This window comes from Aythya fuligula, chromosome 1 (assembly GCF_009819795.1).
Source record: "Aythya fuligula isolate bAytFul2 chromosome 1, bAytFul2.pri, whole genome shotgun sequence".
NCBI lineage: Eukaryota > Metazoa > Chordata > Aves > Anseriformes > Anatidae > Aythya > Aythya fuligula.
In genome coordinates, this window is record NC_045559.1 from 23,475,949 (window position 1) to 23,547,690 (window position 71,742).

At 41.4% G+C, this 71,742-nt stretch overlaps 2 protein-coding genes across 2 annotated transcripts in view; one reads left to right on the plus strand and one right to left on the minus strand.

Moving 5' to 3' along the window:
- The first annotated feature begins 3,105 nt into the window (after positions 1-3,105).
- Positions 3,106-52,808, plus strand: WASL (WASP like actin nucleation promoting factor). Its single transcript, XM_032188273.1, has 11 exons — positions 3,106-3,616; positions 28,630-28,764; positions 29,978-30,064; positions 30,616-30,712; positions 35,267-35,290; positions 40,380-40,548; positions 43,033-43,075; positions 43,455-43,608; positions 47,452-47,969; positions 48,614-48,722; positions 50,110-52,808. The coding sequence occupies exons 1-11, from the start codon at positions 3,497-3,499 to the stop codon at positions 50,169-50,171; spliced, it is 1,518 nt and encodes a 505-aa protein (XP_032044164.1). The 5' UTR covers positions 3,106-3,496; the 3' UTR covers positions 50,172-52,808.
- A 16,616-nt stretch (positions 52,809-69,424) lies between these two features.
- LMOD2 (leiomodin 2) overlaps positions 69,425-71,742 on the minus strand; it is a 5,558-nt gene continuing 3,240 nt past the window's right edge. The window contains exons 2-3 of the mRNA XM_032207583.1: positions 69,816-71,162; positions 69,425-69,476 (exon numbers count right to left, since the gene is read on the minus strand). Coding sequence (XP_032063474.1) covers positions 69,450-69,476; positions 69,816-71,162 — 1,374 coding nt within the window. The 3' untranslated portion in view covers positions 69,425-69,449. The remainder of the gene's footprint in view (positions 69,477-69,815; positions 71,163-71,742) is intronic.

Here is a 71,742-nt window from a genome sequence, read left to right on the forward strand (position 1 = left end):
CACAAGTGGTTTTGTAGTAAATGGACTGGTGTTTTCTACAGGCCCAACCAGAAAGGGTGTTGAGGGAAACGAGCCTTTCCTTTTTTTTGTCCATTCTTCTGCTACCCTGTTGACATACCCCTTCAGTGTGGTGACACTAATCATACGTTCACAACTTTGATCTCCCCCAGCCATGCTTTTGTGGTTGCTGTAGCAATGTTTGCATTTGTACCGTGCTGCTCCTCTTCCCATTGATTATGAGATCGAAGAGAGAAGGCTGGAGATGTTTTCTGTTGAGATCTACATTCACCTTTACGCCTGCTTGTTCTTTGGTGTAATGAGCTGTCTCTTCACCTTATGGATGGGACAATAAGACAACTGCACTGTATGACTTAAATTCAGTACTGGGACAAAAATCAAGATTTGAGAAACACAGTGTCGCTATTTAATAAATAAATAAATAAATAAATAAATAAAAACTCCTTGGAAAACTAACTTCTTGCACTGAGAAAATTTAGAACTTCAAAAAAACTTTGAAATATACTCTGATTCGTAGCTCTAGAAAAAACAACTTTAAGTAGAAAGTCTTGCTCAGCTTTTTACTCCACTTTCAATTGCAAAATGCTGTTTTTGAAATCCGGTGAATATTTAAACTCTGAATCTCACAGTGTGTAACTTCAGCCTAGTTATGGAATTCAATTTGCAGCTGGCAAAAAAATTACTGGGAAAAATAGAGGTCCCCATTTAAAGATGAACTTCAGAGACACATAATTTCTGTCAAAGGTAAGCCTGACAAGGAAAATAAAATCTGTTTATTAAATACATATTTATAATATAACACTTTAAAATCATTACAGGTGCTTATACTGACATAAGAATGTCACTTTTGATACACTCCAGTTCCTTGGCCTTATGAGCTGGTATCTTAAATAGAATAAATGCAAATGAAGAGCAGTTTCCCACAAAGTTTATTGGCATCAGGAGTGGGCAACACAGCTCGAAGCTTCTTACTGCAGTACATTCAGAGGAAAGCTTAGGATAAAAAATGACAGCACCTTCCCTAAGAGAGGTCAGAAAGAACACTGCAATTTCTTCAAAATATAGACAGGTAGTTCTGGTTGGTGGCTTTGCTTAGCAGAATTTTGTTGAAACTGGATGTTTTATGCAGGAATAGCAGCTCTTTGCTGATATTACTTCAATTGTAAATACCAAAGGCAAAAATCTATTTTTCTTTGGGTACCTTGTACTCATCAGCAGATACTGATATTTCCATTTCACTTCAGGACTCACTGCTTTGCCATGACACAAAAACAGAAACAGCTTTTGCATAATTAATGAAACACAAGATCTGAAAATAGCCCTTTTTTCTTCCCTTTCCTGTCTACCCCTATTAAAAAAGCATACAAAATCCTAACAATAGAGCCTGAAGGTTAAAAGGCCCTTAAGAATAGCTACCAGCCAGCTGGTCTGAGAGGAACAGTGTGAAGCAAAAAGTATCACCCAGAACTCTGTTTGAATGGAAGGATCTACACAGTAAGGAACAAACAGTAAAAGTTAACAGAAATGAGTGAGGAAAAAAAAGCAATGAACATAACATGTCAGAGAGGTGAGGAAAGTACCAGCATTTACCTGTGAAAGATGCATTATATTTTTAGCTATTTACACTACGACCACCAAGACACATACAAGGTTTCCTTGAAACAGGTTCTGGCTGTAAAATAATTGTAAAAAAAGGAAAGAAAAAAAGAAGTGCCTTGCAAAGTGCTTCCATGTGTTTTATCTCTTTACATACGTTTTCAACAAACGGAATGCTGCCAATTCTTTAGCTAAAATATTTCCCCTTCCACTAAAATATGCACATACTTACACAAGAAAGGAATGAAAGCTGAAGTACCTATGACTGCTGAAAAATACTTTGAAAGAACTGGTTTCTACTGTTTGCTGTTCCTTTATAGCAAAGACCCAAGCCACTTCTGTGAGATCTGCACACTGAGGAGTCCTGCGTGCATGTATTTTAAACTCTTTTTATGCTAAAAGCTCAGGATTTTGCACTATGTCCTGTCTTCCTTATATTTTCGGACACAGCTACAGGCTCTTTTAAGCATGGTGAACAGGGCCTGTAAGCAGAGCAGAAGGGGTTGCCATCTGTTCCTGCCCAATCTTTTGGGAGGATAGGAAAAGAACTCAGCACAGCTTCACATAAGATTTGTGTTCACATGTTTTCTTCCTGTGCTCTTCTAGCTCCTTTCTTCCTGTGCTTCATCGGCTCTTCCCTTTAATACAAAGTCAAACATGACGGTGGAATTGCTTTAGCATCTTCCAGATGGGCAATTAATTGATCAGAGGAGGTGAAGCTGCCATACACACCACTCAAAAACACCGAGAAGACTAGGAAGGTGCTCACCTAGCCACCTCTTTTTCACTTTTGTCTTCACCTAGTCTTCACAAGCATTTCTTCTGGGCAGCTGGAAGCTGGACGGGGCACACGGCAGCTGTGCCAAGGATCCTGAAGCTTCCAAAGGCCTTCAGCCTCCATCTCCGCTACTGTCAAGAGGAGATTAGTGGGGGGGATGAGAAATCCGTCTGACAACGCTGCCTGCATACAGGAGGTCTCCTCGGCAGCTGGCCCCTCAGGGAGCCCGAAATACCCGCTAACACCTTTAGTTATTTCAGCTCCAGCTGCAGAAGGCAGCGCCAGGCGGGGTTCAGGGCTCGGAGCCCCGCTGCTCCCTGCCTGTGTGACCGCGCAGAGGGACCCGCTGCCGCACCGCGCACACCGCCCACCCTGCGCCATCCACCCGGTAATGTGCACGGTGGAACTATTCACGGAAACCTGCTTCTTTCAAAGAGAAAAGGTCAATAAATAAATAAATAAATAAAATAAAAGGTTCTGGAGTTACTCGTTGAACGGCTTCTGACTTAAAAACCCTGACAGGAGCCCGGTGCCGGGCTCCAGCCGCGCTCCGCCTGCCCCCATCCCGGCAGCGGCGTCGCTAAGCCCCGCTCCTTCCTCTTCCCCTCGCCCTTCCTCCTCCTCTCCTCCTCCTCCTCCCGGCAGGTATTTAGGGGGAGGCCGGCGGGGAGAAGCCCTGGGCGAGGCGAGGCCGCGACGGGGCGGGAGCGGAAGGGAAAGGGAGGGAAGGAAGAAGGGGAAAAGGCGGCGGCGGCGGCGCTCTCGCTCCGTCTCTCGCCGGCCTCCCCTCCGCCCGCCGTGGTCTCGCCCGCCCCCGCTGCCATGTTGGATCGTGCGGCCGCCGGAGCCGGGCCGAAGTTGGAAGTTTAGCCCGGCGCCCGGGGCGGGCGGCCAGCCAGCCATCGGCCGGGCTGCCCGCCGCCCTCCGTGTCCCCGGCCCCCAGCGGCAGGCTCCGCCATGCGGCTGCCGTGAGGCGGCGGCCGGACGAGGACGACGACGAGGAGGAGGAGGAGGAGGAAGAAGAGGAGGAAGAAGAAGGGGCCGAGAGCGCCAGCGGTTGCAGGGCGGCGAGGGAGGGCAGCGCCGCCGGGCCGGCCCCGGCCATGAGCGGCGCCCCGCAGCAGCAGCCCCCGCAGCCGCGGCGGGTCACCAACGTGGGCTCCCTGCTGCTCACCCCGCAGGAGAACGACAGCCTCTTCGGCTTCCTCGGCAAGAAATGCGTGGTGAGCCCCGCGCCCGGCTCAGGGGGGCTTCAGGGGGGCGTGGGGGGGGGCTGCGGCCGGCGGCTCCCCCTGCCCGCTGCCCACCGGAGCTCCGGGGAAGGGAGGGACCGGGCCGGGGGGGCTCGGCCGGCGGCCCCGGGAGGGGAGCGGGCACAGCCGGCTGGGGAAGTTTGGCCGCCCCGCCAGGCCGGGAGGAGCCGCGGCAAGGCCCGGGCCGGTGCTAGGCCTGCCTCGGCCGGGCCGGGCTGCGCTGCGGCGGCCCCGGGGCGGCATCCTCGGGAGGCTGCTCGGGGAGGGCACGGCGCTGCAGGGGGACCAGCCGCGGAGCCAGCTCTGCGTCTCCAGAGAGCCTCCGTGTGCGCTACGGTGAGGCTGTACCCGCCTGTGTACGTAACAGACAGCTTCCGAAGTCAGCTTTTGAGTTCTTCGCCCGCAGAATATCTTCTCGCGTGTTGGTGTAAAGCTGCTCAGCTGTATTTAACAAACAGCCGCTTGACAGCTTCAAAAGTCAGTTTTTCAGTTCTTCATCTTCAGAATGCCTTCTTGTGTGCTAATGCAAAACTCTACTCATCCCTATTTTTAAAAAAACAACCACTGAACAGCTTCAGAAGTCAGTCTCCTTTTGAAAAAAATATAATTCTTTCAGGAAACCAAATCACTGTATTTCTGAAAAAATGAAACGAAACCTGCTCCTCTTGTGGAAACGACCATTTGGGAGCCATTTCCGATGGGTACCCGGCGCCCTGGGATGCTCCGTGCCCAGCACGGAAGCGCTGCGGTGCCGTGGGGATGTTTTATGGGCTGGAAGTTGTGGCTCGGAGCAGGACGTCGGTGATCACGGTGCTCCCACATAGCTCTGGACTTTGAAATGGTGCTGCCGGTCAGGTCAGCCCCGTCTCCCTCAAGGGAAGCGAGAGGTGTAGTGCCCGAACAGGAAGCAGGTGATGTTTACGCTGGGGTGAGCTAAATCTGAGATGCTGTCACAGCAATTAGGTTAAAACTGGTCGGAAGGTGTGATCGCAAAGCACGCAAAGAGGAGACTTTTTTTGTGTGTGTGAAGTAATGCATATGTAAGAAATTTTTCATTGAAATATTTTCAGGCACACATTTCACATGTTTAGCTCTTTAGCAAAAAAAAAAAAAAAAAAAAAAAAGTAAGACACCTCCAAATTAAAAAATAGTGGAGGAACTTGTGTGTTTAAATTTGTTTTCCTTCAATTCAGATTTTTCTTGCCAAGTGAACACTTTGTTACGCTCGGCTGTAACACTCACCTACTCAAGTTCTCAACTCTTCTGCATAAATAACGTTTAAGGCAGGCTTTGGAGGTAAATATCTCTGTAGTATCTGGGTGATGTGATCTGTGGCAGGTTGATAGCTTTGTAGACATGACTCGCTTCATGTTTTTTTGTAGTTAAGCATTCTTGTGGCTTATGCTGAATTTCGGATGACTTTCCAGTTGAGGCTTCCCCAGCTGTGGCCTGTTCCTTCCCCTGTTCCCCCTGCCCTACATGATTTCCAGGCTAGGTACAGGCTCATCTTATTGTAGTGGAGGGTCTCTGCCATATACCTGAGTGCTCAAGTCCAGAAGGCCATTAGAGTTCCAGAGACACTAAATCAGATGTTTTAGGCAGAGCCAAACACAGTGGCAGTTTGGAAACTGATTCCTGAACAGCTTAAACATCTCTGTCTCCGGGTTGGAGCGGGCACCTGGGGATGGATGGTAACTGCCTCAGCTGTCCGGTTTGAGTCCAAAATGCCCATCAGAGCCTGATGGTGTGCTCAATACTATTGACCTTTTGGCTCGACTGTAACTCAGTGGCAGCATGCTGTGCTGGTGAATGCCCTTTTTCTGTAATACTTGTGATATTTGATCTCTCAATATGCACATTTGAATTATTCATACTTCAGGCAAATAAATGATGCTTTTTAGGAAAGGAAAACCTTGCAAGTTTCACAGGATGCTGCGAGCTGGCTTTCCTACACGTTGAGCTGACTGCTACAGGTGGCTTTTCTGCCAGGCTAGGGCATGGGTTCGCTGCTTGATGTGATGCATGCCTGCCATGTCAACATCACTTCAGGTTAGGTTTTACCTAACCTTTTTATGTGACTAGGGAAGCGAATGCAACAGGAACAGATGAGATATTCAACTACAGTCCTAGGTACTCTTTTTGCGCTACTAACTTGTAGTGCTCTTCTGGAGGGCACAGTGCTCACATCACTCTTGAGGGTCCTGGTTAAGAAGGCGCCTGGCACCGCAGGGCTGATTTATTTCAGCAGCCTTTCCTGTGACTGTGTTTGTTTACAAGGCAGCTACATTGAAATAACACTGAGGATTCCACCAGCCAATTTCTGTTCTATGGAAATTAAGTAGCTGAATATTGATCGAGCACTCGCAACCTCTGATCTTCAACATTGACATAATTTTGATGGCATCTTAAGTCATTATGACTGATAAACACAAATTACCTGGGAGTGATGGAAGTGGTGAAGAGACATAATTGTGTTTGTGTTGCTGGGGTGATACCATTTTATGGAGGACTACTGATACTTTGGGGATCTCATTGCCTAGTAGACAACTGTACTGATTTTTGACTCCTGTTTTTTTAACTTGCTGAGCTGTAAAATGCTGGTTTGAGTCTATAAGCGATCAAAATATCTTTGAAAGTTTAATCTGTAAGGAGCAAAAACAAGTCATTGGCTCATAGCTAAAGCTTTAGCTACAGCTAATTGAGTTAAAACTTGGATCCAGATGTAGAACTACTTACAGTAGGTATCCAGCACGTAGCCCTTCAGGACTTTCCAAGTTACATAGATATATGTAAAGCACTTAACTAGCTTTCATTCAGATGTGACATTTGTTACCTGTCAGGTATAAAACCTACCATCCGTAGAAGTCTAACTTCTTTTTATTATAAATAAGTGTATTTAAACTTACCTTAACATGAGCTAGTAGATTACTTTTTTTATATATTACTGAAATATTTTCATGATTGTGTTGAACTTCGAAGTTTTTCCTTAAATCCCTGTATGTCATTCACTTCAATTTCATCATAAGGAACGAGTTTAAGAAAAAATGTGAGGTGTCCAATTAATCCATTCTAATAAAGATACTTCATTAACTTGCATGATTTATAGTGCTCAATAACGTCAGTGATAAAGAATGAGCTAATTTCTGTAGAAATAGCTTTATATATATGGGAGACCTCAGGAAAGCAAACATGAGAACTGTGTAACACTTGATAACATTGGAAGTAGGTAATGGAGCATGGATATTGTATACTGCTTAGAAGTGGGACTCGTCACTCGGACAAGGGAGTAAGGCAAGGATTAGCTTGTTTGTGAGATCTCTCTGTAGTGATGTGGTAAACAGGAACTGGTAAAGAATGCAAGAAGAGAAGTGACACAGCAGTAAACTAAGAAAACTATTTTGGCTGCTTTTAAAACTGCATGTGACCAGAGTAAAGTTGTCAGAGCCAAAGGAGAAGTTGCAGTAATAGTTGAGATAAAACAGAGTGAAAATCTAAGTGTGTGTGTGTGGGGGGGGGGGGGTTAGATGTTGATTGATAAGAATTAAAGATTTTGTCCATCTCATAAGATTACTTGTGCCTGTGAAAATAGCATCAACTAGGACTCGATGGCTGACCACAGGCCTGAGAAATGGGCAGCATCATGTGGCAGGGAGGTGTTGGGGCTCTGCCCCTTGGAGTTTGTGCTGCAGGCTGCGCATCCACAAAGGTATCAGAGAAGCTGAGATTGTCTCTTGAAAAGGAGTTATCCCTTGGAAAGATAGGAAGAACGTAGTCATCTGTTTAGACAGTGGTTGTGATTTCATCTTCCCTTATCATCTTAACTGAGATGTGGGGGAGAAGGCAAAGGGCACCGTGTAGCGCACTGAAGCGCAAGGATGTTGAGTTGTGCCTAGATGTCTTTTCTGTATGTCTGTCCTGTTTTCTCAAAAGCCATGTAACATCTTCAGATGCCTCATTAGGGAAACGACACCACTGGATACTAAATGACGTGTCAGCAGTAACCTTCCATTCTAGAGAGAATGCCACTGGTTTTTGACAGCTCCTCTGAACTAAATCTGTGCCTACAAATTGATTTTCACAGGAACAGGTCAGACTGGAGCCTTCAGAGCAAGCCATCGTCCCCACACTGCCTCCATGTGTTTCTTGTTCTTACTTTCCTTACAGCCTACTATTACACTAAGGTAGTGAACTATGCAGCAAACAAATAATTTACTCATGGATGAGAAATGTTGAGACTACACGTGAATACTCTAGGCTTTGTCTCATTACTGAAATGTGTTTGAGAGAAAGTCATAAAGTGGGATTTAGTTCCAGATTGAGACAAATTCAGATGTTGGAGTTCCACTGAAGTCAGTAGGTAACTCTGGCTCTTACCTAAATCTCCTATTCAATTTATCTTAAGATAGAAATTCAGCCTGTACTTGTAAATTTTTATATCTGCCTGAGTGACCGTAGAGGTCGCATGTCTCCTGACTATGTCAGCTCATGTGCTGCACACCTGGATGTGCAAGGTGAGTCCTGCTACCCAGCTCAGTCGCTGTGTATCTTTGTGAGGAAGCGTTATGTGCTTCTAAGCATAGAGGTGATCTAGTAATATCTGGCTGGAACGAGTTCCTCGGTTCATTAAGGCTTCAGAGCTCTTGCAGTCTCTTCTGAGCTACTTTGCAGACCTTTCCCCTGTTTTGCAGGTAGTTGAGTGCTGAAAGTCTCTGTGGTTAATGAGCCGGTCCTGAATACCACTCATGCTCCTGATAATGCGCTCTGGAATCTTGCAGCGCACAGGCCCAACAGGATGAAAGCAATTTGTAGTCACAAGCTGCTGTGTTGCAACTCGGCAGCTCTCCACAGCTAAGAACCAGGTGGAGGAATTCAGAGGAGCCCAAAGATGGAGCACACGTTTTAGTGTAGAATTCAGGTGAACGTTCATAAGATGCTTCGACTACGGGATTTCCACCAAGATGTCCAGGTACTGCGTGTTAAGGAGAACACATAAGGACGAGGTAGTTTCTTGTGAGAAGATGAAGACCTAGTTCGCTCTTTCATGTGAATATGTGAAGGGAAAAACTACTTTGTTGCTCCTTTGATATAGAATTTGTGATTTTCTCTGCTTTATCTGATCATAAATATTGACTTGGATCTTGTTGCTAGAATGTTTGCTCTGGGGCTATTTCTTCTGGAGTTTTCAAGGGTCTGGTATAAGCCTGATCTGTAGTAAGCAGAGCATGGAAGTGATGCTAACCACCACCTCTTCTACCACCTCCTTTCAGAGTAGAAAAGGTAATCCTGGAGATTACTGAGAGCTTAGATCTCAAATCTCCTTTAGTGGAGTTATGATGCGTCTGTCCAAAGAAACGTCACGGCCTTTTCTGTAGGGCTCCTGGCCTTTATTGCTCTGTTCTTGGTGTCTCTAGTAGGGCAGGAATTCAGAACTTGTTTACCACTGCCGTCGGGTAGTAGCAGCTGCAGGTACAGCAACAGCAGCATTATCCACCAGCAGCTCCTGTCTCAGCACTGGAACGTACTGAAGAGTTGAAGTGATCTGCATGCGATGATTGTCATGAAGAAACATTGTAGTAGTTCATTAACCAGCATGACAAAAGGCTTTTTTATTATTTTTTTTTTCTCTTGACCTTCTATAGGCAGAGCTGTCTGCACTGGAGATGGTTTTGGTGAGCTTTTCCATGTCCTTTTAGGATGCTTGCTGTTCAGTTAAAGCACTGTGGTAAGATTCACGGTGTCCTCGCTTCCACTGAGCGTGTTTCGTAGGCTTGTCTCTTGAGCAATCCTAGTAGTACAGAAATAAAACTGAGTGTAGTGCAGAACACAAGGTTTCATGACCTAATACCTTGATACTAAAATACAGGAAGCAGCGAAACTGTGTCATGGGCACTAGGCAGAGTTGCTTCTTGGTAGGTTAGGGTATGATTTCCTCAAGAACAGTTGGCATTATGTGTTGCTTGGGCAGAGAGGCATTATTTTAATTGCCAGCTTTTCCTTGTAACAGTAAATCATGCAAAGTGGGTTTAGCAGAATTTGGAGTGCATCTTCATGGGTGGTTTTAAACAGCCCCCTCACGCTACCAGGACGTGACTTGGTCAGACGCTGTAGATGTAGTCTTGTTTCTCAACATATTTGCTTGGGTACACTGCCATACTAAATTCTGTGGCTCCCAGACATGTTGTTTATGCCTGGGTAACCACTAAAATGGGCAGAGTAGCTATGCAATTACATTCCTGGAGTTTTCCAGCTACACTCTAAAATTGTAGTGTGCTATGATCTTTGTGCAGCAGGAGCAGTGTGCTAGGAGGGCCAAACGGAAAGAGATGTAACACAAACAGTTACAGGGACACTCTGGCAGAAAACTGCTCACTTGCTAAATGCCTTACTGAATTTGAAGAATTTTCAACCACCCTTGGGTTAAGGGTAGATAATTCTCGTGACACCTCTTCGTGTTTATGCAGTGCAGGACATTTTAGGCATCTCAAATCAGTGTTCTGACATTGAAAACTTACAGTTCTGGTAGAAGTTCATTAAAGCATCTTACAAATTACTCAGTTCCTGTAGACTTAATGTTCTGAGGAAGAGCTCGTTGCTGGCAAGGGAAGTGTTGCAGCAGAGCTCCCCAGTACACTGGCAGATTGCATCTCACCTTCGTTAGGCACGTGCCTTCATACGTGCATCCACAGCGTGGTGAGGCCATTTCCCTATAATGTTTAATCAGCTGCCCTTAAAATCCTTACTCCAGGCAGCTTTTTTTATTTTTTTTTTTTTTTTTAAGTTTTCTGAGGAACGGTGTTAATGGATTTTCCAGTTTTCCAGTGTGTCTAGCTTAGAGCTGAAAGATCACATTAAGGCTTGCTAATCAAGGTTGTAAGTGTTTCCATTTCTCTAAGATGATTTCGCACACTGTTTTGCCCGTCAGAACTTCATGTGCAATTCAGAATTCCCCCATTTCATCTCATTTCCCTTCAAAGTGAATGTGTTGCCTTGCCTTTATCTCCCCTTGTTAATTAGCCACCGTGCAGCATAAGAGCAGTAGAGCTAGACAGGAACCTATTTGTGCTCTATAAGCATATTTTATATGCTGGGGTACTGAGTCTGCAGTATGAGTAACACCAACCTACTGAAAGAAAATAGCGTTTTCTCCTGTTAAAAGCTAAGAAAACTGTATTCCATTACTTGAACTCTTAGCTATGGAAAGATAACTCTTTGCTTCTGAGTTTGCAAACACTTCAAAAACACATTTGCTCTTATTATCGTTGATGATTGCTTCCTCAAGGTTAGCCAAGACACTTGGGAATACCTTACAAGAAAGGTTAAGTTAGAATATGGATTCCTAAATGACATCTCTGAGCGCTAAGTAGCGAAACCTAATAGTTGCCTTGCTGTTCTGCAGGCTATAAAGAAAGATTTGAATATTGGAATTTGGCACTAAATAGTAAATGGTTTCTCCCTCCTTGAAGTGACAACCAAAGACTTATTTACACATACGTGACATGTCGATAAGGAAAGAAATGAATATCAATTTTTGTGTTAATCTTTCTAAGCTAGGGGTGAAGACAAGTATAAAACGTTCTACCACTTAAACTGCTTCTGTTGTAAAATATACCATTAATATTCTACATAGAAAATGTGTTCTTTTTAAGGAAACAGAACTCTTTTAAGATTGTTGTACAGCAGATTACTGTGAAGTTGGTAATGATATTTTAGGAATCAATTTAGCTTTTATTTCTTCTGTAAGTCCCATTCAGCTGGTGTAGTTCAAAGCCCTGCACTATGACCTCTGTCCCCTGAATTTTGCATCTCGGTTTCTATTAGGGCTTCTTCCACTCCCTCATTGCATTTTTTTTTTTTTTCTTTAAAGAGGTTTCTGCCCTTCTGTACCAGCAAAATGATTTCTTCCCCTTATTTCCTCTTTTCCCTTTGTCCCTCAGCTGCCTCCAAAACTTCCTTTTTTCCTTCCAGCCCCTGCATCCACAATCTGGAGGTAGGAAAGTCTCTCTTCCTCACTGTTCTTCCCTCCGTTCCCTTATCTCCCTGTTTCTTGGTTCCCCAACATTGTTCTCGCTGATGAAGCTGGTGTTTCACCTGGCACATTGCTCTAACCAAGCACACTTTACGTTCTCTTAACTCATCAAAGCATCGCAGGAGGAGAGGCAGTCTGTGCCAGCCAGCTGTTGGCTGCTGCTTTACCGTGTGCTTCAGCCTGAGGTATGCCCGTCAGACATCTCTCCCTAGTTCATCTTCGCTGGCCCAAGGTCACTGCCAGCGTTGCTATAGAAAAGAGAACTGGCTGAGAGAGGGGGAAGCACAACCCCAGTGGGATATTCCTCAGGCTTCTCGCGCTGCTCCACCCTCTGCTGCGCTTTCTCCAGGGAGGACCAGGCTCTCCAGTTTGGAAGCGGCTATATTAAGAAGCTGTATACGGGAAGATACAGCTTCAGCAAGTCCGCAGGCTGAGATTTGAAACCACAGAATTGCTTAGTGCTGCTTTGAGTGAACTGTAAGTTATTTCCTGCTCCCCTAGCCATGTGATGGCTCTCCCTGAGCACAGCTAAGATGTGGCCGTTCTCTGTAAGGAGACTTTTTTTTTTTTTTTCTTACTCCCCCTCAGTCAGCCAAAGTAAATAGAAACATCACTTGGCTGGTGGCACTAAATATACACAAAGGCATCCAAATAGGCTCCTCTCTTTAAAACTGTACTTGATTTTTGTGGTTAACTGAAAAGAGGAAGAAAGCTATGAACATCCTGTAGTGGTATGTATTCTGTGCAGTACCGCAGGCAAAAGCTTCCCCTTGGTTCGCAAAGAAGGAAGCAGTAGTTTCTAATAAATAAAACACACGGCTGTTTTTTCTTTCTTTCTTTAGTCTGTACCTGATAGTATCTCAGGTGTGAAACTTGTTTTGTAACTGGGCACGCAGGATTATTAGCTCTAGACTTTGTTGAAACAGTTAACTGCCAGGTTACTGAGAAGTGTAGGTTTGGTGCTTAATTTTACACAGCTTTTTATCAACCAGTATTTTTTAGCCTTATAATACATATTATAACTTCTACCTTACTTAACCAGCAGTGCTGGCCTCTGTTTTCCTGATAGTACTGTTTTCAGCTTGTATAGCTGGAAATTTTCATTTAAATCTATGTAAGGTCTTATAGTGTCACTGCAACAGAAAATGCTGATTGCTCTTGATTTCTGGAGCGCAGTAGTGATTCAACAAACATTTATCTATTCTTGGAGGAAGTAAGTGTTGTGAGACATTGGTTACATTCAGGTGCCAATGTCTGCCTTCTGGAGAGACTTAATACCTTTGTATCTCTGCACAGCTCCTGCCCTCCTTGTCTTAGTTCAAGGTCATACAACGTGCAGCACGCCTAGAGGTGTTTCAGTTTTGTTTGATAAGACGGATTGCAATGGATTTTAGTGCCAAATCCTTCTCTAAAATATGCCACTCTTCCATCATGGTTTTAATTTCGTCTTTATGTCATGTAGGAGGCATCTCAGTACTATGTTTCTTCATTTAGACTTTTCCAGTATGGTCTGTGGCAACATCTCTGGCCTTTGCTGCCTGTAAACAAGAAGTCTGGTCTGTTCCTCTGCCCTGTGTTTGCATTACTTAGCTGAGGGTTGCTTAGAGAGCAGGTAGGTGTTCCTGCTGCTACTTCAGGCAGCCCTGGGTAACCAAGGGGTCTGTCCCTCACACTGACCACACCTTTCTGTCCCTGTAACCAGAATTGGTGTGTTCAGAACACAAGATACCCACGTAGGGTGCGTAGAAGCCTTGTGCCAGAGGGACATATCCTGTCTTTTCCCTTGCCTCTGGTACTACAGCTGTGCTACTTCTGCTGATGCTAACAAACTGAGGCAGGGCAGCAGCATGAGCTCAGGCACTGTCCTGTGGTTTTCCATGGTGTTAAGTTTGCTGGCATGCTTCCTGGCATGGGTTTGGGTAATGCTAGCTAGTAGTCACCTACTCATCCCAATTTAATGAGCATGGGTTTGAGACTAGAATGGTGTAAGCACCATTCCTAATGGGTGGTGTGGGCAGGGCTGACCTTACCCATTTGTGTTGTGTTGGAGAACAGTGAGATCCTCTGTGTTGATGCAAATTCTCCCATACCATTTGCCATCAGGTCCAGAAAGTGGGCAGAGTCCTAGTTTGTGCAACCTGTAAAATAAATAAATAAATACCAGCAGACAAAAGCAACTGTAGTAGTGGGGTTTGGTAGATCCAAGGGAGCCATTTGTTCCAAAATCTCTATTCACATGTGCATTGGAGAGCAAGGGGCAGCTCCACTGCTCTCTTAACTGTCCTCTTTGACATCAAGTCAGAGTCCTGCCAGCAGCAAAATTCAATCTTGTCTCTCTGCTCTCTGAAACGGCTTTTGGAAACCTGAGAAAATTCGGGCGACTGGAAGTTTCCAGCAGGGGAGAGCGTGCCTTTGCATGTAGCAACCTACTGCAGCAGGCAGGCTATCAGGTGCATCTGACATGCTGTGAACACAAGCTCATAAGGCTCCTGATAGTCTTCTCTGATTTCAGGGGGGGGAAAAAAAATAAATATTTTGCCTTGTGGTAAGGAGATCAGGGTAACTTGGAGCCATTCTGCAGACACTAGGTGCAGCAGGGATGACCTGAAGGGCTGCTGCATTTCACTTACTGCACTTCTTGATTACAGAGCACAGGCCTACCAAGCAAACAAACTCCTGGCCAAAGGACCAAAAACTACTCTTCTGGTGGGTAGTTTGTAAGTAATTCAAGAACAGTCCTGTGTGTCTTCAGAGACTCCAAAGGTCTGTGCTGAGGGCTCTTCAAGTCTCCACTGCAGCTGCATTTTGGAGAGGTCCAGCAGATTTCTGCCAGTTCAGACCCAATGTTTTCCCACTTGAGGTCCGGAGGTGGTGCTAGGGAGCGAGGTAGCATAATGAATGACAGTAGTTTAATCATCCTGTGCTCTGTCTGTTTTGGTGTTCCAACCTGATCGTTTGGTTCTGTCAGATGTAAATGTGTGTGGCTTTTGCATGCACTGGGTCTCAGATAATGTCTGCAGAGCTGAAGCATCTAAACGTTTGAAGCTTTCCACTTCTTTTCTACTGTCCTGTGATCTCTTCTTCCAAAACGCCTGCCTTGTACAACGCAGCACTGTCAGGACTGGCCTCCAGTGGATGCTTGATGCAGTACCAGCAGCTCTCCCAGAGCAGGCCATTTCTCTTTCAGAGTGGAAGGGAGGTAATAATCCAGCATGGATTTAGAAGCTGAGTGCTTTTAGCCTTAATCTTGGGGTGGTGACTTGCACGGCAGCTCTGGCTGCAGTAATTCTAGAGATGAAGTGGTGCAATGCCAATGTCTGCGTGTTGATGTATTGCCTTGGAACCAACTTCTCCAAGGTCACCACATGCAGACAATCTCTGCGATGTGCCTCAGAAGTAGCAAGAGGCCTTATGTGGTTGGTTTGTGCTGCATACACAACCAGCTGTCAGCGAGGGTGCCTGCTCTGTGTCATCGAGGCTGTTGCTTATACCAGATGCACTGGGCACTTTGTTGAAGTGCAACAAGGAGGCCTGTTATGGTCGAGTAACCTGGTCCAAAAGTGGAGTAACTGGCATCACTTTGGAGTTCCTCCGAGGACCATGGTGTCTGCTGCAGAGTTGAGGCTCGTACCAGGGGACCAGCAGAGGTGGTGATCCATGTCCCAGGTCAGCTCATGGAAAGCTCTGAAGTTCTGCACCGTGCTGCATGTCTCATGAGGGGTGGCAGAGGCCTTCTGAAGGATGCTCCTTCGAGTAGCTATAGTACTCTGCAGGCTTCATTCATTGGTCAAGTTGGCTGGCTTTTCAGTTTACTCTTTAAATCTGTCTTCTTGCTAGCCTAGATTCCACTCTTGGACACATGGACTATTTATAGAAGTGTTTTTTCCTCCCACCTGGTCAAGCTTTAACTTGTGTCACTAATACAGTCCCATTGCCATCTTCCTGCAGGAAGATCACTGGTGTCTGTACCACAGCATTGAAGTTTCTGGCAAATTAATTTCTGGGCCTTTTTTAGGACCCAGTTACACAGACTTCAATCTGTTCATAATGCTGAATATCCAGCAATTGATATTGCGTAGGTCCCACTCCTGTAATTACTTCTTCCAGCAGACTGGAAGAGAGATCCTTTTTCTATACCCATATTAAGTGTTTTGGGTAGGGTGTCATTTTTCTGGAGCTCTGTCTTAATCGGATAATCAACTTGTTTTCTCTAAACTGCATACACCTGGGACTGATATTATCTTTCATACACTCAACATCGAGAGCAGTCCATTGCTGTGCTAACAGACTGAGGCTGTGCAAGTGCTCAGAGCAGTGGGTGCAGTTAGCTGGACACGAGGAAAGGAATATTGCAAAAACTGGCAGCCTGGTGTCTGCTTTGGCACAGGGGAGCTTCCTTCAGTCACCACAGCTTAAGTTGCATAAGTGCGATTATGGAAGATTATCTCACTTCCAAATGTGTTACACTGCTGGAAAAATGCACCACTGTCATTAGTAACCTTTTTTTTTTTCCGCTTGATAGTTACAATCACTATTAAATTAGCATTTTTATTGTTAGCAAGTGTGTCATTGCACTATGCTGTCTCTGCACCGTCACAAAACCACCGTAACCTAGTGCACAAATGGAGGCTTACAGAAAAGTGACAAACATCAGACCTGACCGAAAAGCTGCTGCCAGCTCTTCCAGGCAGCAAGAAGCAGTGACCCTGAGTGTGTTCACCTCGCTGTCAGAAGTTCTAGTCCAGGTGAAAAGGCCTCTGGAAAGTAGTTCAGGAACTGAGGTACGTAACACTTCCAGTCTGCGGCCTGGTTAAGTTCATGGCACTGGCTGATGGGACTGCCAATTCGGTACGGACTGATTATCTTCACTATTTCATTTTCACTAGGATCAAAAGCAAAGCTTTGTAAAGATCTTTTTCATCAAAGATACTCGTTTGGTTCAACAGGTTATATTTCATTAATTCAGGCAATACTCACCAAAAGAGTATAGGTCAGATTCAGTCCTACTAATGATTCTTCTAAATGTTCTTCAAAGCAAATATTTTCTATCCTAAGTGTTTAAAATACCTTAGACTACTGTATTCATCTTAATTATATTGATGGCTATAGATTCTAAGCTCTTGCATTATCTAGCCTAATATTGATTTTCTTTGCCATAAGCTTTGCTTCTCACACGAGATGCAGTGTTGAAGGTAGAGTAAAAGCACTTGTGTATTATCTGTAAACTCAGACTGGTGCGTGCTTGCAGCACCTTGCACAGCATGTTTGTTATTGCTGCTGAACAGCGTTTGCAAGTTATACTTGTGAATAGGGACACAGCGATACTGAAGGGAGAAGTAACTTCAGCTCTTGCAGGGATGCTGTTCTGGCCCATTCAAGCATAAATATTTAAGAATAAAAGGTTGAGAGAGAACAGTATTGCTGCCTCTGTTCCTAAGTTCTGTCTATGGTTGCACATTATAGCTGCTGTGTAAAGGTGTATGACCAGTGTTGTACTGAAGAGAAGTGTCCTGTGATTAAACTGGAAACTGGTAGGTTTTCTTCATGGACAGTATTTAAATACAGACACTGAAGTGCAGAGGAGAAATGCATCCTGCTGCCCTTTCTACAAAGCTCGTGCTGTATAAAGAAATGCTGCATCTCATTAATGGTAAATGAGCAGATTCTTTACAGTTTTTGCTGTTCTAGTTTTGCCTAGCAGAGCAGGCAGCCCCGTGATAAGTGAGTCTGGCACCCTAAGGAGTTGCAGAGGAAGAATTGAGGCTTCTGGGAAGGAGCTTTCCCGTTCAGCAATCCTCTGTGCATTTATTTTTGGGTAGCAGGCAGTAAGTTTAGAAAGGAAACTGTCAACTCCATTGTTAGCAAATTTTGACTTGCAACTGTTCTTGAAGTCCTGACTTGACATAGGGCTTTTATCCTGTTCTTTCCCGCCCCTGAAAATTGAGTATTGTAAACCCAGGGGTTTGTCTTCATTTTTTTTTTTTCTTTTTTCCAATGAATAAACTACACCCAAATGTTACCTTTATACTGTTCATTTGGATGGTCCAAAGGGAGCATGTACCAAAAGCACAAATGGCACAGGGGAGCCTTTTTATGTGGTAGAAATTTACCATTTATAGTACATGATGTGAGAATTGTAACAAAAATCTTTGAGCTACAGAGCCTGTGCCATAGCAGATGGCTGAGGGTAAGCTCTTAATGCAGTTTCTAAGAGTCATAAATAGTAATACCAAAATCCAGCCTAAAATATCCCTAGTATGTTTCATGCAGCTTTCTTTAGAAGAAGAACCTAGATGTAGGGAGGAAAATTTGTTTTATTGAATGGGTCTGTTGGAATTAGGCTGCAGTGCCTAGTTCTTGAAACTACTTCTGTCAGATGAGTGGTTCCTCTGGTATTGACATCACAATTTTTCTATGCGTGCTTGATCTCATGATTTTCTCAGTCTCTTTCATAAGACTTCAGGGGTTCTTGTTGCTCAGACACACATGTTGTTCCTGGAAGATACTCCTAAAAATGCTGAGAAGGTGGGAAATGACTTTTGCTTTATTTAATAAAAAATAATTCCTTTTACTATCAAGTTTTGGGACTCTTGCTTTGTGCTCTTTATTTTTCCATCTTAAAAAGGAAGTGTTTAATATACTGAGTAAAAAGTGCTTACAAAAGCATCAGTATGTTTTGTTATTCACAAAGCTTAGGGCTGTGGTTCGTCTAAAATGGAAATAGGTGGCCTACATTCAGATCAGGGTTTGTGTAGTGTTGGCCACATAAGACCACTATTCTGTGACACTGATTCCAAATTACTAAAATTTGTTTACAAATATTTAAGTTAATATTTCACTCCATGGTATGTTAGCAAATTCATTGCTTTGGACCTACAAAGAAGGAATGACCGGTGACATTTGTAAGTGTTAGCTGTAATAAATGTCACTTTAATCAAGGCTCATCCCTTGTGGTGAAAGGATATCTGTTTCCTTATCTTCATGGCTGTAGCAGGTCTGAGACTGAAACAGTCAACAGGCTATGAAATAGTAATTGATGTTCATGCGTTGTGGAGAAAACACGAGCTGCATGGAACTGCCTCAGCCCTTGCTGTTAGCAGATGAGGTAAGGTGGCCATCACTCCCCAGCCCCCAAACTCCAAGGAGTGGGTTCCTGCCTGTGGCAGCCTAATGCTGTTTTCTTCATCAGCAGTTCTTAAAGCACTGTACAGAGGTAGAGGTCACTCCTCTCTGTAGCACAGATAAGGAAAACAAGGCACGGGCGAGAGATGAAGACAAGAGTCATGCAACAAGCTGCTGGCAAGGCTGTATTTAAAATAGTGTTCTCCCAGACATTTATTTAATGCTTTCACTATTCGGTATGTCTTGTGCTCTCAAGGAGCTTTTAGCATTGGATCCCCTGACTGGGCTTTGAATTTGGCCAGGTATCAGGTAACTACTAAATCTTCGTGCTCTTTTTTTTTTTTTTCTCTCCTAGTAGCATACCTACTTTTGAGGACTTATAATTGGGAATAACTTTTTTCATAGCGGACTCAGTTATTGGAGTAAAATATAATCTTATGCATAACTATGAGTTTCTTTATCTGACTTGAATTCTCATAATGTTTTTGTTTTTTTTTTTTCAACCAGGGGCTGCTGCAGGATGAATTAAAACATGTTTCTGTGGTGCAGGGAAAGTGGAAGGGGAGCTGCTTCTCTAAGTACCCTTACATAAGTGGATTGAGGCTGCTTTATAGGGCAGGCCCCCAGTTATATACACAATTGTGAGACCAATTGCTGGCTATTATTCAAAGAGGTTTTACTTCTAATAGCCTTTTCTCAAATTTGTTCATATTTTGAAGGGAGCTCTTTGTTTTGTGTTGGCATGAAGTTAATGTTTGCTTATAAAAGAGCCTTTCTTTTACATTAGTTTAAGCTGGTTTATTTCAGTGTTCTAGAAGTATTTGAAGTCAAATTCCTTACGTTATGCCCTCAGTTGGAAAGATCATACAAAAAGTTCACCTGAATCTTACCTCTTTAAAGCAAATATATTTATTTTAAATCTGGACAAGGGATTACAAGATGCTGCATAACACTTTCAAGGGCTCATTGATGATTATTCCGGAGCTAGAAAAATTCCTGAGGCTTATGGTTTGCATCCTTTCTTTAATCAATGTAACTGTTGGTTTGAAGACTTTCATTGTTAAAATGGTGATGCATATGCCACTGAGCAGGTCTCTAAAGAGTCTCTAAAGAACTCCAGTGGGTCCAGCACTTCTTTAAATTGTCTGTTTTCCTTTTATGAACAAGGGTCTAATTCTGACTCATTTTCTTGAAGGCATTCTCATATTTTCAAAGTAGATGTGAAGATCTGTTTATAAGAGTCTGCATTAAATACAGAACTAAGCACCTGCAAAAAGGTTGTGTAGGAAATGAAATGGCTGGTGAATGCTGGAGAAAGAGGACCTTGGTGCATGAAAGCAATGGGTAGATGGTAGAGGAGAAGGGAACATTGAGTCAGAAGAACAAGTTTCCCTTACAGCCGAGTTAGTGGTAGAAGGCAAAACAAGTTTGAGCTCCAATTGTATCCCGTAAGTCGCTTGAAACTCTTGATTCTTGCCTTGAATCTCTGTGGCTCAACGCCAATCAGGGATATCTGTGCAAGGCTATGAAATGTTGTTTTGGGAAGCAAGTAATGTACAGATCTGTACATTATTTTTTGTGTGTGTGTGTGAGTATCATCCTAGTCTTTAAAGTCCTGTTTAATTTACAGTGGCTCACAAGGTAGATTTAAAAATTTAATCTAAAAATTCCCTTAAGCTTTGAAAAAGAACAGTCCTATAAATAGCTTGTTTTTTGTAGGAAAAACTGCAAGATATTGTGTCCTCTGCAGTGAGACTTCTTGCCCTGAAGGCAGTAGGGCTGTGAGAAACTTGTGGCAGGTCTGCCCACAGCATGCTTGTTTTTTTTCTCAAAGTAACTAAATGTGTAACTTCAACAACAGCACAAATAATTGTATTTTGTCATGTGCCTGCTGCTTGCTGGCCAGCCAGGATTTCAGCAGAGCTAAGAGGTGTGACAAAGCTGAGTGAGCTGGTAACACTGCAGGAAAGCAGGAAGCATCCGTGTTTAGTTTCTTCATAGATGGAAGCTCCAGGTTGAATGTCATCTATGTTAGCTGCTAACCCAGGATGGGCCAGCTCGGGGTGCTGTAATGCTGTAATCGCCAGCCTGCTTGGGGCAGTGGCTACGTGACAGCTTTGGAGGGCTGAGGTCTTGAAATGAGGTTGTAGGCTTTAAGAGTATCTTCCATAAAAACATTTTTTTCCCTCTGTTAGATTAAGATCCTTTTGTGTCCAAAATAATAAGGAATGCCTGAAGTGGCTTTGTGCTGTTCCATAAACTTCCTCTCTTCCTTCTCCCTTCAAATAAGCAAAAAGCAGTGTCCTTTATGCTATGGCTTTATTTTTAATATGGCCCAACTTTGCGTGTAGGTGGGAAAAAGATATTTGCTTCTATGCATAATACACTTCTAAATCTGCAGGTGATTGTGGAAAATTAAGCAATGAAAAGAAAGCTTTAAGCTTAAAACTGGACATAGTTGGTGATTGCAATAAATAATTCCACAGGCAGTGGAACTGATGAGGCCTCCATGTCTGGCAGCTGAGGAACTTTCCAATTTGCACCAAATAAAGCTTTTCTCGTGTGCCTGGGTATTTACAAAAGGCTCTCATGTGAGTTCTGTCAAACAAGGTGAAATCTCTCTTCAGTTTTCTTGTCTGTGGAGCAATCGGTCTGTCTCCTGAAAATAATGTCCTGCAAATTGTATTAAAATTAGAAGATTGTTTCCAGCTGCTTAACTTGTTGAAATCTGCCAGCAATCTCCGCAAGTTCTCTGTTTCTTGTTTCTGTGGGAAATGGCTATACAACCATGTCTGTAGCATCTGAAGTTGACTTTTTGCAATAAACAATTGTTTTCAGAGATAAGTTTATAAGTAATTATTTCAATGTATCTTTAGTAGCTAAAATAGCTGGGAAAGTTGAAGTAATTGCCATTTACCCAAATCGCAAATAAAGAAGTATCCAAATCAACGCTCGTGTGAAGGACTCATCTGTGAAGGTTTAGGAGACAATCTAGTGCTAAGATGTAAGCCAGATTACACAACTCCCAGCCTGGCAATTTACCAAATTTCAATTGCATAGCCAAGGTATGGAATACCTTGAAAGGTATTTCTATCTACCCAAAAGTCTCCATGGGTGGACTATCAAGCCAAGGGCATCACATGCTGTACAAGAAGCAGGAACCTTAAATAATGTGACCCACATCTCTTAAGGGAAAAAGACTAAAATGGTGGCTGAACACATTTACTTTACCTATTGTGTTTCTTCTATCATCATTACTGAGTGGGGCCCCAGTCCTTGTGTTCTTCAGATAAAGGTGTCAACAGGAACCTGAACAAGTCTCTTCTCTCTCCTGTTCTGTTCCTTTGCGTCTCCATCCCTTCCCTTTCTAAAACTGCAAAAGCAGGTGGCACTTACTTGCTATGTAAGCACACCTGTGAATATTTGAGACCTCTAAAATTTGATGAAGGCTTTGATATTTCTTTATATTTCTTGCTATGGGCCCTAAAGTGGACCTAAACCTTCACAGCAGGCATATATGCTTGAGAGGTGGATCCCCTACTGCCCAGGGCTGAGAAACATTGTAGGCTCCTGAACTTAGCCAAGCTCAAGTTTTCCAAGTTTCTGTGAAAGCACTAGGAAAACTTTGTCTACTGTAGGAAATGCCTGTGCTACTTCCAATGTAAAAATTGCACACTTGCATGTTGTTTAAGTGGTCTAATTAGTGTAGGGCTCATCTGAACAGAGACAGGCTCATTTGGTTCCTTTAGAAGCACATTTGGAGGAGACTGCAGTGTGCCGTCTGTAGGATTGCTCAGAGCTGAGGACACCCAGCCCGGAGGTGGGTTATCAGCCCTTCTGAGCAGGATGGGAACGCACTGTTCCTGCATGGCAGGAGACAGCCTCAGCGCCAAGAAAACAGCAGCGTTTCTCTTCAAAATGGACCACTGTGCAGAAGGGAAATCAAACCACCAGGGCATGGAGCTGTGATGTGCGTGCCACCACCAACAGCCTTCCCATGAGAAGGGGAGGAGGTTCCAGCCTCTGGTCCACGCAGCAGCTTCTGTTGATGCTCTCTGTGTTAAGAGTGATGAGTTGCAATGCACAGGCTGTGCTGAGCACTGCAGAAGTGTTTTTGGAAGCTCCATCTATTTACGACAGTAAAGATAAGCTGATCAGCACAAAGGTATTACCACTGTCTGACTCTGGTTTAGTTCACTTTGAATAACATGAGCTTATTAAGGTGTTGACATGTAAATGTGTAATTATTTCAAGAATAGATTTTTTGAGGTAAACTAAGACTTCAAGCAATGCTTCTGCTCGATTGACCAGTGTGATTTTTTTTCTGTGAAATACTTGTATTCTAGAGAAAAATGTCAGCCACAGTTCTGTCTAATTGGCTAATTTTCTGTAGACTAATCTGATTTCTTACAGTTAGCTACCCAGCATTCTGGCTGCTGCTGCTGCTTTCCCTTTCATCACTCTTAGTGAGTTTCCATCTCCTTTTTCATGGCTTAAATAATGCTTGGCTAGTAGAGATTTCCTCCGTAGCAAAGCTTCCTGTCCTTGCCGTGGTCAGGATTAGAGTTATGCCTCAGTAAGTGTTTTCCACAGCGAAGTGGTGCTTGACTTCACACCTCTGTTCTGGAGCCCGGCCATCAGAGGCTGCCTGTGACTTCCCCCTGGTTTGATGACACTCAGTGGCAACAGCCCTTTATTCGTGAACCCTTGTAGAAGCAAACTGCAAGCTGTCCTCCTGGGCTTGTATCAAAGAAGAACCGAGTGGCATGGGAGCATCCAGCATCGTCACCTGGTCAGGCTTCAGGGTGTTGGCTTAGGATAATGAGGATTGCAGCAGATATTACAATGCTGTCCTCCAGTACCTGCTCACCAGTAGTAGTATTGGTCGGGACAGCTTTTTCCAGATATCTACTTTAAGGAAATAAATAGAAATACTGGTGTGTATCCTGGTAGGATTGGGATTGCACACAGTTAGCCAGTTCTGAATTGCAAAGTAGCATCGTAGCATTTTTCGTAGAAATATTGAAGTAGCTAATTGTGTGCCCCGAGACTTTCAAGCTGAAAGTCTTCTGACAGACTTCCTGAAGAAGCTATGGGCATTATATCAATATCAGCATGCTTCTTCAAGAAGTTGCTGTGCCTGGAAACAAACCGCAGCTAGCTGTGGTCTTGGGTTGTAGGGCAAGGTTGTCCTTCAGTTTTCTTTGTAAGATACTTCCTGGGGCTGGGAGGGGTAACTAGGAGAAGAAATCTGCCACATGGGATTTAATTGCCTTTGTATACATGAGTCTGCACCTCTCTTGGAAAAATCTGGAGCTTTAAAATTGGAAAAAAGACTGAAAGTCACTGTTTTCAGAAGTGTTGTCAACGTGCAACACAGCAATACCGAACCATTCGAAGAATACATTATACTCAGTTGTATTTTTATGAGCACTAAAATGGGAGTGATTAAGCACTGGAACAGGCTTCCCAGAGGTAATTTGGGGCCTTTAAACTTAACTGGGCAAGACCTTGAGCAACCTGACCTCAGGGTTTTGCAATTACCCTTGCTGTAAGCCAGAGGTTGGAGTGGATGCCTTAGGGAGGTCGCAGCCAACACCAGGTATCTGAGGCTCTTTGATTGTGGCATTGCAAGCAGCTGGCAGCTGTACTGGAGACCTGTATGCTGGCAAGGATTCTGCTGAGCTGTCCGGTGTGATGGCTCGCTCTTGCAGTCAGGCGTGCTGCTGTCTGTGCTGGCTTGCTTTACTGTTTCTGAGACATGCTGAGTTACTCTAAGGAATTAATTAGGTGTCTGCAGCAAGCATTTGTACCAGAAGCTGATCAAAGTACTCAGGTACTTATTGCCCAGCTGGAAGCTATCGGCACGGGTGTGAGCCACCCCACAAACAGGTGGTGACTCGTTGTGGCCACCTTTTGCAGGCAGAGGGTGTTTCACGAGCCCGGTGCTGATAGCACATATCCTGCAGCCTGCGTGTCCAAGGACGAGACCAGCTCTGCTAGTGAGCTGACACCAGGTTTACTGCTTCACAGCTCATTAGTGTGGGGGCGTGACGAGTCCCTGGAATCAGTGGCATGTCCTCCTGCAGGATGCTGGCTGTGGGAACGAGAAAGGGAACCGAGGGGATTGACTCCTCTCATTCCCTGATGGTTGGGCTGGCTTCTTTCTTTTTCCTGTGCACCTTATCCAGATACAAAAGTAAGTAAAAAGGACAAAGACCTCAACAGAAAAATTAAGCACAGCAGTAGGATCAACTTCAGAATCTTTCTGCTGAAAACACAGCAATAACTATTAAGTATTAAGTAACACAGAAGCTTACTGAAACTCAGAAAAAACACCCTAATTACTTGGAGGATTTAATGGCACTCCTCTCCAATTCTGTCTGTGAAGTCAGGGGTAGGACTTCATGTGAAGACACATTTACGTACATCTTTAAAGGAATACTTCTAAAAGGAAAATTAGTTTCAAGAATGGTGTGAGAAACTGAGCAGTGTATATTAATTGGCTTCAAAAGACAAATTGAATGCAAATTCAAAAAAATACCATTGAATGTGTAAGTTACAATATTTGTGTAAATGTTCCCAAATGCTGCAGTTCTGCAATTGAAGTTGAAAAATGTCAATTAGCATGGCTGAGATTGGTAATGAATAGCAGTGCATGAAGTTTACGGGTCATAAGTTCAAACACTTTTACAAGCTGTGTGTGTACATTTCCAAAGGTTGTGGATGATTAAATATTATTGTCAACTGTCTTCTAGAAGCTGAGCAACATAAAGTGTTGTAAAACATCAGCCTCCATTCATTTTCATCATACACAAGAATGAAGTAGAAGGAGCTGGATGTTATTGTCCTCCTCCTGCTGAAATACAGCTTGTTTTCTTTTTTTTTTACTGTGTTGTCCCTTTATTTTTTTTTTTTTAAGTGGTGTAATAGTGGAACTCATAATTATGTTTTAACATGTGAGAACCTCATTGTAGTCTGTCAACACTAGGAATTTGCACAATGCTAATTAGTAAGTTAAAATGTAATTGAACTCTGGGCTTGGTAGGTCTCAGAACAACACCTGCTTTAACAACACCTACTTTAGATGCAGCGAAATTGTTCTCTAACTTGCAAATTGAGCTCTGTGCTCAGAGTATCCACGTGTAAATTAAACCTAGTGTGATTACACAGAATGAGGACACTGTTTTTGTGTAATGCTCTGTCTGCTCATGGGGTAGGTTTTTTATGCAATCATCATGGAGTTATGACAACTAGGGTTTGCCTGGATAATCCAGTTGGTGTTTTTGCTGCTAGATACAATAGGAAGCAATTGGTAGTACACCATTTCTCAATGCAAATAGTTCTTCTGGACCTTGAATGTAAGGTGCATAAATTGCTGCCAAAGCCACCTTTTTCTGTGGGTAGGCCTGCTGGGAGGAGGCTGGTTCAGTTGGACTTGTTTCAGGGGGTTGAGAAGGCTTCTTGTATGGACAGTGGTTGAATGAAATGTCTTCTTGGTTATAACTGTACGGTGGCACACCTGTCCTCCTTTTTGTTGTGGTGCCTACAAGATTATCAGTTTAAAAAGGAGATGAAATGGCAGAAATGAGAGAAAAGGCTGTTAGCAGTTGAATGAAATATGGGCAGTCATACCCCAAATCAAGTCTTTGCCTATTGCAGCATAAGGGAAAAGTAACATCTCTTGGACATCTCTTACACCTGCGGTGTCCACCAGCAAACTGTTCTCTTGTGGTTAATTCAAGGTTCCCTTTTCCTCACCTGACGAGTCCAGTTATGACTAAATTAGTTGCATAACTCTGTAGGTTATAGGGAGGGAAGTCTTGCTTTGCATTTAGTTGTAGAGCATCTGAGGAGCTGACTGGAAAGCTCTGAGTCAGCTCTGACTTCTTCCTGCTGGATACCTCAGTGGTGAGCAGTCGGTCTTACTACCTCTGAAGAAATGGTTGCAAAGAGGAACGTGTGAAAATTGCATCACAGGGCTTTGCCAAAGTTTATAAAGCTTCCCTAGGGAGTAGCTGTCAGTTCAACTAATTACTTTGCCTCTATTTTAACCAAACTGGAAGCTTTTTGATAAGAAAAACTCCAAGAAGCTCAAGTGGTCTTTCGGTCATTGTAAAGCCATTGAAAAGTGTGATGTCAGTGATGGTGATACTTAGTAATCATCATCATAGATACTTAGTACACCACTAGATGTTGACGTAATGCACCAAGGTGTGCATTCTGGATAAGCCAGCTGTTCGGCGAGCAGTGCTGACGAAGGTGCAATAATGCTGGTAGAGTGGCTGGGGAAACCTAGTATGGAGCCTGTTGCTCAGACCACGTGTCTTTTGAGAAAGTTCTTGGAAATGTAACAGATCTATGAAAAGATCAATGTATTGTCCCTTAATGGAAAAGAAAGCACTTAAAAATACAGGGAAATAGACAACAAACTAGAAAGCAATATTGTTGTTGCTCTTAAGTTCAAAATGCTAACAAAATGGGTTCATGCACCATAAGTCTCATCCCCAGTCTAAGAAGGATGTGGTAGGACTGGGTAAGATGCGTTTGAGAGTTACAAGGGTAATGAAAGCATAGATGTGTTATTTCTATTCCTTTTTTTTTTTTTTTTTTTTTTTTTTTTTTTGGTGCAAGGATGACTTAAAACTAGTATCGCTTCTTTAAACAGTAGTAAAACTGTGGGTAAGGAGCTATAACAGAATATCTATAACAGCATGTGCAGCATGGAGAAGCAACCAAGGATTCCTACTGTCTCCTAGCATAAGAACTAGCAGGGATGATGAACTGAGACTACCAGGTGGTACATTTTTCAATCAGAGGAGTTCTTGACACAGTGTGTAAGTGAATAGTGACACAGTCCTGTATGCTGGTGTGATGCTCAGAAGTTCACGTGGAGTCAAGGAGAGATGAGATAAACTCACAGAGGAAAAAATACATGCAGTAAAACACATGTGCTGGCTTAGGAAGGCTTTGAGCTCCAGCCTGCCCATGCTGGGGGTCTGTTCCCATGGCAGAGAGGTGTCCTGCTGTGTTCTCTGCACACCTGCCACTGTTACAGCACAGACCCTGGGCTGGATAGCCTCTGGTCTGTGCTGTGACAGAGGCTTTAAGCTGTATATCCTTGTGACTTGGCTACAAGATGAAAATTGGAGCCTTTGAAGAGTGTTTATTCCCTCATAGGACTTTTACAGTAGAACACAAATTATGTATATATTAGAAAATATGTTCAGGTATGTTTCCAGGCACGGAAGCAATCTGGTGTAGAATAATATTTTAATAAAATATCTCAATTTGAAACAGGACAATTTCACATTGCCAGCTGGGAGCAATCCTTCATGTGAATTCCCAAACCATGCCAAAGAATTCTAGGGGTTTGCTAGTTGGCATAGGTTAAAATCGTGCCAGAGATCATTTTTAACAATTAAGCAATATAGGCAGTTGCATTCCAATACCCAGGAGTGTTTCCAGGCCCTGTAATTTACAGCCTGCATATTGCATTTCTATTCAGTTTGAAGTAATGAACAGAAAAATGTAGTAGCACAGTAGGGCTTCTCTGTGTGACTGCCATAGTTACTGGTCTGCCTCTTACAGGCAAAGTCTTCTTGCTGATTTTATGGCCAAGAACAAAATGTTCTATTAGGTTCTTAAGCAATTTAAATCTTGCACACAAAAAAAGGGTATGGAAGCAATGTGGGGTCATTTGAACTTGCCTGTGTTACCACCTGGAAAATAGTCTAAAGTTGCTGTTTAGAATAAAGATCATTAAGAGTTGCTCTGCTAAAATGTAAAATTTATTGGTTTTACCTTAAAAGTAAGCACTACTTTTCCTTTCTAGACGATGTCTTCAGCAGTTGTTCAAATATATGCAGCAGATCGCAATGCCATGTGGTCAAAGAAATGCTGTGGTGTAGCTTGCCTTGTAAAGGACAATCCGCAGAGGTCATATTTTATCAGAATATATGACATTAAGGTAAGTGTCTTTTCTCTTGCAGACTGACTTTGTTATATTCATTCTCCATTTTGAATTGAATGAGTTTGTGTGATTGTAGTTACACCCATACGCAGATATTCTGAAGTAAATAGTTGTACACTGAGCAGTTCATTGACAGTACGTATTAATAGGCATGGGCAACTTTCTTGGGTGTTCTAAATTTAAATTATTTCATAGATGTCAGCTCTTACAGATGAAATAAAGATATGATTTTCCTGCGGCTCACAGAAGCTGTCCTCCACTAATCAGATTAGTGGAACCAGTGAAAGCCAGTGTAGTGTCACTGATACGGGTAGCTGCCAGAACTCTAGCAGGTGTTAGTACCTTGGCTGGTACTAATAAAGTACATGCTGCGTTCTTTAGGGATGAAAACCAGAATCTTCATTTTCATGATCAGTGTGTTCATGCACAGAAAAACTGCAGGATAAACATTTGCTTTTCCCACAGTATTTGTATTCATACTGAAGATCTCTGTCCGATTCTAATATTTCACTCAGGGCAGTGTGAACTAATGCATTCCAAGATGTTTTTACAGCAAAAAAAAATGATACCTAGAGGTATAAGTTGTATTGACTTTTGCTGAGACTTTGGAAAGCTTCCCATTCCCTCTACAGCTAGGAGTAGCTCCCTGTCTGTCAACATTAATTACTTGAAGTCTCTCAGATTGACTCAGAAATGCTAGTTGGCATTTACACTTGTCATTTGGTCACTTCATTATTAGGCTTAGAAACTGTTCCTTGGGTGTTGAACCATAATGCCATTTAAATATATAAAACTTGCTTAAAAAGGTGAAATTTTTGTTCCCTTGAAGTTAAGTGTTTTCAGGTAAACCCTGAGCTGGTAACATGCTGGTGTAAGCCTCCCTTATTTTTATTACTATTACCTCTGTATCATTGCTATCACTGCTGACTATTAGTGCTACCAGCATAACTATTGCAGGATTATAGAAATTGAGACATGTTTTTTAAAACATCCAGGAATCTGAACAGAAGGTAGAATGAGGGAATTAGTCTGGTTTCATCTGTTTTCTCCACGTGTTCTGGTATACTTAGATTGAGCTCATTCTTTGGGTGGATGACAGATGCGTAGCAATATGCAGCTTCAAACTCTTGATTGGTTATATTATGAAAGATAACCTGCAATTTGTCTTCAAGTGTTTTCAAATCTTTTTTTTTTTTTTTTTTTTTTTCAGGATGGGAAATTATTGTGGGAGCAGGAGCTGTACAATAACTTTGTATATAATAGTCCTAGAGGATATTTTCATACCTTTGCTGGAGATGTGAGTCTCAACATCTTTGAATACCTGTTTTAGAATGTCTTTTAATAGAATGGTAACTTCTTCTAATATAACTGAGGTTTTCATTTCACTCTGTAAATTATTTATGAAAGTACAATATTACTTGTTTTCCTTGAAGTTTTTTATGCTTATTTATTGAAATAACTTTGGCTTTCAACTAGAAAACTTAAGCCATAGAACAGAACATGAAATGCACTTCGGTATGAAACACATTCTGACTCCTGTTAATACTGAAATTCTTTTGACTTACCGATGATGCTTGTGAGGTATCATCTATTTCTTCTAATAAAATTTTCTTCACCCAACTTTGATTTCAGGCCCCAAGATTTTGCTCAAACTTGTTAGTATGAGCTCAAGATACTTGATTAGTAGAGAGACATTCCTGTTAGATTATGTTTCACTGAGATTTGTTTCCAAATTTACAGTGGTGTTTTTTTTTTTTTTAACTGATTATACCTTCAGAAGGTATAAGAACTTACAAGTCTTTGAAACATTTTCTTAGTCATGGGTGGGGGGATATTAATGTTTTTCAGACATGTCAAGTTGGTCTTAATTTTGCTAATGAAGAAGAAGCTAAACTATTCCGCAAAACAGTAACAGAGTTACTTGGACGACGGCAGAGAAAATCTGGTAAATATTTAAATTAATCTTAAATTCAGGCTTGTTTATGTTGTTCTAGGGGGAGGCAGGAAATTAATTATATGTCTGAAAGCAACTGGAGGCTTTGCTGCTATATTTATATTTAGAAGTCATTGTGTTATGAAAGTGCTTCATCTCTCTATTTTACAAAAATATTTTTTTTCTGAAATAACGTGGTGCTCCATTCCTATAAAGTCTCAGCTTGTAGACTCCAAGATTGTGGTGTTTGAAAATATAGACCAGAAAGAAGCAAAAAGGGTAAGCTGTCAGTGGGAAAAAGGAGAAATCTTCCCGTAAGCTGTTTTCACGTTTGATTAAAACCCTATTTTAGCTCTGGGCTGTTTATAACGAATTTGTTTAAATTCAGCCCAAGTGGGTTGTAACAAAGATTTTACCATCTGGTATGTTCAGTAGTTCATGTGAATGAATTATTGGCATTGGTCCAGTGTTTAGTAGAGAAACATCTTCTATTCAAAACTCGTAATCTTGGCAGGGGCCGAGAACAGGAGACATAATGTGCCTATACTGTCCTTAGCAGCACAGGACGGTCTGAAGCACAGCATGCGTTTTGTCAGCTGCAGGATGCCTAAGGAACATGGTCAGTGTTTTAAAGGGAGCTTAGGCTTTCTCCAGATCTTGTCTTGGTCCTTTTTGTCATAAACATCTCATAAATGACTTGCCTGTCTGACAGCCATGTGACCATGAAGAGTAAGGTGAGAGAAAACATAGGTTGGATACGCATGGATGTGCTTAGGCTTGCTGTAAGCTGTAGTGTGGACTTGTGTCTAAGCTATGAGTTTCTGTAGTCTGTCTTGGAATTGAATTGCACTAGCAATGAATGCAGGTAAGGCTGATGTAAAGGGAGGATGCCCTTGGAGAAGCATGGGCTTGCAAGTGTTCTCAGGAAGCTGCAGGATCCATGTGGGTTTCATTTAGGGATGGTGGCTTAGTCACAGAGCATTAGTTACTAAGCTCAGTTGGCTTCTTGAAGATGGTCTCTGCTTGAAACCAGAATATGTGCATTCTTGTGTGTCATTCTTCATTACCGTGTGTCTAAAACACTGTGCTGCCATGCACGGATGTGACTTGGAAGAAAGGAAATATCTATCTGCATGGCTGGCCATAGCAAACTTTGGCTAAAAATAGTGGTTCATCCTATGGTTCACAGGATGTTCACCATAGTATTTCTTGTTTAATCTTTGAGTAAATGTATTGGCTCGAGTGCTCAAACCCATGCTGTAGGATGAGCTTATTCCATACATTCTGAAATGTCTTAAAAGACAAACGACTCTGCCCCAAAATGCTTACAATTTGAAGAAAACTTTAGTTAAAAGAAGGAAATCTTAAAATACTCCACGTTTTTTCTTATTAAGAACTGGAAAACAAGAATTAAAAACAGATTTTTTTTTTTAGTCAAGCCACCAGGTGGAATTTCCTTTTTGTCATTGATAGGGACTGGTTGTAATTGTTCTCATATAATAACAGTCAAAGGTAAAACTGATTTGCTGTAGGTGCATGTACATAGATTTATATAAAAATGCTTTATAAAAACATTATATGTGTAGGCTAAATTATGCTGTACGCATAAGTTTATATCTAATATAAATTATATTAAAGCTTCATGTATTATTTATATTAGATAATAAATCATGTGTATTCTAACACATCTTAACTTCTAAAGCTACAGTAATGGTTTGGCTTTCTTAATACTTTTTCTGTTTAATGGGACCTTTACTCCTATGCCTTCCAAAACATATTTCATTTCCTAGCAGTGCCACCTGATGTGCTTTTACAGAAATGAGTACTCTCTGTGATCACTTAGCAGCCTGCTATGCCATTCAGGGCTTGCTAGGAGACTTTTCCAGGGGTCTTATTGAAAGTTCAGGTTACAGGAAGGCAGCAAGAACAGCAGTTCTGGCTCAAAAAATTGTGTCTTGGTGCTGAGACTAGTATACAAAATGTCATACAGCTGCAAGAAGAGGCAACGGTGTTCTGCTCTTCCTCACTTGGCATGAAGTGTGTTCCAGTCAGTGTTCAGACAACTCCTGAGTAAGTGCATCTGGAGTTCAGCAGAGGTGAAGGTAGGGTTCCAAACAGAGAATGTGTGAGAGTTTACAAATGTACAAAATACTCAGTGGAGAATGGAATGATAGAGAAAGGCTTTAATATCAGGCTGTTTTTTCATCTAGTTAAATTTTGATTTTAAAAAACTCATTAAATCCTTAACCACAGGTTAGGAAGAAATTACCATACGTAGTTAATTTCTCTGGTAGACTCACTTAAATAATCTCTCCACTTCTTAAGCGGACCCCAAATAGTTTCCTCAGTAGGCAGAGTGAACACAGCCTTTCTCCTCTGGGCCTGTCAGTATAGTCCATTCACATTTTGGGTATACTTGCATGTAGGTACCATTTGTTCGTATTTTTTTTATCATCTTGCCTCAGAAATGTTAGTGTGTGCTCCACGCTCTGAGAGAATTTAGCTTTATTTTTAACTGCCTTTCAGACGTAGGAGGTTTCAGTTTTTGTCTAATTTTTTGGCACCTTGTAGCTCAGGGGTTGGAGCTCTTTTAGCCCTCCCTGAAGCTCCCTGCTTCCTCCACAAGCTTTTAGCTCCTGCTGCCCTTCCTAATGCATCTCAAGCAAGTACATATTGAATATGTACTAAATGGTGCTATTACTGCCTGGGAGGCAGGGACATCTCTGCTGAGACTGGAATCCGATGCAAGCTGAGCACTTCAGAGATCTCTTTCCAGGAATACATGTTGATGGGAACACGGTTTCTCAGACACGGGCAGCTGAAGTTGATCTTTTGGATCAGCAGGCTTCTCCATCTTCTGTCAGACCTCTGGTGAGGTCATCGGCACTTCAGAACAGGAGTTCTTGTTTCCTAGTCTGTAGTGGAAACCACAGAAAAACAGATCTAGTATCTTTTGGCCACAAATCGTTATTCTTATCTAGACCCAGCAAAAATTGTGGGAAGTGTTCAAAGTGTCCTGCTTTATTCTCCACTATTTTATCTCTGAAACTCTTTCTCCTAACGAAAATTCTAACAGGTTGCCATGATTTGGCACAAGGCCACTTACCATTTTCCATGAATGCCTACTGCTTTTGCCAGCTTCCCCTCCTGTGCCAAACGGTTTGCCCTAAGTCCTGCACTTTCCTTTTCAGTTTCAGGGCTGATGCTTCCTAGATAGGACTGCAATTACACTCCAGAAGTTGAGCAGGTTCTTTTGGAGTCCAGCGTGAGCGGATTCTTAACCTAAATATTCTAGGAAGAGTATTTGGCCAAAAAGCCCCTTCTTTATCCCCCAGCCTTTCACCTCTAACACTAATTTTCTTTGAACTGATGGACAGGTGTCTTCTGAAGGCTTGCTCAGCCAAAGAAGATTCTTGAAGGATTTTGGTCACCTTCTTTTGGAGGTTCTCTATTCCCAACTGAAGGTTATCAGCATGTGAGGCTGACTCATCTTACCCACGTATAATTTTAGATTTTGTTTTTTAAATATTGATAGGACAAGGTCAAGGATATCTCTGTAAGCACAGTCTCCCTTCCCCTTATGCTTGTGTCTGAAAAGCACAACGGGTTAGCAGTTTTTCCAGGACTTGCTGAAGATGAAAATGTCTGTTTAAAAATTCTTCTTAAGCTCTTAGGAGGAGGCCCAGTTACATCTCAGATACGCCAATATCTATATAGAGCCATGTTTTTTGGTGTGGTGAGGTGATAGACCATGCTTGCATGTATGGTACTGCAAAATCCAGAAGCTTTCTGAATGTCTGTGTAGGTACACAAGTGGTGTAAGTATAACTGGACTGGTTTTTGTTCAAAAAGTTGAGTTGTATAGGAACAAATACTAAGTGGGAAGTCTCCTTCAAAGGAGAATAAACCATTACAGGCTGAGATTAATGAGGTATGAAATGCTTACAACTGCATTTTAAGCTGTCAAACCAAATTCTTCATTATCTGTGAAACAATTTGGCTTTGTGAATAAAATATAAGGAGGAGGTCTGAGTTCTGTGCAATATCGTTCAGCTAGCTGCTGGTTAACAGGTGAAGTGTCTTGCCCTTCTGTGTCCTAGTTTCTTCACATAAAACCAAAAATAATTATAAAGTACATCTGGCTTTGTGGGAGAACATTGCTGTATCAAAGTGCTCATTGTATTTCCAATTAAACTGAAGGAACAATCTCAGTTAGTGGAAATCAGAAACCATAATACTCTGAAAATCTTGCTTTGATAGGTTGTACCAAAACAGCTGCTTTTTGAATATTTCACCTTATATTGGAGTCAAAATGTCTGAAATCAACTCACTAGCTATTTCCTTATGCTCCAAGTTGGCTCACTTCAATCAGTGCTAATGATCTAAAATATGTTTTCATAATTCTGTAATGCTTAACTTCTTTCAGATGGTCAACAAGTAGGTTTTAAAACCAGGTTGTTAGGTCTCAGCTCAAGGTCATTGAAAGTGTCACTAGAAACTAAAGTTTAGAATGAATTTGTTCTGTGATACCTATGAATAAATACTTTCTTTTTTCTTTTTCAACAGAAAAAAGAAGAGACCCACCAAATGGTAAGCTTTTTGCATGAGCACTGTGTTTTATTTTTTCCTATTGCTGTCTTTTATGGTTTCTGTATAGCTTTTGTTTTGGGCTTGTTCAGGATAGTCCTGTGGTAGCAAAGGCAGTAAACTCATACTCTGGAGGTTAGTATGTTTGTTTTGTTTCTGTTCTTTGGTATTTGTTTACTTGTAGCTTGGAAGATTTGTGGCTTCTTAGCTGGCATTTGTAAAGGATGTTTTTGGAGAGGGGCATGTTTTCCTGTAAATAGGACAGAGGCCCTTCAGCTTAAGCTGTGAAGAAGGCTTTGTACCTTTCATTTGGTGTTTGGTCTTCAGAATATGCCTATGAAGAGTTGCTCTACAAAACATTGCTGAAATTCAAAGCTAATATATTTGTCTGAAGGTGGGCATAATCATAATTGATTTCATAAAATATGCATGACATTTTAATTTCTTTATCTGACTAACCCTGTAACATAGCCTTTAAGTAATATGTCATACGTTTATAAGAGTAAACTTCTTTTTTTTCCACGAGAGAGTATCTGAATTTAGTTGTCTCGGGAATACATCTCACTGACATGAATATCTTTATGGTTTTAAACTAAAAGGTGGTTTGAAACTAAAAGAGGGGATATTTAGATTAGAGGTTAGGAGGAAATTCTTCTCTCTGAGGGTGGTGAGGCACTGGCACAGGCTGCACAGAGAAGCTGTGGATGCCCCATCCCTGGAGGTGTTCAAGGCCAGGCTGGATGATGCCCTGGGCAACCTGATCTAGTGGTCAACATCCCTACCCATGGCAGGGGGGTTGGAACTGGGTGATCTTTAAAGTCTCTTTCAACCCAAGCTGTTCTGTGATTTCTCAGAAGATCATTGTTAAATTCATGGAAGAAGTCCAAACTATGCATCAATTCTATCCAAAAATTTACCATGTATTCCTAGGTCAAGTGAGAAATGCACATCAGTGAATATCAAGTTTGGAGTCTTTAATCTAATTATGACTCCACACTGAAACTAAAAAGGGAGTTCTCTGGTGATATTTCTGTTGATGCCAGTTCACTGCTTGAGCAGGGATATCACCATCTGATCATCTAGGGGTCTCTGAACCCATATTGTTCAAGGAGGTAGTCTTAAGTTTATTCTAACTAAGACATCCAAGCATCTCATCTCACCAAACTATGTAGTCCTTAACTAATCCCAAATTATGGAAACTACAGATGTCCTTTCTTCATGCAGAATACTTCTCAAAATAACAATAGTAAAAAAAAAAAAAAAAAAAAAAAAAGCCTTTTTCACACACATTAAATTTTGAGGAAGCTCAGGCAATCATCAGCTTAGCCCAGGCATTTTTAGTATCCTTTCATTCAACAGTGACTGGGTTGCTTAGTTTTGAAACAATCATATTAATATATCAGTCTGGTCTTATCTACTAGATTTTCTGAGCTTTGGGAGGGTTTTAATTGTTGACTGTCTTGAGCAATGTTTGCTTTCCATCACCTAGAAGTTCATTCCTGGTAGCGATGTCTGCAGAGCAAAAAGAAAAATGTTGGTGACCACGTAGTGCCACCAACCACAGCAAATTTAGCATTTGTCTCTGTTCTGAAAGTTGACCAACAGTAATGCAAGCGATTCATTTGTCTAGCTTTCTAGTTGTGACAGGAATAAAATTGAAGAAAACTATCCTGTAAAAATTTAATGCTTAAAATAGTCTCCATAGTTTATCCAGTCAGACCTGAGGCAACAAAATGGTTTTGAGAAAAATAATGAAGTACTAAAACTTGCATTAATTGATCCCATCCACTTAGGCTAAATATTCTGTGGAAAACACAGGCTTATGCTCAGTGTTTCAGGTTTATAATCACTAGTCAAAACTCTGGTGTTTAGTAAACTGTTCTGCTGGGACATCTGTGGCTCTTCTATGATCTGTATACCTTCCTTTTCTGATTCTGTGAAATGCTATAATGCCTACCTTCTCTGCTGACAGTTGTGCTTATGCCTGCTGTAGTCTTAGGTTAGAGCCTCAGTTGGCTGTGACCTCCAGGCTGCAGCATTTGGAGTTCAGTCTAGAGCTGATCCATACTATACACACCATCAGTGTGTAACGGGAGAGGAGTGACAAAGAAAAACAACAGTCGTAGGGTCATCTGGCTTTTGTTATGCTCCCTTTATGCAGTAAAATTGTCTTTTTGGGGAGAAAAGGAACACCTTTTTTTTTTGTATGTACTATGTATCAGTACACAATTATCTTCAAATCTGAAAAACAAGAACAGGAACGCTTCCATACACGTATAATCTGTGTTTTGAGGTATTGTGGGGAACTTTGTTTTAGTGGTGCTTGATTGTCTGGATTTTCTGCATGCATTGAAATAAATGGGGAGTTGCACAGAAAAAGCGCTCCTATTTTTTGTATGACGTTTACCATGGTACAGATTTAAGATTTTTTTGTTGTTGTTAGAATTGCAGGATTAAAATAAATTGGCATTAAGAGTTATGTAAAATGTATTAGCCTGTAATTTCCTGGGATTTGTGTTCTACTCGCTTGTTATAGCTAGGTCTTTGTGCAAATCGAGGAGTTACTGTGGTCGAATTCATCTCTTAGTGAAGTTCTGGATGAAATAAGGATTTGTCAGAATTAGGTTCTGAGGGAATCTTTAAGAACCATGTGACAGAATTGTTTCATCTGTTAACAAGAACAGTTTGCATTTATTGTAGGGCTGTCAGTAGTCAGGGACAGATGTCTACAGTGGCTCTAAAATACAGAGAATGTCATAGAGTTTATATTTCAACATGTTCTGTACTACATTTTCTGGACCCCCTTCTGAAGATGCTGATATCAGTGGGTGCCTACGGCCACTGTATTGTCAAGTGCTGCCTAATGATGAGCTCTATATGCCTCTCTCATCTTCACTTATTGAGCTGTCTATACCTGATGGGGAAGGTGCTTGTGTTTTGATGGGAAAAATTTTACTGGATATAAACATGGCAGTTCTGGAAGAATACAATTCTTTCCAAGGTGCTTTTATCCCTCGTGGACATCTAAGGTGTAAACCTGATGGTAAGAATAACTTTCATAGTGAAGAGTTTGCTGTGATCTCTGGTGTGAATATTATTAGACTCAAGGAATTAGGCAATCAGCCCTTAATTTGAGCTCAGCTCAAATTAAAAAACTTCATTTTGCAAATGGCTGCTGCTTTGTACTTGTTAAAACCAGTTACAGTCAGTTTAAGACTACATATTTATTCCTGAATGTCAGTATAAGTTTTGAAACTACAAATATCACTGTAATGGTGAGAAGGTATAATATTGGTGACCGAAGTGAGAGTCAACTCCTACAGTATTTTTTCTGTTTGAATCGAATGAAATTTAGACTGTAGTTTTCAATTCATCCTGAAGGTTGGTTTAACTCCACATTGTTATGTTCTGGGTTGATTAAATTCACCAACTGTTGAATATTATGTGAACTTGAAGTGCATCTTTAACAATACAAATTGTGCGTAGTTGTGTGGTCAGTCTGTGCTTTGTATTCTCAAATACAAAGCTGTCTAGATCATAGCACCTCTAGATCAAAGCATTTCTTTGTAGTAGAAAAAACTTCAGAAATTCTTGATCTTGCAGTTTACCTTCAGTTTTAGAAACTTGTCCTCTAAGACTGTCACAGGAATGTAGGAGTTGTCGTGTTTTTAGATGAGTTTTGACTAGCCCTCTGTCTTGTTTCTGTTCATGTTTCTTGTTCTGGTCGGTACTAGATGCTTCCCACCGAGGTGTTATGCTGCAAATGTCAGATAATGTATTTGTCATTGTCTGCTTCTCCTTTTAGATTCAGAGCTTGGACTGTGAAAACAGTTTGTTGGTGCTTTCAGCATGTGTAGGATAATTCTGAATAATCGATATAAAAAATTAAAAAATAACAGTTATGAAAAAATAAAAATAAGGTCCTGATTCACTTAACTTAGTCAACATTTTTATCGTACACCCAGTAAAGTTGGATGCAAGAATCTTATTTTAGTTGACTTGCTAACCATTAAATAGTAACTCAGAGTATGCTTTTCAAACTATTTCTGGCCAAACTGGTCTTAAGTAGACCTGCTTAATTTCAGTTTTGGAAGAATGAGATTGCTTTTTCTTTTAGCAGGATTCTTTAAAAATACACACATACATATGTGTGTGTGTGCATATACCCACATGAAAAATGTGTAAATTGCCTCATAGTATTTAATCATAGTATTTAAGTAACACCATCACTTTCAAGAGTTACCTGCCATCAAAACTAAAAAACCTGAGTGGAATCTAGGTATGTTTGCTATAATATTACAAAGGCAACCTAATACTAAAATGCTGAAATGGGCAGGAGTGTAATTCAGATACATTTTCAATAACTGGATTACTAATTCAGAGTTCTTTTATAACAAAGAACATGCTCGAGAACATAATTCACAGAGTGTTTACTTTGTTTCTAGTATTGCTTTTACTGTCACAAGCTCTGTTTTTCATCTGGGACTTGGATTGTTTTCCAAACCTGTCAAAGAAAAAGAAATAACTTCCAAATAGCTCTATAAATGCTGTCATATCTTTGAAGATGACAGTATTCCCACCTGATTCTTATTAAGCAAAGGTTCCCTCTCCTTTAAGATGTGTTTACTGTGCTGCCAAGGTAGTGGTGTGCTGGGTGTTGCTGTTCATGGCACTCAATTTTAAGTCTGTCTAGGATGGTAGTTATACTGGTATTGTGTACAGGTGCATGTATTACTGTCTCATTTCGCTCAAAACCTAATTCTGACAAATCCATATGTATTGTATGCACATGAAAACCCTTTAATTTAGAATTAATTTCTTTGCCAATTTTGCAGAAACAAAATTCTAGCTTGTATTTTTTTTTTCCACCATTATTCTGCTCTAGCAATGCCTCTTTTTCTTCAGCAAATAACTTATAATTATGCATCTGACATCCAGGACCTAGTCAGATGCATGTGGTACATAAAGCTGTGGCTACAGTATAAGCATTTTGCCACATGCATGTGCACACAAAAAGTTGTTGGTTAAATATAGTTTAAATACAGCTTTGTTGAAACACGCTATTAAAAATCCTGTTCTTTTATCTTCACAGGCCCAAACCTACCAATGGCAACTGTTGATATCAAAAACCCAGAAATTACAACTAACAGATTTTATACTCCACAAGTCAACAATATTTCATATACCAAAGAAAAGAAGAAAGGAAAAACTAAAAAGAGAAGATTGACAAAGGCAGATATTGGAACACCATCCAACTTCCAGTAAGGACTTTGAGTTTTGTCAATTATGCATGGGATTTAAATGTGTTACCATTGTGTGTAAACTGACTTTCTATGAATGCTAGTTGGCATGTTGCAGGGTTTAAAAGTTTAGATGCAGATGAGAGTTTACTGAATCTGTACATAAAAAGTAACCTGCTATCCTAAAGTAAATTAATTCAACCATATAAAGATGCCTTGCTGAAGTTGTCAGCTCAGTGTAGACTCTTCTTAAATTCACCCTCAATGGTAAACTCTTAAACTCCGTTATTCTTACAGCTATGCGTGCTTAACTGTGTATTGTTAAACAGGCCCTGACTTGTCATAACAGTAGCAATGACATAGCCATATCATCTCTGACTTAATTATTCTGGTACGTGGGCTAGTACCTGTACTGTGTGATGAAAGTACAACATGCATATATACACCTTTTAGGAACAGGTTGTTTTTCTGCTATTTGTTAGATGTCTTTGTTCTTTTAGTTATCTGTAATTTTAAGCTTCACTTTGATGAAAGTTGGTTTTGGTCAGCTTACTGAAAACCGTTTTTTTCTTAAATTATAATTTGACAGCTTAATTTTCTGCCTTTTAAAATCAGTGTACTTTATTTGCTAAATCAACAGCAATTTAAAGAGTTAGCTACAGGAAAAATCAGCTTCTGTGAAGTGCTGGAAAACCAGCATGAGATTTACATGCTAAATGAAAGTCATGTTCTTTCAAACCACTATTTTGCATCACTTCCACTGGCGTGCTTTCCCAGAATAAAATTCCATAAAAGTAATGCCAGTATTACCAGTTAGGATAATGTTGTTGCAGTGTTTTGGGAGTCTTCTGTACAGAGTGCACAGGGAGCAAAAGGAGAGAGAGGTTAAAATGCATCCCTGTTCAGACCTCAGCTATATTTCTTCTGACATAAGTATTGGTGAAGGGACATCTATTAATGTCACTTAATACCGAATAATGGAGAAAAGGATGAAAAGAGACATAAGGAAACTTGAATACTGATTTGTAGCTGCTGTAGCTCTACTGACGCAGATGTCAGCCTAGGTGGACAGTACTACAAATAAAGATCTGCGTTCGTATAACTTACACCCTTCCACAAATTCTGATCAGAGGTGCAGTGGTGCAGATATAAACATAATTTGTTGCTCTTGTCTTTTGGGTTCTGATAATTGTGGGACACTTTATGCGCATTCACAGGACATTAGAATAGTCCTAGAAAAACTGAAAATAAGATAAAGTAATAAATGAAGTTCAAACAAAAGATATATTCTAGTCTATGCCAAGATTTGTACATAGACTAGCTTTAAATGTAATTTCAAATCGTAAATGGTAAACCTTTGGAAAAGAAGCTTGAAAGTCTCTTTGGGTCCATTTAAGGTCTAGTTAAGTTTCCTGTAGAGTACAGCAGAGTATCGTCTTACTATATAAAATAGTTGTAGTTGCTCTTTTTGTATAAACATATGGAAATTACTGTTCAGTGATGTTTAGCAAACATGCCATTAGGAAAAGCTGTGCAGCTTGAGCTCTGATACTGGTGAAGACCAACATTTGCTACTACTTATGCCAGACCAGAGTTGCAATCGGGAAGTAGAATTACTGAATTGCTTCTGCTAGTCAGATGTTGACTTGTAGTGTTTTCAGGAAAAAATAAATAAAAAATAAATAGAAATCAAACTATACTTAATGTAACATTGCATACGTTCTTTAATATAAATTAAGTGCAATAATCTTTGAATCACATGCTCACAATCTCTTAAAAGAGCATTGTGAAATTAATACAGGTATGCAGAGATGTATATGTGAGATTGTATTTGCTGTTAAATTTCTATTAACATGTGAAAACCAGTTAAACCATTGCAACTGAATGTCTAATTTATGTGAAGCAAGCTTAGCATCCAGAATAATCCATTAATTGACAAATCATCCCATATTTTGATAATAAAAAGCATTTAAATATTTAGGGAAAACAGAGGGCTTTCCTTTTTCCTTTTTTCTGTAGCAGACCTTTTACTTGTGTTCTTAACCTTTGAACTGAGTAATCAACTAACTGCAGTTATAGCAAGACCAAAAACTGAAATGGGGCCCCAGCATCCTCAGTAAGAAAAACCCTAGTGCTTAGTGTTGGTACTAACAGTAGCTTCAGGTCTGCCTATGAAGATGAAACTCCATCTCTGTACAGTCCTTCCATCTCCGTAAGTATGTACCACAGGGTGGCACAGAGCCTTGATGTTTTGCCACAGGCTATATATAACCTAACAGAGGAAACTACTTCACCGCTTGGTCTTCTTGATATAAGGTAGAATATGGGAATAATTGGAGGCATTGTTATTCCTTTCTCAAGTGGAGCACTGAGGAGTAAGAATTGCTTAGTGTCTTAGGGGGCTGAAGGTAGGATCTGGTAATAATCCAGCTAGCTGGGTATCTGATTATTTTAGTTAACAAAGTCATTTTTACTCTGATTAAATGGACTTTTCTGCTTTTTTAGACACATTGGACATGTTGGCTGGGATCCAAACACAGGTTTTGATGTAAGTAATTTGATGTTTTTCAAGATACCACATGATTAAAGCTTTAGCAGCTTTTTAATGTAAGTTTTGAAAATTGGAATCGAATAAGTTAACTGCACATCAAACTGGTTACAAATTGAATCCCTGTTACAGGATTCAAACAGACATTGGAGTAGAAGTGAATAAGAGGGATTTGGGATTGAGGGGAAAATATTCAAAACTTAAGTTGATATGCAAGGTACTTTCCTTTCTTAAAACAGACCTTGCTGACTGCAAAGTCAACTCAGAGACATGTAGTTGTTTTAGCTGTCCCACTAAACTGTATCATTTTTTCCCTATTACAAATTATATTTTAAAAACGTCTGTCAAGCTACTTAAAACTAATGTGTCTGACTTGCAGGTGAATAACTTGGACCCAGAACTGAAAAACCTGTTTGATTTGTGTGGAATTTCAGAGGCTCAACTAAAAGACAAAGAAACTTCAAAGGTCATATATGATTTCATTGAAAAAACAGGAGGTGTGGAAGCAGTTAAAAACGAACTGCGCAGACAAGGTAAGCTTCCTTTTATTTCCACACCAGATTTTGAAAGGTGTTTTTTGTCTTAAGGATCGGAATAGAAGCTGTTGATGAGCAATTCTTGATATATATTCTTCTTAATCTGGACTTCATACCATCACAGAGGCATTATATTTCATGTTTCTGTACACCATACACCTTGCAAAAATGTCCATGCATGAGTACTTTCTCATTAAAGATAGGGTTGGACCCATGTCAGATAAATAATTGCCAGTAACACTTAGACTAACTGCAAAGCCATGCATGTGTTCCATACAGATTTTTCAGACTGTGAACATTGCATATTTATTTATAATCTTGGTTTTATAAATTAGAAGCAATATTGCTGTTGTTAGATAGGGTAGTAGTATGTGGCTGACAGGTATGTGTGGTGTCTCTCTATCCTACCAACACTGTAATGTGAGCTTTGAAAAAGCTAGAAAAATGCAGATTTTATGTAAACATTAAAAAAAAAAAAAAAAAAAAAAAAAAAAAAAAACACTTTTCTAGCTTAAAGTAAAAAGTACTAGTTTTGATCAGGAAGATCTGATTTAGGTTTCTGCTGCAAGATAATTCTCAAATAAGCTATTTCCTGCCTAACCTTTGAATGTGATCTCAGCTGATGCATTAGATGCATTTGCTGCAATAGCACTGGTCAACCTGAAAATTAGGCTGCCGATAAAGTTCTAAAAATTTACTTCTTGTTTCTCTAGAGAGGTGGTCTAGGTAAATTGTGTTGGAATTATAACAGTTTGAAACTGGTAAATAAATAGTTTGAGAGGCTGAATAGATGTGCGTTCAGGGTACAATGACTTGTTAAATTTATTCCTAGGTCCCCCACGTTGGAGTGGTATGTATTTGAGCTGTCATTTGAGCATATGCTGCTGTGTGATTTTCCTCCTAGACAAAAAACCTTAGCTGACATCTCTTTGACTGCAATACTAAAAATTATAGTCAAATTTCATAGATAAATTGAAAGCAAAATTTCAATTGCTTTTTTCTCAGCAACAAGTCTGTCAATTTTTTTTATATAACCTTAACTCTGTTAAAATGTGTACAGAGTTGTTGATCTAAAACTGTTGATTTTTAAGTTAGACTACGATTTGCCTTGGAGTCTTAATATTGTCTTAAAAAACTTTTAAAATGCCATTTTTCTGCTATGTACATATTAACTTCAAGTTGTGTCCACTTGCATGTATACAACTGAAAGAAAAGCTGCCTCGTCTTTCGTGTGCATGGTAATAATCTACCTCTATGCTTTTTGGTAGAGGTAGACACAAATATTAACAGTATTTCAGTGGTTTTGTCCGCAGTTCTGTGATTTGTAGGTTTGACTGCTGTTTGAAGTGTGTTTTTTCAACTGAAACACATTTTCCTGTTTTATTGCAAGAATTTCTGTGCCTCAGTGTTCACACTGCTAGGATGCTGAATAGAGTTACAGACACTTTGGTCTGTTGAGATAAAACTTTTTTTTCCCTGCCCTTTCCCTAGCTTTGGTACTGTTGGCTGTTTTTTACTGACAATACCATCAACAGAAGATTTTACAGACTTCGTATTAGTAGCTGTGCAGCACTTATAAAAACTAATTTATTTTCTTGTTTTGCTTCTTTTCTGTTTGGGGGGAAGGGAGAGAGGATGAGGTAATGGTTCTCCGTCCTTGCTGCTCCTCCTTTTCACTTCAGTCCAGATAAGTGTGTAAAAAAAGAAAAAAAAAAATCATCCAACTTCCTGAACTGTATTTCCACAGTTTGGAGGTGCCTTATTGCTCTAGATGAGATGTATATGAAAATCCTTCCCCCCAGGAAAGCTTAAGCCTTCTGTTCGAAATCTACGGGCACCACAAACTCTGGAGTATGATCACATTGCATCTTTTCAGTAATGCAGGAAAACTCTAGTGCTTGCAGAGTAAGACTTGAAAATGCTGGCCTCCAATGGCCGGAAAGGAAATAACACCCTTATCAACCAATAAGGGGAGGTAGATTTTTTCTGGCTGTTCTTGATTTTTTTTAAATCAAGAATGTTTGCAGTATTTCTCTTGTAAAATATATGAAGTTCGAGAGGAGATTATTCCCTTGGTTTTCTTTTGAGGGAACAGAAAAAGTAGGGAAGTTGGAGGAACTGAGGATGTGACACACAACTTCAGAAAGAGTATGTCTCAGATGAGCAGGGAAAGAGGTACTGAGGCACCAGTACCTCTCCTTCTGCCTCTAAATGCCTCTTCTAGGGCTTTTTGGTACAGACAGACTGCTTTCTCAGCTTGTAACAGGATAAAAACAGTAAAGAAGCATCATCTTAAGGGTAATACCCTGTTTGTTATCAAAGCACATGGAATCAAATGTGAACTTTCTTAATAGGTGCTGTCAGATAACTGAGTAGTAATGGGCAGCAACCACACAACTTACATTACCACAAGCCATTAGATGCTTGATGGCAGAGGAAATGAAACTGTGTTATTTAAAATGCCATTAGCAAAGCAAGTACATTTCAAGGCCAAATCATATGGAAGTGATCCTGTGTGTTGAATAGAGGAAGTTGTTCTCTTCCTATAGCCCTTCCCATAAATGTTGTTGGAACTAATTTTCAGTAAATTCTGTGATTCTGACTTCCAGATTTTATTCTACTGGGTGGGACAGAATTTTGTATATATCTTCATTCAGATTTTTCAAGCCTATCTCAGAGCAGCTTCTGTTGGCAAATAAACATTGAGCAAAGGTATGTTTGCTAATGACTGCCACTTTTTTCAAGCTCAGTTTGTCTGTATACCTAGAATTAGATAAGTAACTATAAGACCATCCTCATATAATAGATTTATGGCATAAAACATAAAACAGGCTTTTATGACAGGTTTGGAAACACCATGATGAGTTGTTTTACTGCAACAAGCTAAAAGAAACATTCACATTGTTTAGAAAGACAGTATTCCTAAATGAGTATTAGATCATGTTTGTTTTGCTCTTAAAAACAGGCTTATTTGCCAACCCACAAAGGAAGTCAGTTCTGCTATACTGAAGCGATAGTTGATGGAGAGAGACAAGGTTTTGCTTCTCTTTTGTGTTGCATGTGGAGGAAACTGCTTCATTAGATTGAAGTTTTTCCCTGGTCTGGCACCATTAACTTGAAACGCTGTTACCAACACTGCCACCTCATTGTTTGGCTTTGCAGTTGCTGCTAGGCTGTTTTAAGGATGCAAAGGCATACAGTTAAACACAGTGATAGAGTATGTTCAGCGTTGTATCCCACCTATTCCTAATTGTAATGCATTAGTGGTTTTTTGTTTTTTTTTTTTTTAAGCATCATCTTCAAGTAACAAACCAAGCAAAAAATACCTTACCTTTATTCCCTAATCAAATAATAGATGGCCTGCAAAGTGCAAATTCTGTATTTCATTTTAAGGGAGTTTTTAAAGCCTCTTTCCCTTTTCTTCTGGCCTAGTTCAGCAAAATTTTAGTGTTTTGATTTTTTTGCTGCATTTTGTCATGGGAAATTGAAATGCTGCCTTGGATTATGAAGGACATTAACCACACTAAAACTAATGACCCAGCTAGTGTTGTGACTTCAGTTGTCTTATGTACTGCACTTGCTTCCTGCAGTGTTGCAGCTTTTATGAGAGTTTACAAAATACATTACACATATAAGGGCTATATTCAGTTTACTTTGTATTCATGCAAGCATAGCTTATGTTCAGCTATTTTCAGCTTAATTCAGAGTTGGTAAAACTTGTACATGCACAGAGATCCTTGCAAAAGTCAATGCAGACCCTTTTTTCTTCTTCTGACAGACTCTGAAAGACTTGTGAGTACTGAGCATCGTGTAACTGTACATTATTTTGCTTTGTTTCAGCTCCACCTCCACCACCACCATGCAGAGGAGGACCCCCGCCACCTCCACCACCACCTCCCCATAGCTCAGGCCCCCCTCCTCCCCCTGCTAGGGGCCGAGGGGCGCCACCTCCGCCTCCCTCGAGAGCTCCGACAGCAGCACCTCCACCCCCACCTCCATCTAGACCAGGTGCAGCGGTGCCCCCACCTCCTCCCAACAGGATGTATCCTCCTCCACCACCAGTGCATTCATCATCTGCGCCATCCGGGCCTCCTCCACCGCCGCCACCACCAAGTGGGTCATCTGCTCCCCCGCCGCCGCCGCCTCCTCCACCTCCTCCCGGTCCTCCCCCGCCACCTGGCCTTCCTTCAGAGGTCGATCACCCGCTTCCAGTTCCTGCAGGAAACAAAGCAGCGCTCTTAGATCAAATCAGAGAAGGAGCTCAGTTAAAGAAAGTAGAACAGAACAGTCGACCAGTGTCCTGCTCAGGAAGAGATGCGTTGTTAGACCAGATACGACAGGGTATACAGCTGAAATCTGTGAGTAAAACGTTCTCATCTAAGTCCCTTGGGACTTTCAAATGGCTGCAGGACTCCAAAATCAGTAGTAACTTGTGGCTTTGTTTTGGGCTCTGTCATAATTCATTGAGTTTTTGAAATCATACTCTAAACAATACTATTGGAAAAATGCTTAGTATATGTACTCGTTATGGATGAGTATTGATGCACAAAATTATTATTGTTTCAAAATCACTTCTCACTTTTCAGTAAGGCTTTAAGCATAAACCCTACAGTAATGATACCACAATATCACAGCTGAGAAGAACTTTTGCAAGAACTACTGTGAAAGATTGCTGATGTCACAAATGCTTCAGTAAAATCTTCTAAACAACTGCAGGGGATTAGTTCAGCAATAATAGTACTTGAAGACAAACTCTAGAATTACTTGCTTCTTAAAAAGTTAATCTTGAGTATGGACTAACTAAGGTTGTATTATGTGGCAAAAGAGAATAGTTCAGCTTTTTTAGACGTAAAAGCTTAGCTTGGGCTAAAGAAAATGTAGTTTCACTGTTCCTTCTGGCTAAACATAAACTACATAAACTTAGCAATTTTGTGGGGTTTTTCTAGAAATACACATTCTATTTTTCTAATTGCGTCATCCTAACAACTGTTTCTTTTCCAAGGTATCTGATGGCCAGGAGAGTGCACCACCTACACCTGCACCCACCTCAGGAATTGTGGGTGCATTAATGGAAGTTATGCAGAAAAGGAGCAAAGCCATTCATTCTTCAGGTAAGCCCGATGGAATTTTTCTGATCACTAGGCATCAGATTTTCAAGTGTTAACACTTCTGTTGACGCAGAATGTTTGGGGAAAAAGCATGGATTTCAGCATATAGTCAGATACAGAATGCTCTAGGCAGATCTCTAGTGATGATTCAAGTGGGTGCTTTGTGCCACTTTGAATTACAGATGTATAGTAGTTTGCAGTGATAATGAATTTAAAATTACAAATCAAGGTTCGTATCATTTATAAAATGTTTTTACAACTTATTTTGTCCATGAGATGTGATGATTTTTTTTTCCTCTAAATACTTTGAAAAGAAGGGTTTTAATGGTCTGTTTCTAGAAGCCAGGACTCCTGTATAGGCTCATGCACTTAGAACTGTGGCTTCCAAATGTGCTTTGCATGCCACCTGCTGGATAATAAACAGATAACTAGTGTTATTTGACAAGTCCTATGCTAGTACTGAGCTGCTTCAGTCTTCAGTGTTTGGGAAAAATAAGAATGGAAGATTTTCATCTCTCCTTCTAATACCAGCTTAAAAAAAAACACAGTGCAGTAGCCCCAGTGCAGCTGTTGAGTTACACCTCTTCTGCTTTGTAAGCTCTGGAAAAAAAATAATCTATCAATAGTATCAGACCTGCATTTGCAGTCTGCAGTCCATTTGACCATTGAACACAGTTTGATTTGTGTCCTTTTGTGGTAATCTCCAGTTTTGGTGCTTTACACAAATTAAACATTGGAAGCATGCTAAATACACCATATTCTGAAGGGGGAGTGCTCTTCCCTAACAAATCAGTAGTTTATACGCATTGTAATTTAAAAATCGTAGCATGCTAAAATTAAAAACAGTGGAAGGCTGGATAAAATTAACAAAACTGATGTTGAAGTTGATGTGGTTACTAGAATATTCTAAACTGCACAGTGCACAACAGTCTTCAGCTCACAAAAATATTTTTATCTGCTTGTGCAGTAAACAGAAATCCTGTTAGAGAATAAACCTGGGGAGAAACGGTTCTTATGCTTTAGAAATTAATCTAAAGTTTAAAATTCAATCTGGAACAAGCTGGCCTTTCTGACATTTCATGTTCTCTAGGAAAAAAAAAAAAAAAAGAGTAATAGTAAAAGTATGACATGAGAATTTGATTATTTCTCTCAGCAGAAAACAAGATAAAAATTTCCTACCTGGGGAAGGGAATAAGAAAGGAAACATGTAATTTTCAACCAGTATCAATCTAACATCATGCCTAGCAATCTTAAAATATAATATTACCAGGTGTCTTGTCCTGACCTCCTTCAACTGATTGTTCTTTTTCAGAATGTTGTGGGTGAAATCGGTAGCGCTTTTGTCATATTAATTTGGTGCATGCAATGACTTGCTTTTCCTGTTTTTTAGATGAAGATGAGGATGAAGATGATGAAGAAGACTTTGAAGATGACGACGAATGGGATGATTGATCATATATTATATTATATATATATATATTTTTTAAGGTGAATGATATACTAAACACTACTTTCTGTCTATGGATTCTGTAAAATTATCATGTAAATGTTCTACCAATTTGCTGTATATTTTTGTTGCCTTTTGCTTTTTTATTAATCTGTGCAATACCTCATTTAATCTGTAAAGGTTTGTCATAATCCTCTACAAAGCTACTCCCTGTTAATGTGTGCAAGTTTACACCTGGATGATCATGTACATGTGAATACTTTCCATTCCATCAATAAGGGAGTTTAAATGTAATATGTGAGACTGACGAAAACCTTAATGTAATTTAGTTATAATGCAAGAAGGAAAACACTATTTTCATACCCTACTTTTTCTGTATCTAAATTTTCTTATTAAAACCTAGTATAGCACTATGTTCTTTAAGTGATGCAGCTCTTAGTTTATTTAGCCCCTTCATTTCAAATGCAGTGCTACATGAATGTTGAGGCTGGTTTATACTATTGCATGGTTTCAGATACACCACAACATGGCAGTTCAAGTCTTAGCAGTATGCTTTACATAAAACAAAATCACTACAGAGATGCACAGCTAGTTGTGAAGATTACCTTGCCCTAACTGTAGCAATACTGACTGCTATCAAACAGCAGTAGTAATTGAATACTATAATTAGGGAACTCTCTATCTGAGGTTAAACAGGGTGGCTTTACGTTGTAAGTGATAAAGACATATTTGATGCAGACCAGTTCAGTCCTTTTTTTTTTTTTCCAACTCTTGTATTTCAGAATGAAGAAATGTAAATTTCTGGGGGCTATACTGGAGACTGGCAATTGCTACAGTTTGATTTATTTTTTAAATCATTTTTTATGTGGTTTTCAGGCTGAAGGGCTGCGTTTATTGCTTGCTTCAATAATGTTTAATTACTTTTTTAAAATTTGTAGGGCATTGGTGTACTAATAAAGTAAACATAAGTGGGATTACTTTGCAGTCTTTGCGTTATGGTACATAACAAATGCTAAAGCACCAATCCTACATCCAAAAAGTCGGAAAGCCATTAACTCACAATGTACAGTTTGACTATGTACTGAACTTTATGGCAATATTCTGTTTTCATACGTTGGCTTTAAGACCAAGGGTTGTGATGAAGATCAAGAACCCTATTCACAAGAGTACTATTTGAATAAGTGGACAGAAAATGGGATTCTCATTTCACAGCTCACATGTTCATGTTGTACTTTATAGTGCAGTAAACCTTGGCGTATCTGCCTATTACAGAATACTAATCTGTGCTGTGCAGGTATTCAATATCTGCAGCATAAATTACTGTACTTACTGTAATTTTCAGGTAGAAAATCTTTCTAAAAACACTATCTGACACAGAATGTTTAGTTAAGTCAGTCATATTTGGAGCGTAGTTAATGCATAGCGTCCTGGGACTGTAATCAAGGTATCAAACTCAATTTAAGTTATCGGAATTGTGTCGACTGAAACCCAGCGATGACCTGATCTTGACAGGCTGGACCTGCATGATATGGCTTGGATTTCTAACCCAGTTATAACCTAGTCTTTAGCAAATTAATTTAGTTACATGAGAAGAAAGGAAAGTCGCTGACAAGTAGTGGGAGGGGTAAGGTTGTAGTTAAATTTTTCAGAGGATGCTAACTTCCTTCCGAGAGTAATTTAAGCACATAACACTAGGAAAAACTATTTCCAAGTGATGTAATTTCCTTGCAGTAACTCTCTTATTGCACTCTGCTGCTGGAAACACTTCCTACGAGCTTTGCTGCTGTAATGGCTTGAGCATTGGATCAAGTGCAAGTGCAGCCAGGGGTAGCTAACAGCAGCGGGGTTAACTCGTGTAGAAGGAAAATATTTGTATGGCTTTCATAAGCTCTGGTACTGCTCCCTCTTTGTTATTGCATATAGGGCATTTTAAAATTAAGCAGATGAGGCCTAGAGGTTTTCCTAACATGCTACTTACTAGATATGTTTAGCTGTTATGTTCCCAGAGTTGGAGTTTCTGTAATATAGTTAATTATTAAGTATCACAGTTCATTAATCAAATTTCTGTTCCAGGTTTTGGGAGCTCTGAAGTTACGTTATTGAGTAAAACTTTAATTTGTAGATACTGGCCAAAGACAGCTTCTGTTTTTTCATTTCCTTTTTCTTCATGCAGAGAGTACACTCATATTCTGTGGTGTCCAGGTTAATATTTACTTTAAAATAGTGTATGTACATGATAAATTTCGGGCATAAAGACTGCAACAGCAGTTAAGTTAGTCATAACTGCATGCTTCAGCACTCCGCCACTTGCACTACGAGCAGAAGATAGCATTTCATGATACTGGTGCATTGTTGCTAAACATTGTAATGAAGGCCTCTCGTATACTCTGGTTAAATGACTGTCCAGATAGCCTTAGCAATTAACAAACTAGCATGAGGCTTTTGTATTTCAACACTCTATGTGCATAGACAATATCAGCTAGCCACTTGTACGTATGAAATCCGTAAGAACTTCTCAATCATTCAGTTTTCCATTTATCAAACTGAAATTTTTAGTATGTGAATTTTTGAAATGTACAGTGAATAGGATGTTGCACTGGTGGCAATTCATCATGGAGCATAATAAAATTAATTTGACCCAACTAGCGTAAAACTGTGTGGTTTTTAAGTGCTAATTGTGGCGCAGCGTTTAAAATAGATGTACATCTTGCTTACACGCTTCAAAAGCCATTTTGGTTGCCTAGCCAAGTTCACGAAGCAGTAAATAGTGGTTGTCAAATCACAGCGGTTTTGATGTCTGGAAAGTTGGATTGTGCTAGTGAATAAACACAATGAGTAAGAATGTGACACCCCGTGCTCCTGGCACATCTGACAGCTGCTCAGCAGCTTCTCTGGAAACAGCTACTGCTGCAGGCAAGTGCAATAATACGGCAACATTTCAAGGTCAAACAAACTAGATTAACTCCGTTAATCTAGAGTGAATACTAACTAGTTAGCTCTTCGCAATGAATGCTGCGACTTAGGAGGTTTTTTGAGATGTGAATCCTCGTCTTGTATGCTGCAGTGTTTGGGCTTAGGACGCTTCAGCCTGGTTTCCTCTAAACCACCTGAAGAGTCTAGCATTTTGAGTTTTCATCTGGTGTGTGCTTTCTTCTGAAGCTTATTGCTTCTCTGGTGTTTAGGCTGTAAGTGGAAGACAAAGTTGAAATTGTTGTGTAGAGGGTGTGCTGATTAAGTATATAAAGTTCTCTCTGCTCCATGACATGAAGCTTAAAAAATGTGTTTGCAGAACTTTTTTTCTTATTTTTCTTCTTTGACAGTGGTTACTTTCCCAAGTAAGATGTATGTAAAGAGGAAAAAGGAGATGTTCTTTTGTTTATAAGACTTACTGATCCATTGCAACAGCCTCTATCTAATCATTAGAGGAATTCCTGGTCTAATTAAAGCTCCTGAAGCTCAAGTACAGCGATAAGCAGCTTTATTTATAGAAAAGTGTAAATGGGTTAGGGAAGCTTAGAAGATACTAAACCTCTCTCAAGGGCCAGAGTTATCCTCTAGCACGGCAGTAGGGATGCCTGTTGCTCTGTATTTGTTTGTTGCCTAAAGTTTTCTTGCAAGCAAAAAAGGCACAGGGCAATGTAAAGTGGAACAGAAGCTGTGGAGGTTTAGTGTGCAGATTTGAGATCGGTTCTGGGTGACACCAGCCCCATGCTGTTCTCTAAGGTGGTGGTAAAAGCATGAGGATATCTGCACAGTTACAGGGGAGACTTGATTGTATCAACTAACTACTATAACACATCTATTTTTTGTTTGAGGAGATAAACCATTAGTTGGAAATCACTGGTTTCAAAAGGGTGAACACGTTGAGAAGAGAAATAGCATTGTTGCATCAATACTGAAATATAAATAGATGTTTTTGACAAATTTTATTTTGTGCTGAATTTTACAGTATTTGCAGAGCAACCTGCTCAGATGAGCCAGAATAGTGATATATCAGTTCTTCAAGTTTTTATTTTAATGGGGTTTAGGGTAATGCCTGCAGGACTTGCCCATCTTTAAACAGCTTAATACGTGCTTGCAGTGGAGGATCTTGGTATTTTACATTTATTGTATTCTATTGGTTAGTGCTGACAAACACAGTCTGTTTTACTAGTGCTCTGAAAGGTTCTTAGAGTCTTTTTGGAGTGAACTTAAGCCATTATTTTGTGCTTTTCCCTCCCTGAACGTTAATCGTCTCTTCTGATTTTTGTTTTTCCAGCAGTGTGAATTTTATACTTGCTACTTCAGGACTGGTGGTGTGCAAGGTTTTCTGAGAAAAAGCTTCAGAACTTATAAAAATACAGAGGAAGTTCTAAAAGAGCAATAACCAATGTTATGTTTTTGTATGCCCCAGCTGGGGGACACAATAGTATCTGGAGTTTAAGGCTTGGGAATAAGAAATATAATGCTTGTATCATATATCAGACACAAAGTATTTGCTTAAATGCCATCGGCAGGCACACAGAATCGCAGTTGGCTCTTATGAATGTTGATGCCAAAAACCAGGCAACTACCAGAGCAGCTGAGCTGGATTTGGAGCCCTCTGTTGTGAGGTGGAGCTATCCTGTATGCTCAGGGTTCAGACTGCTCAGAAGCTTGTGCCTTTTTCTCAGCCCCCACCTCATTTTTACTGGATGCTACCATACAATTAACACCCTAATCCGTACAGAATAGATTACTGAAATTTACCTTCTGTCCCCAAGGTGTGTAGGAATGAGAGTACTTCAGGAGAGCAAGCAAACCACTCTGGTATCTGTTATGTTAAACAGTGGTCAGGCCTGTAATTGGTATTTTTTATTATGCTAATAGTGGATTATCTGGTATAAAATCAAATAGCAAGGTCATTGTATCAAAATTGGTGTCCAGATCACATAAAAGAGAAACTATAGACGGTGATACTGCTGTTGGGTATGCTTTTGAAATGGGCATGCTATCGATTAGTACCCAGGATTGCACCCAAGCCCTATCTATGCAACACGTTGCCCTTTTCATATGTGAAATCAATATAATTCTTGGGTGAAAAGTGTAGCAAATGGTACTTGGACCTTTTTATTTCTCCACCATGCCTACATTTTGCCAAACAAATAATACATTTTTAGACATATTTCTAGATGACCTTTCCAACGCTTGTGTCTGAAAGGCAGGCATACTGTGGTTTAGAGAGGGAACTACTGATTTTCTTGGCAGGAGGTCTCCCTGCAGACTCCGTGTTCTTAGAAAAGTATTTGAATATAGCACATTACGTTGGTGATGTGTTCCTCAGCCAGACGACCTGTCATATGTGGGTTACTGCTTATGGAGAGAATAGTTCTTATGATTTTATTAATAATAATTTGCCATAGCTCTTTATGAATTACCCCAATTCTAATGCAAGCTATCACATAAAGCAGAATTCTTACCAGGCTAGGAAAAAAGGAAAGTTACCAACAGAATTAAGTCCTCAGCAAGGTGCCTGGGAAGCAGGAACATCCCTACTGGGATTAGTGGCTAAAACTGAAATAAACACATACCAAGAGTGTTCAGAGATCTGTAAAAAAAAAAACAAAAAAAAAAAAAAAAAAAAAGAGTTGACTACAACTCTGCAGAAGGAACTATAGAGTCCAGTAGAGCGAGACAAAGAAAAACATTGTATGAAATCATTCTGTAGTGTTTAAAATGGTTTCCTTTGTGCTATAATGTTCTCTCTGCCAGCCTTGCAGAAGCTGGGATGGCTTTCTGCAAGATGGCTTTCTTGCTAAACGTCCTAGCCAGATAATTTATCTTTTTCTCACAGATACGCTGTCCTATCTCAGCCCTCACTCCTCTCAGGCATTCTGGTCTTCACTACAAACGTCTTACTCCTGAATATCTTTCCAAACTTCACCTCCAAGGTAGTAGTACACTTGCCTGAAAAATACTTTCAGCAGCCTCCACAGCATGCAGGTGCAGCTGTAATACATGAGCTGTTTCAAAGTGAACAGAAGTTGTCCTGCTGTGGACACCTCGTGGTAAAAAATGGTCTTATCTATGTATTTATCTGAAGGATGCTCAGAGGTAGAGAGAGTTCTGTGTTGATTGCAGTCATGGGCAGCGTGAGAGATGGGTGGCTGGTAAAAGGGCAGCTGTAATCCAAGCTGCATTTTTCAAGGAGTCAACCCAACATGCATCTCCGTGGGCACAGAAAACAAAAAGAGCAAATACTGCTCTTACTTTGCCTTTCTTTCTGGTAGCCTGGTTCATCACGTATGCAGACTCTAGGCTGTGGAGCTCAGGAAATCACAGGGACCACGGGCAGTGACTGGCCAGGGTGGTGATCACTTCCATGCGAGGAATCTGCCTCCTCAATCTCTGTCCAGTCTGGAGTGGATACCTGGATCTCAGATCAGTTTAGAGCAGCATTCTTTGTACATCTATCTGTGTACATCACAGATGCTAGCTAAACAAGAAATCTTCAGTTACGCTGTGGTGCGGAGGGTTTAGTGAGACCTGTGCATTCTGCCAACTGGAATCACTGCACTGTTACCTGCAGACGTAAGGAACCTGCCTCCTGCAAGGCTGTAGCTGTGCCCCCCCTGGTTGGAATCAAGTGCTGTGCTCATTGAAGTTGTTAGTCATGTTTCCACTGTCAGAACAGCCTTTCTGTGAGACCTGAAATCAAGGAGAATGAGTGAGGTACAAGATGAGATCATTACAGACCTTCATAGTTCCTGACCAATGCAACTAGACTCCTTTAAAACTCCCTTATGTCCCTCCCCAGACTGCTTTCAGCACTAAGCCTCCTGCCTTCAGCCTGCTCCTCGCACATCCCGTCTCCACACAGACAGAAGTCTAACCTCAAGCAGATCATCTCTTGGTGCTCTTTTGGAGGCAACTCCAAAGAGCAGTGCCCACCATGGAACAGCATGGTACGCTCTGCATGGGACAGCAGAGTGTACAGAAGCCCAAAAGGAGCACCCTATGGGCTATGTCCCCATGCAGCAGGCCCCACAGCTCAGATTCAGAAGCACCACCGCTAATTTGGAGGAAGAATGATCCATGGTTTATGGTGTTGGTTATGAATTTGAGGTTTGGCTGCATTGTCTCAGAAATGGATGATGTTTTACTGAGGGTGGGATTCATCCCACAATAGACACCCCCACTGGTCCCACTTGTTCACCCTTCAGAGACCGATGACAACAGCTCATCTCTGCTGACTGTAGAGTGTGGGCGCCCACTGAGCAGGGGTATATACTTTAAGGACTTAGATGTAGGTGTCTTACCTGAAGCCAAATCTCTCCCCAACTTGTTCTGTGCCTCGGTAACCCGCCTGTATAATGGGGGTAAAAGCAGAGCAAAGTTAATGCAGATAAATACGTATCACAGAGTGGGTGAGGTTGGAGGGCACCGTGGAGGTCATCTGGTCCAGCCCCCTGCTCACGCAGGGCAATTACAGACCAAGGGACTGCTATCCACAGATGCTGAATTTTTAAGTTATCTTGATTCCCAGATTGAAAATGCTGGGTAAGTTTTTATTATTATTTCTATTAGGCCTGATTTTCAGAAGTGGCAGATTGGGTCATGCTCTGGTGTTGCCTTGAAGTGTGCTTTTGAATTTAATCTCATGTGTGATCAGAATGCAGCATGCAGTTCCCCATGGGTTTAGTTTTAGTAAACTACCTACAAAAGATGTGACCTGCAAATAGCATTTGGGACTTGGAGCTGCAAGGCAGCTGCTAACCCTGTGGTTTACAAGCAACGTGTCCTCCTGGGGTCAGCAGCACATCCTATGCGGCAGGAGGACCTGGCTGTGATGGACGGGGTCAGCAGCTTAACTGATCCTGAACACCGAGTGCTCCCTGGGGCAAGGCGCCCGCGTTCATACACCCCGCAGCAGCTCTTCCCCTATCATATGGCCACAGAGCTCTGCCTGTGTAGTGCAGCGGACTTCACTGCTGATCGGCCACGAGCAGTCACATTTCTTCCTAAAGATGCAAAGAACATGAATTGTGCAGGTGTGAATTGCTATAAAATCACAAGAATCAGTCGCTGTTCTGAATTCCTGCACGTCTGCGAGATCAACGGGTGCAGTGGTGCAATTACCACGCTTTTAGAAAGCTGAGGGGCCTCGGAAGATTTGAAGCATAGGAGGCATTCTGTTTACAGCCTGGATTTATGGCAGCTCTGCGTTTGCTGGCTCCTGGTGGTTTCATCTTACTGCTGCGTCTGCCTCTATCGTCCTCATTTGAAAGGGGCCATCCTGTTTTCATCAGGGTGCACATTAAAGCTCTGCCTTTGTTCGAGGAAAGGCAGCCAATAGCTTTGAAGTGTGTGATAATATTTTTGCTGCAAGGGTGACAGTCACACTCTGGACGCCCCAGCTTCTCACACCATCATGGGACATTAGGAGAAACTGTCACTGGATGCTCCTGAAATCCGATTGATTTATTTTTCTCTTTTGTTTTAATAGTTTTACTAAATTAAATACTGCAGCCACGTGGCAACAACTTCAGCTCCCTACTTCAGTTGAAGGATGTGATCCATGCTTACTTCAAACTGTTGCACTTGCCATATATTTTGAGGTCCTAACTAAGAATTTATTAATCTTTCTGCATAATTTTCAGTGAACAGCTGCACTCAGCTCAGAGACAGAGAGGTCTTCCAAGAAACACAAGGGCAAATGTAGCTCTTTAAATCTGACCTCCTGTTTTTATTACTATGAAGACAGTTGGGTTCTAATTTAATAGCATCTATATTGCAGCATTAAAGAAGGAAAAAAGAAACAAAAACATTGTGTTTTGTTTTGCTAATTTGACCAAAACTGGCAAAATGTTCCTGCCTGAGGGAACTTCTGAAGGTCTTGCTCAGCAGAAACTCAGACACATAGGAACTCCAAAGTTTTTCATTCAGTTTAAATACTGGTTATTCAGTTCACATGTTGTTCAGGTCCTCCAAGCATTTTCCTAACGCTAACCAGATTGGATGGCGAGGTGCTGTAAAGGTCCAGTCAATAAAATGTTACTGCTTAAGTTACAAATTGGATTTAACCAAGGCTTTTACAGCAGTGTGTGATAGAGGTACACCTCCTGTCTATTGCTCCTTATTGCCAACATTATATTTTATTCAGTCATGAAATCTTTCCACCATGTCACATTTAGAAGTATTAAACTGGAGTGAAATCTTGGTATGAAATCAATTGGCTGAATCGTGTTGGCATGTCCTGGGAATAGTCAGGATTGGGGGGTTGCAGCAAGAAACACAGTGGTATGGCACATTTGCTAGCAATAACCTCAGTCTCAGAGAGGAACATGTGTTTAATTGGTGTGATACTTCAGCCACAGGTGCGGTGATGAATGGAGATACCAGGCTGTGGAGAGTGAGAGTTATTATCTGCACTGAGCAGCTCTCGTGCATCATAGCTACCTGTTGAGGCCACGTTGTATGAGGTAGTCTTTGTATTTCATCCCTGGTTCCTCTTGAACATATGCTGTTTTAGAGGAGAACACACCAGGTGTGCAAAATACAAAGTTACATGGCAATGGAAGCATCTGAAGCAATCTGCACAGGATCTATGATCAAAGCCCCAAAACATCTCTAGGGCACATGAGCTTTTGGCAGAATTCATAGACCAGACACAAAGATTGGAATAGCAGGCTTAAGAAGGGATTTGTCAGGCTATCTGAGGCAGCGACCCATTCCACAGAAAGATATCGGTGTGTACAAGAATATATCAAGGGATCCACAAGTTCATGTTACAGTTTTGGCAATTCTTACAAACTGCAAAACATTTGGCCATCTGGCGGTAACTGGCAGTTCAGAGACTTAAGTTCAAGAAAGGACAGGCCCTTGTAGTACTGGAGAAGTCCTTCGAAACAAAAATCAGTCTGATCAATGCTCTCAGACACATGGTCTGATTTTTGGATGGTCCTGTGTGGAGCCAGGACTTGTATTCAATGATCATTGTGGGTCCCTTCCAACATGGGATATTCTATGAAGCTGTAATTCGATGATTCTAATCCACTTGGAGAGAGGGTTAAGTATTTTATCAGCTCGGAAAGAGGCTGATTTGGAAAGCAGATGTTTAAACATCCATTGGAGTACAAAGAAATTAAATCCTGGAGTGTATTTTGGGCAGTTCCTGGCAGGGGAGTCCCACCACAGAAACAGCAAGCAAGACCTGGATAGTCAGGCTGCTTCTCTCACTCTAATGAGAAATTCCACCCTGGATGAATTGGCCCTTTCCTGAGAAAACAGCCACCCATGACTTCATTATCACTTGATACCGGGCATCACTACTAACATGAACACAATGGGACAATGCCAGAAAGCCAATGGGCAAGGTGAGAGGTGGGGAAAAAAAGCTTGGATTACTCAGGTGTGCAGATCTGATAACAACTTCACATCCCCAAGTGCTCACCACCACGTCTCCTCTTCTGCTGCTGCCTGAGTACACTGTCGGGGAGTACATCTGAGGGGCCGTGGACTGGCACGCTGCAAGGGTAATGGTTGCTTCAGGATTAAGCTGTGGTTTGTTAGCTGTGGTCTTGATTAGATCACAGCTGGTTAACATGTGCAATGGCAAATAGCTGTGGCTCTGTTAGATTTGAATGAATGAATGTCAAAAGGCCTTGTGTCTGACAGCACAGTCCAAACACTTCGTGAACTCCAGCAGCTCGATGCTGTGCCCACTGCCCTGGGGAGCCTGTCCCAGTGCCCGACCACATCTGGGTGCAGAACCTTTCCCTAACCCCCAGCCTGACCCTCCCCTGTCCCAGCTCCATGCCATTCTCTCAGGTCCTGTCGCTGTCCCCAGAGAGCAGAGCTCAGCGCCTGCCCCTCCGCTCCCCTCGTGAGGGAGCTGCAGGCCACCATGAGGCCTCCCCTCAGCCTGCTCTGCTCTGGGCTGAGCAAACCAAGGGACCTCAGCCGCTCCTCATATGTCTTGCCCTTCACCATCTTCGTAGCCCTCCTTTGGACAATCTCTAATAGTTTTATGTCCTTCTTACATTGTGGCACCCAGACACAGTACTCGAAGTAAGGCTGCGCAGAGCAGAGCAGGACAATCCCTTCCCTCACCCAGCTGGCAGTGCTGGGCCTGATGCACCCTGGGGTACAGCTGGCCCTCCTGGCTGCCAGGACACACTGCTGGCTCATCTTCAACTTGCCATTAACCAGAACCCCCAGATTTCAGTGGGGCTGCTTTCTTGCCTCTTGTTCCCCAGTCTGTACATATAGCCAGGGTTGCCCCATCCCAGGTGCAATGAGCCCATGCATTGCAACTCTGAATTATCCATTTTAAATGATTCTATGTGTCCAGTGCAAATGGTACAATGAGTAATGGGTTTAACTTTCCAAACAAGAAGACTAAGCACTAAGGAAAACTTTCCAGTGATATAATGGGGGATTGTTTAGGGACAGATTGTTTAGGGGCACTAGGATTTCCATCTACAGAGTGTTTTTAATGATTGAATTATGTTTGGTCTTTCCTTGGAGCGATGGCAGCTCTGAAAACACTTTCTAGAACTAACCTGTGTGTTCTGCAGAGATACGAAGCTGACACAACTTGCTCAGTGCCCTTGAGACACACTGTGTCTGATAGCAGTGAGCCAGCGGAGAGGGATTAGAGCCCAGGATTGTCTGACACCCAGCTGTGAGCTCAGTTCTCCATGTGATCCATGGGATTCATCTCAGTGGGAATTCGAGAGCAGGAGCCAGTGGCATGGCAGGGTGATGCAGGCTGCTCAGCTGTGCTGGGCTGTCAACATCCACAGTTCTGTTGTCACAAGAGTCACAAAGAGCCTAGGGTATGGGTCCAGAACAACCTAGGCCACGCTAAAGGCATGATGCCCAGACACCATCCTCCCTCTGTACCCGGCTAGAGGCTCTCCTCACCTCCCTGCACCAGCAACATAGCACCAAGCCTGTAGGCAGAGATCTGTGGAAACAACCAGCAGAACAGTGTTCCTTTCTGTTTGATTTTATTTATTTGTTTCTTTGTTTGTTTTGCCAGGTTAGTTTTGTGGTGGTTTAGCTCCCTCAATGCACAGCCAGGCAGGCAGAGGGCAACAGGGACCACCGCTGTGGTGATTCAGAACTGCAAAGTTCTCCTGGGGCTGCTCTGGCTGGTACTGCACCTAAAACCCATCAGTTAGGATGTTTGCAGTGACTGTAACTTAAACTATTTTTGATCACTGTAAAGAAACTGAAGTTGGGATTATGAATAATTAGACAGAAGATAAGCCTGTCATGAGACACAGTCTACATGAGATGCAGTCTACAGAGCCCACTGGGGACAACTTGGAGTTGACTGAAAGTCAAGTAACATTGTCCAGTGAGGCACCCAAACCTGTGTGATAAACTCAGATGTAAGGCAGAAAAATTTGCACCAGCTGGGTGCTGCCTGTGCAGTCACACAGCTTCTGGACCAGGGTGGGTGTCTGTTTGACTGGCTTGCAATATGGGCAGCACTGGCTTGCATCTGCCTGCCCTGTACAGCCTAGACCAACCCACTGTGGTAAGTAAAGATGAAAATGAAAAGCTAGATGTTGGCGGAAGTGTTCAAGAGCATTTGAAACATGAGCACCGTTGCTTTCCTGCTTGTTTGTGAAACAGAGGAACACATGCATGTATCACAAACTTAAAGAGCAGTAAACTGAGACCTAGTGAAAGAAGTGACCCAACTTTGTGTACACATAAACACTTCCTTCAGGTGCCTGTGAAATTCACTGCTAGATGTGTGGCTCATTTACAGCCCTGAGGAACATTCATGAGTATGTTAATGAACAAAATAAAGCTATAGCTCTAAATGTTTCTCAGAAAAAGCCCTGGAAAGAAAAACCCAAGAAATATTTAACACTTTACAGCTGGATTGACAGAATACTCTCATGAGAATGGTGTAATGAAGGGAAGAATTTCGTGTCTATGGAATTGAAACATCAGATATCTCCTGCACAATAAATGTCGTCTGGTAAGTTTCTTCCTACGAGCCACAAGGAGGTTACTCTTTGTGAATCTTGTGAAATGATCTTCTAGGCCTCTCCTGGGAAACAGCCCCAGGGTATTCTCCTTGAGGTGGATAAGCAATTCTTTCTGTCCTCTCAGGTGCCTCTATACTTGCTTATTAGGTGGCTAAATCAAAGAAATTGCATGTCTTCCTTTTGATGGCATTCTCATACAGTGGCATCAACCTTGGGGTTCCTATTCTCATGGCTTGCTTCACCTTCATTTACAAAACTTACCGTGCTTGGCCATGGGCTGTGCTTCTCTGACAGTTTAGAATTACACTGACACTAATCATATACACTCAGGTATTCAGCCAAAAAACTCCCACTAACAATAATAATAATAATAGTAATAATAATAAATTGTATACCTCCTTATATCTGAAGATTTTTGAGTACATTTGAATTGGTGTGACCATGACCTTGAAGGACTGTGAGGCAAAACAGTATTGATATCTCCAATTAAGAAATTTACCTGAGAGGACACAAGTAGCAGAAGTCCATCCTAGGACATCATAACCTTCAGTCTGGGCTTTGAGATACATGTTCTGGCTGTTACTAAAAACCCACTGAGAATTTTTACTTTGACAATTTTTTTAAGATAAATAAGTTTACTTGTCTTAAAGTTCTGTAGAAAAACATTTACTTCTGCCATTAAAAAGGCTTTTAAAGCCTTTTTAAAAATTCATATTAACTTTAAACTGGAAAAGCAAAATGTTACAGATAGAAATAAATGCACCTGACAGGCAGGCTGTTGCCAAGGTTTTTAAAAAGGGAATAATTTTTCTATGTTTCCATTTTTTGTTTGGACTGATCCTTCCTTTCTGGTGACAACAGACATACAGGAGGCTGACAACTTCTTTGCCTTAGTCTTCACTGCTAGTCAAGCTTCCCACATCTCTCCAGTCCCTGAACCTCTAGGCAGGGGCTGGGAGAGCAAAGAGCCTCCCACTGTAAGCGAAGAGCAGGTTCAAGACCACCTGATGAAACTGAACAGGTACAAGTCTATGGGGCCTGATGACATGCATCCCAGGGTCCTGAGGGAACTGGCTGATGCAGTTGCCAAGCCAATCTCCATCATAATGGGATTGAGTTCACCCTCAGCAAGTTCGCAGATGACACCAAGCTAAGTGGTGCAGTTGACACAACAAAAGGAAGGGATGCCGTCCAAAGGGACCTGAACAAGCTTTATAAGTGGGCCCATGTGAACCTACTGAGGTTCAACAAGGCCAAGTGCAAGGTGCTGCACCTGAGCATCTAGCAAAAGATTTTGGCTTCTATGTCATACTCTTTCTCTGAAGTTGCATCTGACACACAGATTTCAAAATAAAGCATCTTAGCACAAATTGTAGGGGATTTTTATAACTTCCAATACTATCCTGGCTTGAAGATCTTGTGGAGTTATCTAACAGCATTAAAATAATAATGGCAGGGCCTTCTGTTACAAGCTTCAAGCTTCTGTTACTTAAAGTACCATACCATACTACCCTTTTCATAAGCCTCTTGCATTATTTTAACAGCAAACTGGTGTATTTGCCCATTTATTTATTTATTTATTTTCAACGAGAAAGATGTTTTAACAACCTTTTTGTTCTGTCAGGAATTTTCTTCTAATTTCTGATCCAAATGTAGCCATGCATATTTTATGCCCATTGTTTTTCAACTGCTAACACCATCCTGTGGCTGAATAGCTCCTTCCCCTTTGCATTATTTATAGACATGAGCCGAAATCCTTTTGAGCCTTTGTTTGGCTAGACTGATCCCACCACCTGTTCTCATTTCTTCTTGTAGGATGGTCTCCTCAGCTTCCCAATTATCCTAGCCATTTTCTGCCCTGCTTCCAACTCAAAACAATTTGTCATGACTCTTAGTTACCAGAATTGTACACAACCTCCCAGATGATGTTTCACTTGGGCTTACACCCAGGAACAGTTCTTGGATCTACCTCTCCCATTACATCCACTGACTAGAGGTACTTTAAGGTAGTTAGTAGTCATTTGCTCATAAACCAAAGAAAAGTTCTCTCTATTTTGGCTGCAGAGCTGCTTTACATTAATTATTATTTCCATATATACAATGAATTTTTGAGGAAACTGTGCGAGTGGAGGAGTGGTGTCTTGAATACTCACAGCTTCTCTTCTATGCTGGAGTGGCTGGTGTGCAGGTGAGGAAGGGTCTTTGGCCATAACCTCCTGCTCCCCTCCACCTTGCAGTCCCCAAGGCCCCAAAACATCCATCCTCCAACCAAGTCTTGATGGAACAGCACTGCATATGCTCCTCTGGCTTCCCATCTCTATGGAGCACAGGCTTAGCCTCCAGAAATGTAGGTGGCTTCACCTGGATGGAGCCTTGTTGGCCACCTGCCCTGATGAGTGGGAAGAAGGCACCTCCATGGTGCCAGGGAGTTGGATGGAGCCTGTTGTCAGACCAGCACACTTATCTCTAGAGAAATCCCCAAGCTGCACAGGTCACTACCCAAAACTTTTAAGAAGGGGCTCAGCAGGAGGGAAGAAACTTTCAAAAGACATGGAAGCAAAATCTCTTATGCTTTTACAAGCTTCTTTTCTTTTTATAAACTCAAACACTTCCCCAGGTGATTAGGCACAAACTGAAGGACAAGTACTGCAATTACAGGTAGAAAATGAAGCTCTGAATTTTCTGGTGCTTTGGTAGGTCTATTCTCTCACACTGGGCCTTGCAGCATGGATGCTCACATGGAAACAGGTTACAAGGGCCACAGCATGAGGCTGCAGCTGAGGCAGTGCCTCCTGGTTGGACTATCCAGAGCACAAGGCCTTGCAGGGTGGCACAGCTCCGACCACCACACAGTGCTGCCTGCCCCACATGCCCAGGGCAGCCTGGTGGCAGGTCACCACTGCAACAGCACCCTTGTAGCACACAGTTCAGAGCAGCTATGGGGTGCCAAGAGGACCCTGTGTCCATCTCAACCACCACATGAAGCTTCTGTGACCTGCATAGTCCCACTCCCACTCCCCAGGCTGAATTTGGGGGAACACTCGCAGGAGAGATTTGGCTCAGTGCAAACAGGGGAGGCAGGTTTTGTTATTTTTTCTATGTCAGAAAGCTACAGTATTTCTGCTCTTCAGTGGGCTGGTCACTTCTGCAGTCCATGATGAGACAAATAATGTTCTAAGGACATGTAGGCTGTTCCTAAAAACAATATAACCTCTTGTCCTGCCCTGCCTCTTTGCCTCTTCAGTGACAGCAAGTACTTGATTATTCTTTGCAGCTCTCTTATTGCTGACGTATTCATTTTGAGAGGTTTTTGTGTGTGTGCATTCTCTGACTGGTCTTTGACAGCAAGTGGGCAGCCACGTGCTGCAGGGAATCCTTTGAGTTCAGTCGAGGAACATGCTGCACCCCAGGGCCTCCTTGTCAGCCCTGGTGAGGGTACAGGAATGTGCAGGAGCTGACCTAGGGGACATCCTCCATACAGGCCAAACAAGAGGCTGCCAGGCCTTCGGAGGAGGTTATTTGCCTCCCTGTGACTCAAGGGAAGGGAATAGAGAGTGAAGTGAGCCCAGCAGCAGGACCTGAGCCCCAGGGGAGATACACGAGTGCAGGGGTGTTTGCACCCAGGGGAGCTGAAGCTTGGCAGGGGGACAACTTGGCAGCCCTCCACTCCTGACTCGTGCTAAGCTGGGAGGTGGCATAGTACCTCCCTGAGTGGTTTCGTTTGCTTGTCATATGGTGCTCACTTGCCTACTTTAAAGGAAAACAAATGGCTTCTTGGAAGCTGCTCATGCATCCGGGAGGAGCAGGACGCTGACCACAGCAGGACTGATGTGCGCCTAAGAAGAGAAGGGGCTGCCTTCCCCTTCAACAGGGCATCAAAATCTTAACAAGGTGTTTTCAGGGGCCCTGTCTCACAGCTGTGCAAGTAGGAGACAGGCTTTGAAATGCCTCCAAGTCAAAGTGCTGTGAAGTTTATGTAGGCAGAAGGTAATTACCCAGATTAGAATTTGGCCAGGACACAGGACTGACACTTCATGAAGGAGTGTGCCACAGGAGCTTAAATAACCACAAGCGATTGGCGCTTCCGTGACTTTACCTTTTAGCAGAAACAATAATCTCCAGCAGTGGAGTGGTGATGGAGAGACAGGACTGATGAGGAAGGTGTCAACAACTGCAGGCTGCAGCGCGGGTTCAATCTTCATAAAGTCCGCATCCATTTCCCTTCCCCTTCTCAAATATATGAGTTGTAAAGAAGTAACTCAAACCACTGTTATTGACCTGAAAGTTGAATTCTACCTTTCTTTTTCTTCTTTTTTCCTAGCGTTCTTTCTTCTTCTGCATTTTTCCTTCCTCATCTGCCACTTTTCAGTATTCCTTTTTTTTTCTTCTGTACAATTACTTTCCTCACTTCTTACTCTCCATCTAAATCCCCTCCATTGTGCTTTCCTGGAGTTCAGTCCCTATCTTTCATTCTCCCTTCCAACTTCTTATCTGCTTCTGTCATTTGATTAAACATTTTGCTGCTTCTTATCCTTCACAAAGCTGTCTGGGATTGTGGGCCTCCTCCTGAGCATGGCTGCATTCCAGTACTGCTTATATCCTCAAAAGATCCCAGGCTCCAGCTTCTATGTGGTCATGAGTGACTGGCCACAGATTCAATTTTATGCTATGGGATTCTATGCTGGCATAAAGGTAGCGGAAGACTATCTGTATGCATATTTCCTGTGGTAATAGGTCTAGAAATACTCATGAATTGTTGTGAACCTGAGACTAGAGGAAAAATGTTGGGAAGTGTTTCAGTTAGTTGTAAATTGCTTTTAGTTGTAAATTGCTTTTAGTTGGTTCTACTCAGTAACTACCAAAGCAAATAAATTAAAAATTGAAAGTGTATCTTCACCTTTTTCTTATCATAACAGTAACTTTCCTGGCAATTCACCAACGCATCCCTTTTCTGTTATGCTTCACTGCCCTCAAGTAATTTGTACCTCTTTCTGGGGAAATCTATCTGGTGAATATTTCCTGATACAACCTTACCTGTAGTTTTTCGGTACCACCATATTGGATGACCATAAATACTTCTTTCTTGTGGTGTTATGTAAAAGAAATACCAATTCTCTTACTTTTTGCTAAAATAAGTAAACTAATTAATAATTAGTTGTTTTTCAGAAAACCTTTACTTCTCCTTGACCTTCAACATCTTCACTACTGCTTGTTTTTCTTCATGTTATTGCTGCCTTCATGCTATCTGATGCACTGAGAACCATGACTAATCAGACAGAGCTGGACTGTCTAGTACTACACGAAGAAGGGCTGCTCATGCCATTGCCTGTGATGTGATACCTCCAGCCACCCAGCTCCAAATGATGTTGGCTCTGCCTCTGCCATATCATGTTGACGATTCACACTCAGCTCAACTGGTATCGTATGAAAGTCCTTTTCCACCTGAATGCAAGTCTGCTCTTCAGGTTTCTCTATCTGACCAAGTCTTGGCACTAGGGTTAGTTCTGCCTAGATACAGTGGTGTGCACATGGATGTCAGTTGAATAATTCTGCTGCACCTTAAAATATCCATGTTAATTTTAACGCCTAAGTCAACATGAACTGCAGCTCTGGCCATCACCCACTTTTCCCTTCTGTTAGATGAAGGTTTAGGACCTGGTATACAATACCAGTGGCCTGGTAAAGCCCACAACTTGATGTGAGTTGTATATATATAGTCTGAAGAACCATTTTCTTTTTCTCTTTTTCTTTTTCTATGGAACTGTACTAACACAGACTCAGGTACAATCCTCCAAACAAGCCTGATGCATGCAGGTGAGAAAGGTTTCATTTTCTTTCCTGGGAGATGTTCCTAATGTTCACACAAAGATCTGGCAGGATTTCAGTCACAAAAACCCAAGACTATGTTTCTGTTTAAAAGCTTCAAACTGCATTTATTGTAAATTTATGGAAAAAAATAATGAAGAAACCACAGGTTGGTAAACTATTACATCTCAGTGTGAAGAAGTTGTCCAGTGATTTGCAATCAGATATTGAAAAGAATATCTAAAGAAGCAGCAATTTTTCAATAGAAATCTTATTAAATAAAAAAGAAAATTATTTCCATATTTACAGATTATAAGGCAAATGTATCCTTAAAGCATTGTTTAGTAGTTAGTGGGTTTATTTCTTTGAAAGGAAAAGGGAAATGGTTCAAATCTAAGAGGGTACTTAGGAAGCAGCTTGCTACAGAGTCTATTTTACCACTGGTGAACAGCCCAACAGCCTCCCCTTGACCACTGCCATGCTCTGCTTCTTCTGTCATCCAGGCTTTCACCGAAGGGCTTCTGGTACCTCCACCTACGAAACACAGAGAGGTGGAAATCTCATTACATTTGATGTACAGTCTGGGTGTCAAAATTCCTTCCTGGGCTGTAGGCACTCTCCCAAGATCCCTCTGCTAATCACCACCTCCCATAACAAGCCTGAACCTAGGAAAGTACCTCACTTTCTGTCACAATCTCGGGTAAATAGAAGTCAGTGTGCTAAGAAAAGCCTAATCAGAGGAAAACCTCCTCCCGAGTATTTTATGTTCGCATTTCTAAGAATGTTTTTATTAAATATCTATGTACTAAAGTTAATTGAGTTTGTGCTGTATCTGAGCCACGATCAGTTACAGAAATATGATCTCTTACTTACCCGCCTTAATTGTTTTATGCTGCTTGCTCGAATTGCTTCCATAAGGTTGTCATGGAGAGACCTCTGTGGGGTGGAGGGTCGGGTGGAGGGTCGGGAGCCTTCTTCTGATCTTCTGTCTGAGACCGATTTTAGAGAATCTTTAATTTCTTTCAATATGCTGTTCTCATGTTTTTTGCTTTTTTTGCCTTTTTTCTTTTTCTGTCCATTCTGTAAGGCTTTTCTTGAGCTTTCTTGCTGCTTGATGACTTCAGCTATGTTCCTGGTTGGTGCCTTCTTCTCTGGAATAACTGGGGGAGGAGGAGGAGGAGGAGGAGGAGGGGGGGGTGGAGGTGGGGGTGGGGGTGCAAGAGCTGGCGGCTGACTTTTTGCTGGTGGTGCCTTCTTAGAGAGCTTTGGAGAGGACCAAGGTGAACTCTTAGGTGACGTATAAGGTGAGGAACGAGGAGTCCCCTTCTGCAAGACTTTGGTCTTTGGGTTGATGGCTCCATCACAACCAGACTCTTGCTGCCGTTGCTCCTGCATACGCTTTTGCCTTTGTTTATCCATATTTCTTGTCAGAATACTTGTCATGCTCATCCTTGGACCAGCAAGGTCAAAGTGGTATCCGAGCTTGACCAGAGTGGTGTTCTCTTTCAACAGTTTAACTATGTCCATTTCCACCTGGCTGCCCATAATATGCCTTTGGTTGTGGAACCGTAACTCTGTTAGAACCTTGTTATGCTGCAAAGCTCTCATGATGGCCAGCACTCCTTTGCCCGTGATAAAATTTGACTCAATATTCAGACTAGTTATATGCTGATTTACCTTTAACATACCGGCAATTGCTATTGCGACATTGTCATCAGCGTGTGTGTTAGCCAAGCTGAATGACTTGACTACGGTGTTGTCCCTCAGGGCTTGAGAAAATTGTATAAGCATCTGTGAAGTGATGTTTTCAATGTTATTTAGATTTACCTCTGTGGTGTCTGGGTCATTGCTCCGAACTTTTTCCAAAGCATCCTCAATAACGGTTGGGTTTCCACACGGATGGATGGCGCTGCTTTTAAAGCTCAGATTGTCTGTGTCTTTACCATCGTGGCCATTGAGCAGATTTTCACTGTCCTTCGCACTGTTACTCTTCTTGTGTCTCGTATGGTCAGAACTCCTGCCATCCTCACAATTCACAGGTCTTTCACCAGCTGCAGCATTTTGCTTTTCATTGTCCTCATCATCACTGTCATCTTCATCTTCCTCCTCTTCTTCTTCTTCCTCTTCGTCATCCTCTTCAGTATATGCCTCCTCAGACACTTCACTGTTGCTTTCTGTAAAATATTCTTCTTGAATGTCTTCTGAATTGTCATTTTCTTGCTCTGATTCCTGAACGGGAATGTAGGTGTGGGTGTTAAATACAATCGCAGTAACATAGCTACTGCCTCTTTGCACAAAAATAATTATCTTGAAACTACAGAATTTAATGCTGATAGCTAAAAATAAATTCCCAGAAACAAAGACAATTAAGGGAACAGAAAAACTGTTTCAGCACCTTACACCTTTTTATCATTATTTCTTTCATTTTCTTTAGAAGACAAATGCTTAGTGTAAATTGGATTAGCTTCCCAGATGTCAAAGATTTCTACCAAGAGAAGACTTAATACAAGATACCATAACATGGATAAACTTCATTCTCTTTGTTTGTTGGCATGTCTACAAGGGGCTATTAAATGGAGCTGTATGGGTCCCTGCCAGCAGAAACACAAGACTGCAGTTTCAGAATGGATGTGATATGTGAGCAACAAGTTTCTTGACTTCATAAAGATTAGACAGCTGCGTCAATGCTCAGTCTCCCTTGTATACATTACCACATCCAACAAGGCTAAAGAATGCCATGACTTAGAATACAAACAGTGTCTGCATGTGTAAACAGGCATATAGATGTGGAAGATAATAT

Excerpts from the sequence above, each read along its gene's own strand:
- WASL (XM_032188273.1), top strand. The coding sequence starts at position 3,497 with ATGAGCGGCGCCCCGCAGCAGCAGCCCCCGCAGCCGCGGCGGGTCACC. Across the intron at positions 43,076-43,454 it reads ATCCAAACACAGGTTTTGAT|GTGAATAACTTGGACCCAGA; the intron begins GTAAGTAATTTG and ends TCTGACTTGCAG. Across the intron at positions 43,609-47,451 it reads AAACGAACTGCGCAGACAAG|CTCCACCTCCACCACCACCA; the intron begins GTAAGCTTCCTT and ends GCTTTGTTTCAG.